The sequence below is a fragment of the Salvelinus namaycush genome, chromosome 5 (assembly GCF_016432855.1).
Source record: "Salvelinus namaycush isolate Seneca chromosome 5, SaNama_1.0, whole genome shotgun sequence".
Lineage (NCBI taxonomy): Eukaryota > Metazoa > Chordata > Actinopteri > Salmoniformes > Salmonidae > Salvelinus > Salvelinus namaycush.
Window position 1 is genome coordinate 60000630 of NC_052311.1, and position 72089 is coordinate 60072718.

Here is a 72089-nt window from a genome sequence, read left to right on the forward strand (position 1 = left end):
CCATTCAGAGGGTGAATGGGCAAGACAAAATATTTAAGTGCTTTTGAATGGGGTTTGGTAGTAGGTGTCTTGCGTACCGGTGGGAACTGTGGGAAGCATTAGAGTCAACATGGGCCAGCATCCCTGTGGAACAACTTGTAGAGTCCATCCCAGAAGAATTGATGCAACTCCATATTAGGAAGGTGTCCTGGTATACTCAGTGTATATTGTTGATAGGACTAATTGCAACCTAAAACATCTCAACAAACTATGCTGAAAATCACCAACAAATCTATAGATACTCCAATAGGCTATTCAACTTTGAATGTACCCATAGGAACACCCATTTGGCTTTCAACCATAAGTGGATAGATAGATTGTAGTTAATTGCAGCATAGTCACTTAGCTATATAAAGACCATTAATACCCTCAAAGGAAATGGCAGAATTTTATTTGGTTACAGATTCCAAACCACATTTCGCTATTTCTCCTCCACCGCAGGGAAAAGCAGGCGTTCCTTGGTTTTGTGCTGCGTTCAAGTGCTAGTCGGAACTAGGACACTTTGAAACGTACGACTTGCTATATAGTTGTAGTTATACACGTGTAGTGTTCAACGAATCAGTTTCCTGGTTCCGAATAGCATGTGAACGCTATTGCGTTGACATGTGAACGCATGTCAACGTCGACGAGTCATCATGAATGTCATATAAGTGGTGGCGGTGATGACTGTCGTATAGCACTAGCCTTCTCCATAATGAGAACATTGTACCCACGGTTTTTAAGCGTGGACACCACTGTTGCTGCTCAGTTGCAATTCCATTGATTCATAATTATTCTAATTTGGAGAATTGTGTAGTTAGGCTATATAGCTTGATGCCTGTGTCAACATTTCAATGAATTTTGTCATTGTGGGTAAGCCATGCGTTGCTCTACACACAAACACTTAGCCAACAAACATTGTGTAAAAATGTATATTTGTTACGTGTTGAATTATGTGTTTCTTGCACAGAATGTCGATATTTTCCTTCGAAAAGCATTTAATGTGAAGTGGATCTTACAACTTTGTCTTCCAGCTGAACATATGAAGAACTGACGTCACACACTTCAAGATACTACACAGTCTGCGCTCCTGACTACAGCAGTGTAGTCGTAGCCGTTTCGTGCCAGACAACGTCCTTCAAGTCTTTCAAGCCGTTCGCCTGTTCTGATTTGAATATACACGTTATTCAAGGTATGTCTATAATATTTTTCACCATTCATTGGAGTAATCAGATTACATTGGTATTTGTAGGCTTCTACGTCAATAGTTGATGAACGAATAGAAAAATAGAAATTCTGTACCATCCCTTTTAAAAACTGCGAATAAACAGCCTACCCGAGCAAAAGTTACATTCATATAATTTGTATGTGTAGCTTGTCTTATGACCATGATATACCAGTTGAGGGTAACATTAACTTATTAATAACAAATAATTTGGAAGAAATGCTATAATAACGGTATGAACTGTAATAAAACAAAATACTGACTGAATCCATAATTCCTTCTAACAAATTTGAATAAACAATACTAAATCAATAAATTACTCTTACAGTATAAATAGGTAACTTAAACAGTGCATTTAATAGGCATATTACGCATTATCCAACTAGATGAGAAATATCAACTGAATTACATTTAATTTTTCATTCCATATGAAAAACATTCCTTCCTCATTCCATAGTTCTATTCCATAGTATAGAAGATAGGCTACTGTACTGTGAAACTCTGAACAAATAGTTCTCCTTAATTACTCCTGTCACGTTCTTTCAAAATCGAACCCAGAAGCAGACCAGGACAAGGAGAGTAGGAAGAAGGTGAGTATTTATTTACAAGTGAATGTGAATGGGTAGATATATCCAGGTGGCGTAGCGGGCAGCGGTGGTGAGTTGATGGGAGTAAATAGGTGGATCCAATGGGGTAGCAGAATCCTCCGACGACCAAGCGGGAATGGGGTAAATGATCCGGGTGAGTAACTGAAGACAAAACAAACGGAGGTAAGTTTAAGGCAAACAATACGTAAAAAACAACAAAACAAATTCTATCCAACTTGAGGCTGATACTATGGCACAACATACTGTTCATGGCTAACGATCCGGCAGGGAATGGATGTCAGGTCCGGGCTTATGAAGAGGAGAGATGATGATCAGGACCAGGTGTGCAGATAGCTGATGGGATACAGGTGCGGGTAATCAGAACTCCCAACTGGCTACATTGCCCGGCAACCAGACAGGGTGCGTTCCAGGACGCCGGAAAAAACACTCCAGGACAGAACACAGGCAAAAAACCGACTCAGGAAACGGGATTCGTGACAGTACCCCCCCTCCGACGAACGCCACCGGGCGGACTACCCGGAGCGCCAGGGTGGAGGCGGTAAAAGTCACGAAGCAGGTCATCGTCAAGGATCTGACGCCGAGGAATCCAACTCCTCTCCTCAGGACCATATCCTTCCCAATCCACTAAATACTGGTACCCTCGACCCCGCCGTCTGGAGTCCATGATGCGGCGCACCGTGTAGACAGGACCACCTCCGATCATCCGAGGAGGACGAGGACGAGGAGGAGGGGGAAACAGAGGACTGAGGAGAACCGGCTTGAGGCAGGAGACATGAAAGGTGGGATGTACTCTTAGTGTAGCAGGCAACTTGAGTCGGACCACAACAGGATTAATGATCCTCTCCACTACAAACGGACCAATGAACTTCGGTGACAGTTTCCTCGACTCAGTCCGTAGAGGAAGATCCCGTGTAGCCAACCAAACCCTATCTCCGACGGTATAAGCGGGGGCAGGAATACGGCGACGATTCGCCTGGATCTGATACCGGTCAGAAACCTTAAGGAGGGCCTTCCTGGCCCGATGCCAGGTGCGGTGGCAACGACGAATGTGGGTCTGGACAGAAGGAACCGAGAGATCCCGCTCCTGAGAAGGAAACAAGGGAGGTTGGTAACCGTACAGGCACTGGAAGGGAGACATCCCAGTGGCAGATGAAGGGAGAGTATTATGAGCATACTCGACCCAGGGTAATTGAGAGGACCAAGAGGTGGGATCAGAGGAAACAAGACAGCGCAGCGTGGACTCCATCTTCTGGTTGGCTCTCTCCGCCTGACCATTAGATTGGGGGTGAAATCCAGATGTGAGACTGACTGTAGCTCCAATGGCCAAACAGAAGGATTTCCAGACAGCAGAGGTAAACTGAGGACCACGGTCAGAAACAATGTCACAGGGCAACCCGTGGACCCTGAACACCTCCCTAACCAGGATCTCAGACGTCTCAGTGGCAGAAGGCAGCTTGGAGAGGGGAACAAAGTGGGCAAACTTGCTGAATCTATCCACAATGGTCAGAATAACCGTGTTACCAACAGAAGAGGGCAACCCCGTGACAAAATCCAGGGCCAGATGCGACCAAGGTCGCCGGGGAATAGGTAGGGGGTGAAGAAGCCCAGAGCTGGCCCGATTGGTACTCTTATTCTGCGCACAAACAGGACAAGCGGCAACAAACCTCCGGGTATCTTCTCCCATGGCAGGCCACCAAAATCGTCTGCGCAGTAGCGCCATAGCTTGTCACCCTGGCGTTGCTCGGACTATCTTGCTGGCGTGGGACCACTGAAGGACAGCAGAACGAACCGACTCAGGCACGAACAACCGACCGGGTGGACCGTTACCGGGCCCGGGCTGTGTCCGAAGGGCTGCCATCACATCCTCCTCAATCCTCCATGTAACGGCTCCCACGACAACGTTCTGGGGAAGAATCGTCTCAGTCTTGGCCCCACTCTCCTCCGTCTTGGAGAACATCCGGGACAGGGCGTCCGCCTTCCCGTTCTTCGACCCAGGTCGGAACGTCAGGGAAAAATTGAAGCGTCCAAAAAACAAAGCCCACCGGGCCTGACGGGAGTTGAGACGTTTAGCCGATTGCACGTAAGCCAGATTCTTGTGGTCAGTCCAGACCACAAACGGTTGCTCCGCTCCCTCCCACCAGTGACGCCACTCCTCCAAGGCAAGCTTCACAGCGAGAAGCTCCCGGTTACCCACATCGTAGTTTCTTTCAGCTGGAGAAAGACGACAAGAGTAGAAGGCGCAGGGATGGATTTTACCGTCAGTGGAGCTACGCTGGGACAGGATGGCGCCCACCCCCACATCAGACGCATCCACCTCCACAATGAACTGACGGGAAGTGTCAGGTTGAGAGAGAGAATCGGGGCGTTGGTGAATCGGCTCTTCAAATCTAGAAATGCCCGGTCTGCCTCAGGAGACCAACAGAACTTTCTGGTGCAAGACGTCAGTACAGTTAAAGGGGCGGCCACCCGGCTGTAATCACGGATAAACCTCCGATAAAAATTCGCAAACCCCAGGAATCTCTGGAGCTGCAATCTTGTACCGGGCTGGACCCAATCCCGAACCTTCTCTTGGTCCATCTTGATCTCTCCCCTGGATATGATGTACCCGAGGAAGGACGTCGTGTGGGCGTGAAAATCACACTTCTCAGCCTTCACGAACAGACGGTTCTCCAATAACCGCTGCAGGACCTGCTTGACATGCAGAACGTGGCTAGAAAGCTCCTTCGAGAAGATGAGGATATCATCCAGGTAAACGAACACAAAAATACCAATCATATCTCTCAGAACGTCATTCACCATACTTTGGAACACAGCCGGAGCGTTGGTCAGTCCAAACGGCATCACCTGGTACTCAAAATGTCCCATCGGAGTATTGAACCCAGTCAACCACTCGTCCCCCTCTTTGATCCGAACCAAATGATAAGCATTACGTAAATCAAGCTTCGTAAAAACCGTAGCACCCTGTAAGGAATCGAAAGCCGAGCTCATCAAGGGCAGGGGATACTTGTTCTTGACCGTAATATCATTCAAACCCCGATAATCAATACACGGTCGAAGAGAGCCATCCTTCTTGCTCACAAAAAAAAATCCTGCTCCCAGAGGTGATGACGAGGGCCGAATGAGACCTGCAGCTAGAGACTCCTTGATGTAGGTCTCCAAGGCCTCACGTTCAGGTCGAGAGATACTGTATAACCGTCCCTTGGGAAAGGCAGCTCCAGGAAACAGATTAATCGCACAGTCATAAGGTCGGTGGGGAGGAAGGGACAGAGCCTTCTGTTTACTGAATACTTCACCCAACTCGTGATATGTTTCTGGAACCAGGGACAAATCAGGAGGAGCAGAGTCACTGACCTGACTGGAAACAGCAGGAGAACAGGCAGTCCTAAGGCAGTTAGCATGACACTCAATGCTCCAACTAGTTACCTTACCCGTCACCCAATCAAACGAGGGATTGTGTTCCTTCAGCCAGGGGTAACCAAGAACCAGAGGAACATGGGGCGAGGACAGAATGAAGAAGGAGATAAACTCTGAATGATTCCCCGACACCAACATCTTAACCGGTTCAGTCCTCATAGTGATCCGTGCCAGACTACTGCCGTTCAGAGTGGTTGCTTCAATGGCTTCCGGCAATTGCTCCTTGGAAAGCCCCAGCTGTTCCACCAAGTCGGCATCAATAAAGCTGCCATCGGCACCTGAATCGATAAGAGCGTTCATCTCTAAGCTCTGATCCTTATTCATAAGGGTCGCAGGAAAACGGGGTCTGACAGGATCCTTGAGAGATTGAAACTGGCTCGCTAAAATTCCTCCCAAAACTAGCGAGCCGGGCAGTTTAACGGGCGCTGTGGACAAGCGGAGATGTAATGTCCCGAGCTACCACAGTAGAAACCGCTGTTGGTCTCACGTCTACGTTGGCGCTCCTCCTTAGTTAGCCCGTGTCGCCCCACTTGCATTGGTTCAGAATCTGGTGGCAAGACCCCTCCACTAATCCCGTGTGGGGAATAACGATCAATACGTTCTGGTTCACTTCCTGAACCGAATGGTAACCGAGTTGCTGATTGATTGGATGGCCCCCACTGCTTCTCCCTCCTTCTCTCTCGGACTCTATTATCTACCCGAATAGATAAAGTGACCAAGCTGTCTAGGTCACTAGGCTCTGGATAGGATATCAGCTCGTCCTTGAGTTGCTCCGACAACCCCTGGTAAAAAGCCGCTTGTAGTGACTCCTCATTCCAACCACTCTCCACAGCCAATGTCCTGAACTCGATCATAAAGTCTGCCACACTGCGAGCTCCTTGGCGAAGAGTGAACAAACGTTTAGCTGCGTCCTTACCTCGGACTGGATGGTCAAAAAGCTTTCTCATCTCTCCCGTGAACTCCAGGTATGAAGCCATGCAGGTCCCCTGTCGTTCCCAAACGGCTGAAGCCCATTCCAGAGCTCTTCCACGCAGCAGTTCAATAACAAAGGCTATCCTAGCCTTGTCAGTGGCGTAAGAATGGGGCTGCAGATCAAACACTAACCCACACTGCATAAGAAACGAACGGCATCTTCCCAAATCCCCTTCATATTTATCAGGCGTCGGTACCTTGGGTTCACGGAAGGAAACCGCTCCAGACACGGCAGGTGAGATGGGTGAAACAGGTGGTGAATGAATCGCCGGCAAACTGAGCTGATCCTGGATTTGTGTCAAGCTAGCAGATAAATTCTGGATTGAACCCGCTATCTCCTGTAGCGTCATCTTGTGTTGTCCCAATGTCTTCCCCTGCTGGGTAATGGCATGGCAAACGGAGTCCAGGTCCGCTGGGTTCATCCTTGGCCGGATCGTTCTGTCACGTTCTTTCAAAATCAAACCCAGAAGCAGACCAGGACAAGGAGAGTAGGAAGAAGGTGAGTATTTATTTACAAGTGAATGTGAATGGGTAGATATATCCAGGTGGCGTAGCGGGCAGCGGTGGTGAATTGATGGGAGTAAATAGGTGGATCCAATGGGGTAGCAGAATCCTCCGACGACCAGGCGGGAATGGGGTAAATGATCCGGGTGAGTAACTGAAGACAAAACAAACGGAGGTAAGTTTAAGGCAAGCAATACGTAAAAAACAACAAAACAAATTCTATCCAACTTGAGGCTGATACTATGGCACAACATACTGTTCATGGCTAACGATCCGGCAGGGAATGGATGTCAGGTCCGGGCTTATGAAGAGGAGAGATGATGATCAGGACCAGGTGTGCAGATAGCTGATGGGATACAGGTGCGGGTAATCAGAACTCCCAACTGGCTACATTGCCCGGCAACCAGACAGGGTGCGTTCCAGGACGCCGGAAAAAACACTCCAGGACAGAACATAGGCAAAAAAACGACTCAGGAAACGGGATTCGTGACAACTCCCCACAGTGCACATTCTTGCACATTCTTGACTTTTATAATGATCTTGGGGTTTCCAAAAAATTCTACCTTTGTGGCATGTGAGGGTAAGTTAAGGAGAAATACCTTAATTATGACTGTCTGTCTGCTTTGTCACATTGGGCTACTTGTCAGAATCCCCAGTGTTGCACAACTTGCATTCATTCTACAAGTACTTCGTTCTGTGATGGATTGCACTACAAAGGCGGACAGGTTACACTGAAATAAATATCTCACTTACCGGTATATATGGGGATTGGGCAACCAGCTTTGCACATAATAGCTATTTTTGTTCAGATCAACTCCTCCAACATTCTCTCAATATTTGAATGTACAGTAAAATTTCACATTATTGCGCAATACATTTTTTTGCTAAATTCATGCATTCTCGGCACATTTAAAGTGTGTCAGTGAACTCTAGGGGTTGTAAATAAGAACAGCAAGTAGTGGGGGGAATCAATTGTAAGGCAGCATGCCTGAAGAGTGGTGAAGGTCATTTATCCAAACCTCATTTTTTCTTTACCCTCTCAGGTTCTCAAACAAAATGATGGCCTTAACCACAACTCCTTTGTATCCTGAGATCTGGACAGAGCTGTCTCACAACGACTCATCGCCAGGCAACTCGACAGATGACTATGAGGACTACCCTGACGAGCACGCAGAGCTCCGGAAGTCCCTCAACATCATGTCCCTCATCGTTTACTGCCTGGCCTTTGTGCTGGGGGTTCTGGGAAATGGACTTGTCATCTGGGTGACGGGATTTAAGATGAAGAAGACGGTCAACACGGTGTGGTTCCTCAACCTGGCTGTGGCCGACTTCCTTTTCACAGCGTTCCTGCCTCTAAGCGTAACCTACACAGCCATGGACTTTCACTGGCCCTTCGGCAAGTTCATGTGCAAGCTCAACTCCACGATCAGCTTCTTCAACATGTTCGCCAGCGTTTACATCCTGGTGGTCATCAGCATGGACAGGTGTGTGTCCGTGGTGCGCCCTGTCTGGGCCCAGAACCATCGGAACATACGCAAGGCATCCTGTATCAGTCTGGGTGTCTGGCTGTGGGCCCTGGTCCTCAGCTCCCCCTACTTTGTCTTCCGGGACATCGGGGGGTCCTACAAGAACGAAGAAATCATCAACTGCTTCAACAACTTTGCTTTCTCCGATGACTATGACACAAAGGAGGTGGCAGAGCTGCGAGTGTTCCGCCATCAGGCCATGATCGTCACCCGCTTCCTGCTGGGCTTTGTGGTGCCCTTCGCCATCATCGTCACTTGCTACGCCGTCATCATCCACCGGCTCAAGAGGAACCACAACCTGGCCAGCCACTCCGGGCGGCCATTCAAGATCATCGCCGCCGTCATCACAGCTTTCTTCCTGTGCTGGGCCCCCTACCACATCATGGCCCTGATCGAGATGGTGAACAACGCGGCCGCTGAGTTCAGCTACACGTTAGACCACGTCACCACCATCGGGGTCCCCATAGCCACCAGCCTGGCCTTCCTCAACAGCTGTCTGAACCCCCTGCTGTACGTGTTCATGGGCCAGGACTTCAAGGATAAGCTGCACAAGTCCATTCTGACGGTTCTGGAAAGTGCCTTCACCGAGGAAGTGTCAAGGTCCAACCACACCTACACAAACTCTGGACTCACAAGCCGTAGCAAGGAGAAGTCCTATTCTGATCCTGAGGTATAGGGTCTTATATTATAATGAGAAAAACGTTATTGACCACACAATGTGGAAATTTGACTTTGGCTTTACGATAACATGAATGACATCCTTCAAAGCAAAGAAAATACAAACATTAGAAGGACCTTGTCATCAAGGTAATTCAATAATGTTTTCAAACAGCTCGATACTTAGTTTAAGGGAAAGTTTAAGGCAGGATTTCAGAATTTGAACGCTGAGCATGTACTCAGTTTTAACAAGGTACATCTCCAGGACTGAATTCAAATCAACAAGTTTGATTTCAATAACCTTTTGTGACTCAGAAAATGATGGGGTCTGTGAACACATTTCAGCACTGTTTTTGTATGGGCAATACAGTTACTAATGAGAATGTTGAAAGTGGGGTAGACTGTTAATAGAGAATACTGGATAAGATCTGAATAATTTGTATGAAACACACATGTCATTGTTCAAGCTGAAGATATAAATTGTCTGTCTTTTCATTCAAAGCCACTTTTTTTACATACTTGTTTTTGTTAAAATGAGGCTAATATTTAACAAAGTGACTATTATCTGTGATTTAAACGTGTATTGTTTTATTGAAGGAATGTTGTTTTTCCTTAATACTTTGATGTTTGTATTTGTATACTTTTTTATGTTTGTATGATGTTATTAAATGCTTGAATAGATGACTACTTATTCATTTCTTTTTTCCAGAAATCTCCAGAAGGCATAACCATCTCTGCCACATGGTGGCAGCAAAGCTCTGTCACAGTTAGACAGAATAAATGGAAATGTAATATTGAAAATAAATCACCTTTGGCTTGTGTCAAAAATACATCCCTATCTATTTAAGATTATCCCTGTCATGTTTTTTAAACTACAGATTGGATATCAATTCATACTGTATTGCTTTGACCTGTCCAATGTTATTAGATCAATGAGGGAGGAAGCAATTAACAATTTGATTCCCCCTCTCATTTCAACTGGGTTTAAACTTTTGTTTTTCAACCATTTCTCTGCCAATTGAACTTCATGCATTTGCAGCTTTAGAACAATAAATGTTTTCATGATGATGATGATCATCATCACCACCACCATCATCATCAACAACGTAATCTAACTGAATATAACTTGACTTTATCAACACTTTAATCCTTTCACATTTTGTAGAAGTTCAACTTGCTACAGGCAAAATATGATGGTGTCCTTCAAGGTAGCCTGTTTTTATAACTTCAGTCAACCTAGCTATATTTCTGCTTCAGTAGGGTGAAGGCTATAACTGATATTTTGGCCACAATGTATCACAAGAATAATGGTCAGCGCAGCCACAGTGTACGAGTCTACCAGACTGAGACTGGTAAAATAATAGCTTATGGAGTGGTCATGAGGTGGGAGTAAGATGGGGATAGGAAAACATTTAGAAAAGTGGAACATACTTTTGTCGTGTATGTGGACACCTGCTCGTCAAACATCTCATTCCAAAATCATGGGCATTATTATGGAGTTGGTTCCCCCTTTGCTGTTTTAACAGCCTCCACTCTTCTGGGAAGGCTTTCCACTAGATGTTGAAACATTGCTGCAGGGACTTTCTTCCATTCAGCCACAAGAGCATTAGTAAAATCAGGCACTGATGTTGGGGATTAGGCCTGGCTTGCAGTCTGCGTTCCAAATCATCCCAAAAGTGTTCGAAGGGGCTGAGGTCAGGGCTCTGTGCAGGCCAGTCTTTGTTCTTCCACACCGATCTAGACAAACCATTTCTGTATGGATCTCACTTTGTACACTGGGATATTGTTATGCTGAAACAGAAAAGGGCCTTCCCCAAACTGTTGCCACAAAGTTGTAAGCACAGAATCGTCTAAAATGTCTTTGTATGCTGTAGCGTTAAGATTTCCCTTCATTGGAACTAAGGGGCCTAGCCCGAACCATGAAAAACAGTCCCAGACCATTATTTCTCCACCACCAAACTTTACAGTTGGCACTATGTATTTGGGCAGGTAGCATTCTCCTGGCATCCGCCAAGCACTCAGCAGCCCCGTTCTGTGAGCTTGTGTGGCCTACTACTTCGCGGCTAAGCCGTTGTTGCTCCTAGACGTTTCCACTTCACAATAACAGCACTTACAGTTGACCGGGGCAGTTCTAGCAGGGCAGAAATTTGACAAACTGACTTGTTGGAAAGGTGGTATCCTATAACGGTGCCATGTTGAAAGTCACTGAGCTCTTCAGTAAGGCCATTCTACTGCCGATGTTTGTCTATTGAGATTGCATGACTGTGTGCTCGATTTAATACACCTTTCAGCAACGGGTGTGGCTGAAATAGCCGAATCTACTAATTTCAAGGGGTGTCCACAGACTTTTGTATATATAGTGTATTGTAAGTAAATATGGAATGAGGGCATGCACAAGCCATCTGGAAGATCGATGGAGAATATGGCGGACAGGAAAAAAAGGAGAAAAGTGGAACATGTTTTGAATGAACATGGAAAGGTGGATCACACAGAACTTTTGGAAGAGCTACAGAAGGAAATTGAATGTGATCAGTGTGAGGATGAATTAACCGCGGTGGCAGGTGCGGTGAAGAACGCAGAGTTTGATCCTCATCGTGATTATGACAAAGAAGATTCTGGCCCAGTGGAGTGAGATTTTTGGAGAGAATGGATCCTTGCCTTCTGTCAGATCCATATGTGGTGTCAGGTTGGGTGGTAAAGAGGTTGGGGAATGTTCGGTTGGTTAAAGTGACTCGAAGTGGAATCGTGGACATTTTTCGCGTTCCTGCTGTCCAGAGGGAGCGTGTGCTCCGCACCACACGACTGGGGACAAGAACTGTGACTTGTTTTCCTCTCTGGAACAGGGCGCCGTTAAAAGGAGTGATAACTGGAGTGGCGTTAAGTATTAAGTGGATCAACTGAAGTTGAAGATCCGTTTGGTGCTACGCAGAACCGGTGGAGAACGCGGTGAAACAAAGAAGACACTGTCTGTACTACTGAGTTTTGATGCAGAGTTAGGATGTGTCAGTTATCTCATGTTAGCTTTTGTGCCAAATCCATTACGGTGTTTTATGTGTCAACTTATGATCATGTGGTAGCGTTGTGTAGGAGGGAGATTCCTCGATGTGCGAAGTGTGCAGGAGGTCATGAGACAAAGGAATCTGTAGTATCGGTGGAAAAAGTTGTGTGTGTAAACTGTAGAGGTACCAATGGTGCTGGAGATCAGAGGTGCCCGGTGAGAGAAAGGCAGTTTGAGATTGCCAGCATCAGAGTAGTGAAGGTGTTGTATGCTGAGGCTGCGAAGAGAGTAGTAGAGGAAGATGGATCACTGTGAGAAGGCTGAGACGAATACATAGTGATAGGAATAACATGTGCTTCAGTAAGGTTGATTTTTGCAAGAATGGAATGTAAATTACAGAGTATAGATGTTCTGGTGGCAGCCGCTGAGAAGCACTTGGATGTACGAGATTTTACTGCAGAAGAGTTAGAGATGTTTTGAGCGATCATGTCCTCTACTCCCAGGCTGCTGGGCCCCATGTAGGATCAGATAGGGCCAATGTAGTGGAGTAGTGGTGAGGTTTTAATGGGTGCAGGGTTAGTTGGTATGGCAAATTTTCCCAAAGTGTAATAAATTCATACTACAGAATAGTAGGGTGATACACAGCCAATGGAGTAGGTGGCGGCATTCACCTATAATATTTGTTTGCGGACAGCCATAATACCGAAGAAGAAGAAGAATGGCCGATGGTCTCCGCCCCTTTGTCCTCCCCTGATTCTTGTAATTACTATGTAGAAAAAATGGGACTAACTACCGGGGAACCGGGTGGATACAACACAATGTAACATAAGTGGAGCGATATAACGAATGGGCAGAGAAAGTCTATACTAATCAGACTTTAGAAATGTGGTAAGTACATTGCAGAGTTCGATCCGATACAAGTGGTACCTAACCTTGCTAGCTAGCTTTATGAACGGTCAGATAGGCCTCGCGCAATCTACGCTAGCTAACGTAGTAGTCGCGGTGTCATCATTGTTGCGCAAACAAAAGCGAAGAATTGAGCTAGCTATCTTGCTGCTGTCCGCCGGTTGTCTCCTTACAAGGCATTTCACGCACACATGTCCGCATTTCGTTTAAATACATACTTTTTTTTCTCTCTAACTAGCTAGCTAAATAGCTTTTGCAGAGTTGGAGGCTAGCAGCAGCCCGACATTTTGTTGGTATCAAGACAGCTGTCACGATGCTTTAACTCTGGCTCTACACATGCAGAGAATAGCTAACTGACAATGGTATGGCCATTGGCCAGACTGTCATAATGGTAATCTAGTGAAATTATTTTATATATCCAAAAATATAGTTGGGCATACAGGGTTGTGAAAGGTAGCTAGCTAGCTAACCCCGTTTAGATAATAATACAGTTAATGTAGCTACGCTAGCTAGCTAGCCAACTTATTCAAAATGGACACTTCTAGTGTATTTTTGTGTATGGATAGCTAGCTAGCTGATTTAGGTAGCTACATATTTTAAAAATCTAACATCTGCAGCGGTTTCAAATGTTAATTACTTATTTTTCTTAACTGTATAAAAGTCCTCATGAACTGTAAAATTAGCTATTTGATAGAACCCAACCGATATGGCATTTTTGGATCTGATTTTAGAATGGAAATGTTCACAATAACCAATACATCTGCCAACATTTATATTATTATAACGTTAGCTGGAATAAAACATGTAATGAAATTATGTAGGGATTGTGTTAAAAACAGCTCTACAAAGGTACTCATAAAGCTGATTTCATAAATTGTGAGGAAATAACATTAATGTAAGCACCACATAACATTTAGGAGCACCAGAAAGACACTTTTTTTGGGGGGGCTGGCTGTTATTCTAGGGAAAGGAGGATAAACTACAGAGATTCCAGGTAAAAAAATGTGCCTCTTAAGACTGAGCTGCATCATGCTAGCCAGTTGGAAGACAACTGGACACATTTTCTATGTTTTGGTGTTTAGCTATGTTTTCATCGATTGTAGGGCTGTAGACACTGAATTCTGGTAGTTGTCACTTGAAAGGAAAAACTTAAATGAGCACGGTTACATGCACACAATATGATTATTGTGGCTAGTCAGATTAATATAATAGTTTGTTTTAAAACAATACATTTCTCATCCTGTTTACATGGACACTGAAATCAGGCTACCTGATGAGACTCAAATAAATGCAGAAAATTGCTAATAAAAATAAACGTTCTAACACCGTGACAGTGATATTTTTGCAAAGCCTATTTGATTCGGATCAAATACACAGCTGGAACGCTGATTTTAAGCTGTTTACATGTCCTAATAAATTGAAAGATTGCTCAGAAAACCAGGTGTTTTAATTGGTGAATGCTTACTTCGATTTTGACCATAAGCCAATTAAGATAAGCAGATACGTTTCGAGTTAGATCAGGGTTATGGGTAGGGTTTAGCTTAGGGATGTCCCAAGGATACCAGGTAGCACTAATCCTCAGTGAATGGTGTCAAGTACTCTGACACAGCTAGTTAGCTGACTAGCACTCGTCATGGAAATGGGGGTGGCGAAATATGAATATGGACCAGTCCCTGACAAGTGACAACCCATACATTAAAACATAGCTACGAAGCGCTACTTTGTAACATGCTATATCGTTTGTGCCTATGAAAACATTTGGATGACAGAGCATGAGGAATACCCTTTGCAAAGATGAAATACAGTGCATTCGGAAAGTATTCAGACCCCTTCCCTTTTTCCATATTTTGTTACGTTACGACCTTGTTCTTAAATGGATTAAAATCAAATCTACACACAATACCCCATAATGACAGTGAAAACAGGTTTTTAGAAATGTTAGCAAATTTGATAAATTCCAAAGAGATATACAAAGCCTTATTTACACAAGTATTCAGACCCTTTGCTATGAGACTCGAAATTGAGCTCAGGTGCATCCTGTTTCCATTGATCATCCTTGATGTTTCTACAACCTGATTGGAGTCCACCTGTGGTAAATTGAATTGATTGGACATGATTTAGAAAGGCACACACGTCTATATAAGGTCCCACAGTTGACAGTGCATGTCAGAGCAAAAACAAAGCCATGAGGTCGAAGGAATTGTATGTAGAGCTCCGAGACAGGATTGTGTTGAGGCACAGATCTGGAGAAGGGTACCCAGCAGCATTGACCGTCCCCAAGAACACAGTGGCCTCCATCATTCTTAAATGGAAGAATTTTGGAACCACCAAGACTCTTCCTAGAGCTGGCCGCCCGGCCAAACTGAGCAATCGGGGGAGAAGGGCCTTGGTCAGGGAGGTGACCAAGAACCCGATGGTCACTCTGACAGAGCTCCACTGTGGAGATGGTAAAACCTTCCAGAAGGACAACCATCTCTGCAGCACTCCACCAATCAGGCCTTTATGGTAGAGTGGCCAGACGAAAGCCACTCCTCAGTAAAAGGCACATGACAGCCCGCTTGGAGTTTGCCAAAAGGCACCTAAAAGGACTCAGACCATGAGAAACAAGATTCTCTGGTCTGATGAAACCAAGATCGAACTCTTTGCCCTGAATGCCAAGTGTCACGTCTGGAGGAAACCTGGCACCATCCCTATGGTGAAGCATGATGGTGGCAGCATCAGTCTGTGGGGATGTTTTTCAGCGGCAGGAGACTAGTCAGGATTTGAGGCAAAAATCCCCAAATACCGGTGTGCCAAGCTTGAGGCATCATACCCAAGAAGACTTGAGGCTGTAAACGCAGCCAAAGGTGATTCAACAAAGTACTGAGTAAGGGGTCTGAATACTTATGTAAATGTGATATTTCAGTTTTTTAATACATTTGCAAACATTTCTAAATTTGTTTTTGCTTTGTATTTAGGCGGTATTGAGTGGGAAAAAATTATGTAAGAAATTTTAGAATAAGGCTGTAACTTAACAAAATGTGGAAAAAGTCAAGGGGGCTTAATACTTTCCGAATGCAAGGTGTAACAGACATATTTTCATGGGCTTAACTAAAGGGCTGTAAGGTTACCACTGAGTTTAACGTTCTCAGAACGGCACTTGCTTTACATCCATTGTTTGTCACGACACCCAACACCCTTCCATGGCACTTCACGTAACAGTATATTGCCGGTGTGCATTTTGGCACTTTACTGAGCTAGCAAGCTTCTATCTATTCAGCACTCAACCGTAGACGCAGTAACAGTTTGTTCACAGTAGTTCACTGTCCTCTCTGACTGGTTTAGTTGTGTTGTGTGATATTGTCTAGTCTTGCTGTAATTCGCCAAAGCAAGTTATCGCTATAAGCCTATGTAAAGAGCTCCCTCTTCAGGACAAATAATAAAATGCAAAAAAGTAATTCTATGAAGAACTGTGTGTTTTAACGTTTTATGCTTACTTTGCTTAGGATCTTACACTGATTTAGATAATCAGAGTAAAGTGTTTACATCACTAATGCAAAATTCTGAGTATTGCATAATCAGTTTAATATTGTTATTAGTAGGTTCGGGACGATACCATTTTCGCAATACTCATTAGTATCATGACAAGGAAACAAACACGAAGCAGATTTAATTTCTTTAGGAAGACAGCCCTAATGTTGCAAACAAGCATGATTATGTTGTCGTTGAGTCAGATGTATTTATTTTCCAAGCTATATCGCATTATATTTCACTTACATCATGTTTTTAAACGACCAAAGATTTTGGTCTGCTTCGTGTTTTCATTTTTGCCGTGGGAGAAATATTGCGATAGTGTTATCGTGTCAGCCCTAATTATTAGTGTGCATGTAAATGTACTCCATGGTTCTCCTCACTTTTGTCAAGTGATTTTTACAAAATTTAGTTGGCTAGCTAATTTGGATATGTCTCTAAGATGCACATAGGCCTATGGGAAGCTGCATTTTCCTCAGAGTAGCTACTGTATATGCATTGGTAATCTGTCATTGCTAACATCTTCCATCTGTAAAAATATGATCTTCATTATTCGTAGAGCGGGTACTAAGCTAAGGTTGATGTTAAATGATTGTACTCATATGCAATGAAGCCCAACAATTTTAACGTAGCCTAATGTCTGGAAACTGCATGTTGCTGCACTCCACTCTAAAAGTCTAGCTAGGTCATTTGTGGAACTTTAACAATGTAACAATTTTTTTTTGTAAAAAACAGCCAGCCACCAAGTTGCTAGCTATGTAGTGTGAGAGAAAGTCTATGGAAATATCCCGACGTGAACGATAGAAGTAACGTGACATGCAGCCAACATGGATGCGTGCATTTGCCACACTCAAGGGACACAAATGTTGTCATGGACCTGCTGAATTTCTTTACTCTGTGTATGCCATAAGTGTCCCGTTTACCTCACTGTGTAAAGCCACCTTGAAGGCGCTGTAAAGCACAAGTCTAAATTAGAGGTCGACCGATTATGATTTTTCAACGCCGATACCGATTATTGGAGGACCAAAAAAAGTATTGCCAGTGTAACAGTATAGCTTCTGTCCCTCTCCTCGCCCTTACCTGGGCTCGAACCAGAAACACAACGACAACAGCCACCCTGTTGCAGCGTTACCCATTGCTCCACGAAAGCCGCGGCCCTTGCAGAGCAAGGGGAACAACCACTCCAAGTCTCAGAGCGAGTGACGTTTGAAACGCTATTAGCGCGCACCCCGCTAACTAGCTAGCCATTTCACATCGGTTACACCAGCCTAATCTCGGGAGTTGATAGGCTTGAAGTCATAAACAGCTTAATGCTTGAAGCACAGCGACGAGCTGCTGGCAAAACGCACAAAGTGCTGTTTGAATGAATGCTTATGAGCCTGCTGGTGCCTACCATCGCTCAGACTGCTCTATCAAATCATAGACTTAATTATAACATAACACACAGAAATACGAGCCTTAGGTCATTAATATGGTCAAATCCAGAAACTATCATCTCGAAAACAAGACGTTTATTCTTTCAGTGAAATACGGAACCGTTACGTATTTTATCTAACGGGTGGCATCCATAAGTCTAAATATTCCTGTTACATTGCACAACCATCAATGTTATGTCATAATTACGTACAATTCTGGCAAATTAGGCGGCCCAAACTGTTGCATATACACTGACTCTGCGTGCAATGAATGCAAGAGAAGTGACATTTCACCTGGTTAATATTGCCTGCTAACCTGGATTTCTTTTAGCAAAATATGCAGGTTTAAAAATATATACTTATGTGTATTGATTTTAAGAAAGGCATTGATGTTTATGGTTAGGTACACATTGGAGCAAGACAGTCCTTTTTCGCGAATACGCACCGCATCGATTATATGCAAGGCAGGACACGCTAGATAAACTAGTAATGTCATCAACCATGTGTAGTTAACTAGTGATTATGATTGATTGTTTTTTTATAAGATACGTTTAATGCTAGCTAGCAACTTAACTTGGCTTCTTAATGCATTCGCTAATAGGCAGTCTCCTTGTGGAGTGCAATGTAATCAGGTGGTTAGAGCGTTGGACTAGTTAACTGTAAGGTTGCAAGATTGAATCCCCGAGCTGACAATGTAAAAATCTGTCATTCTGCCCCTGAACAAGGCAGTTAACCCACCGTTCCTAGGCCGTCATTGAAAATAAGAATGTGTTCTTAACTGACTTGCCTAGTTAAATAAAGGATAAATAAAGGTGTAAAAAAAACAAAAATCGGCCAAATCGGTGTCCAAAAATACAGATATCTAATTGTTATGAAAACCTGAAATCGGCCCTAATTAATCGGCCATTCCGATTAATCCGTCGACCTCTAGTCTAAATGCCTTGAAGATTATGAGGGTGCGCATACCATTCACTTTTGCTGTGGGGAAACCCTTTGAACCACAAATTTTTTTAATACAAAAAGTGGACTTGCATGTTTTGCTTCTTTTTAACCCAGTTTGACGCATCATTTTAATCATTAGCACTTCCATTTCCTACCAATCTCTGAAATGTGTTAGATAGTTACTGTCACATCAAACTTGATCACTCATCAATCCTTACTAGGTGTGGTGAAACCTTCTCAAAATGGTTGACCTGAGGGTATTGGAAGCAAACTAAGGTTTCGATCAAGGTAACTGTTTGGCTGCTCTTTTTTTTAGGCCATTTTGATAATAGGAGGAGCTAGTATCTGGACAATACAGGTGTGTCAATTGTCTCCATCTAATTTGAATGAGACTGAATTCCTTTGTTTCAAAAAGTGTCAGGCCTTCTAACAGAATTGAAAGCTAATGTAGGAGAGGCTTGGCAATTTGTAGCATCCAATAATTTTTGTTCCAACTCATGGTGTTGTAATTAAACTGTTATAGTTAGTCAGGACCAGCACCTGCGCCATATGTTTGGTAAAGTAGTAACTTATTTTTTCTCTCTTTCACAGTTGTTGACCAGACAAAGGAAGAGTTCTACAAAACAAGGTGCTCATGAAGAATGGAACTAACCATGTTTAACTTTGATCATTGAACACACCCTAATGGATTACGTAAACTCCGCTGAACCAGATGTTGATGCCTTCATCTGCACAGAATGTGGGGATGGCTTCAGGCGCTACCTTGACTTGGTTAAACACATTACTGTTCATGAACGACTCAGAACTCATGAACGAACAGATTTATTTTCCCTTGACAGTTTACCCAATGGGTTTCAAGTTCCCCGTGAATATGCTCTCCATGAAAATGGAACTTTCATAGTGGTTGACAGATCTGGACCATCAAACAACCCTTCTTCTGTCAAACAGCCATCTTCAACTCCTTCACCTTATCAGAATTCAAAGACCATTGTACTCAAAACTAAGCCAGCAAAAACTGATCTACGTGTCAACACAGTGTCTCACTCCGAGTGCCGCAGTGTCTCTCCTCTAAAACAGTACCGATGCGAAACGTGTGGAAAATTGTTTAACAACCAGCTGAGTTTACAACAACATCAACAGTATCGTAATTTAGAGCAAGGTTATAAGTGCACCTTGTGTTGCAAGATCTTCACAGATAAAGAGAGGCTAAGGGAACATCTCCAAGAACATGCCCATGAAATATTTTACTGCTGTGGTCAGTGTGGAAAACGCTTTCTGAAACAAGAGACCCTGTATGCTCATCAAAAAGAGCAGCATGGGTCGCTGGGGCTCAAACAAATGGGGAAGTCTGACAATGGTCAAGAAAACATAATACAGAAAACATATCCCTGTAAGAAGTGTAATCTGTGTTTTTTCTGGCTCTCCGACTTGCAGAGCCACTTACTCAGTCATTCCAAAGACAAACCATTATCTGTGAACTCTTCATCCAAAATCGAGCAACAGTCTCAGAAAGATGAGCTATCACATACCATCGAGTACAGCGACAGCACCCCTACCGATGTTACTAAACAGTACAGCAGCAGCACCCCTACTACCGATGTGACCAAACAGTACAGCAGTGACGCAACTGTTGATGTGAAGACCCACAATGGCAAATCTGATTCCAAAACACCATCCTCTTTCAGACCATACCGCTGTGGTTTGTGTGGAGATCGCTTCCAGCAGTTAACAGACTTGAAGGAGCATCATCTTACCCATCAAACACAAGAAGAAATTGACAAGTTAAATAAGGATTCAGAGTCACAAAGAGTTGTAAAAAGGCGGCGAAGGTATACTGGCATTGAGTGCATCGTAACAAAAGCACCTGCAAGGAAGGGAGGAAGGCCCCCACTTTATAAAAAAGGCTCTGGGACAAAATTACATCCATGCAAGCACTGCCACCGTGTATTCAGTCACTCTAGTAGTCTTTCTCGGCACAATAGATCCCACAAGGGGACTCTTCACACTTGTGTTCTCTGTGGGAAACATTTTCCACAACGCTGTGATGTCCGGAGGCATATAGCCATGTATCACAAACCTGAATTAGAGAAGAAGCCAAGTCTTAAGTACTTGGCATTGCATTCTAAACCAGATGGTGGTTCCCAATTGAATTCTGATGTGTTGGAACAGAATGCGTCATCTGAAGGAAAACCCAAGAAGTCTTTAGACAGTGTTGTAGCAGAATTGGAAAGTGACGATCAACAAACCACATCTACTGGAGAAGTGTCCGCTGCTCCTAAGGCACGGAGGAACTACAAGTGTGACCAATGTGGGAAAAAGTTTGGGCTGCTGTGTGTGTACCAACGGCATTTGCGGTACCACAAAAGGGAACCGGGTAGTGAAATGGTTAAGTGCCCTCGCTGCCCAAGTCGCTTCCGGAGTTCGTCTGCTCTAGGGCGCCATCTTGAGATTCACCCAAGTCAGTCAAGCGGGGAAACGGACATGGAAGGACGGGCATCTCCCACTGCTGACTCCAATCCAGACCTGGACTCTGACCAAGACAATGCAAAGGATTTAGTGGGTCATGGGGACATTGATGATGTCAAGGGTGGGAATGGTGAAAAAATTGGTCCAGCAGAGGTGCTGTATGAATGCACTGAGTGTACAGAGACTTTTTCCTCCTTGCAGAAGTTTCTGAAGCACCAGAGTTCTCATGGGTCCGATAACCTTGGATAATGGAAACTATATGCATGGTATTTATATCCTGAGGTTCGAACCCTAACTTGAGATCGATGCACATACCACAAATTGTTGCACTGTTATGCAGACCTCAATTCATGATTTACGGAAGTCCGAGTTACGTGCACATGTCTCAAGTTAGGATTCTTTCTTTGATGATGGAGCAGTTAACAAGTGTTTTTTTTTTACTATGAATTGAGGAACTACAACCAGTATGGTTCTTGTCGTGGGTGGGTCATTCATTCTTAACCGGAGTAGGATGACTTTGATGTAGCACTGCATAGATCGAGATGGTGACTGGGAATTACTGAGATTTTTTAATGTATTTTCTACGATCATGTGAATTTGAGGTCCGTTTTGTATCAATGTTTTAGATTGTTTTGGTTACTTCTAGTTAAACCTTTGACATTACCCCTGGAAAGGCCATGGTGTGGGAATAATGCCTTTAATATCCTCTGAGAGCATTATTGAAGCTAGTAGTCGAGCACAATTTGCTAAAGACCAAGTGGCAATAACGTTTTTGCAGATAGATTTGGACCCATGCAAAGCGTTAAGATGGTCTGAGGTAACAATGACTGTCCATTTTGTAAAGTAATTAGAAAAGTTTTTTTGCAAGTGCAGTTCCATTGGGATTTTGCTTTAAAACAATTTAAGATATTATTTATTTGCAATTGCCAAGTCTTTACAACCATGGTGTCTTTCTCAAGATCAAAAAAACCTGTCAAGGTGAGATGTTCCCAAACTACCAGACCAGGAATGTTTGTATAATTTTGAAAGGCTTTCTCATGTATCATCTTTTCACTATATTGTGGTCTTGTCTCTCAATTCACTTAATGGTTCTGTTATCTAGATCAGTGGTTCCCAACGAGGGGTACTTAGCCTATCCACAGGGGCAACTTGAGAAGACTCATGAGACCATAGGTCTACTGGTAAAATGCACATGAGGGGGTACTTCAGGGGTTGTCTGGGCAGAGAAAAATTCAGTTGGTGGTACAGTAACCGAAAAAGATTGGGAACCACTGCTCTAGATGATTTCTGCTGCCAGTCCTCCGGGTGGCCACTGATCTGTTAACATGATCAGCATGTTTTTCCATAAGGCACGACAAAGTCCAGTGATTCCAATGCAAACCACACGTAGCATTGTGATGTAAATTAGCCTTTTCAAATGGTACTGTTGCTTCCTTTATTGCCTACCAAACGAGAACACATGCATTGGCCCTGATTTTTATGTTAATTTTGTGCCATTAAAGTTGAAAGAAATTTATATTTTCCTAAAAATCAAATGCTTGACCTATTTTAAATGACCCATCCAGTCATGGTTTTCAACTAATGATGAATGTGATAAGGTGGAAATGTCAGTTTTGTGACTTTCCAACTCGTGGTAGGCTAGATCTTTTTCTGCCAGTACTTTGTGTTGCCTACACTGAAATATTCCTCCTACACAAGTTATAGAAGCACCATGTCTGGGATCCATAGGATGATGGTTTATATCAATTATATGTAAGATAGGATGTAGTTTCTCGACTCTAAAGAAACGTGGCGGGTTCAGACTTTTAAATGAATCTGTGTCCCAAGTGTTGAACACAAGAAATTCAGTAGATCAGACTTGTTCAGAATCATGTAGCCAGGACAGAGGTGTCTTTGGGGGGAAATTAAAATTGCCTCTATGACAAACGTGATCTTGTTCCCAGAAACTTCTGCCCAAATGCTCAGAGAGTCTGGTGGATCGACAAGTCAAACTTGGCCTTTGTTAGCCAATAGAGAAAGACCAGGAGAAACTCCCAGTGCATAGGCATTGGTTCAATCTGCTTAATCTACCAAACAATCATCTCCCACAAACACTTCCCCATAACCCCGCAGTCGTGTGATTCGCTCAAATTAAATGATGACAAATACTTTACTCAAGTCACTATTCTAGAATGTTATGGTCACTCCCACTAAGGCCAACTTTGAATCGTTCATATCCCAGGCTTAGATGCACTGTGCGCATTAGCCTGGGGATAAGGTTATGACAAGCGTCACTGTCCTTTGACCTGGTCACTCCGATTGTGCCTGTCCTTCACCTGGCCGGTCTCCCTAGGGCTGCTTCCCGATTCCTGACCCTTCTCCCGGAAGTGGGCACTGCCGTCTATACAATGGAAACTAATGCTAACACTAATCCAATGCCTTGAGGGAGCATGAGCAAGTGCACACTTCAGTGAGAAAGGTAGAGGATCGGATTGTATCCAATGGTCCAATTCAAAATCGACCCCAGACCCTACCTCCTATGCACTTTTGGGGATTTGACTGATGTTGGCAACATTGTGAAACTTCCACCTAGCTAATCGGTGAGCAAGTGGAGCTATTGCCATATTGCTTACACCTGTCAAATTCCCACAAGTGCGTAGGGTCTAGGGGTCGATTTGGGATTGGGACAATTTTGCGCATGATTTAGCTCGCTGGATGGGTGGAGTTAACACTTTACACCAAATGGAGTGGTTCCAAAAGTGCATACTCAGTCAACAGGGGGTGCTCAGCTTAAGTGAGTGCATTCAAGCTATTCAATTTATTGGTTGTGTTCCCTGTTGACTGAGTATGCACTTTTGGAACCATTCCATTCTGAGCAGAGGAACACGGCCATTGTTTCCACAGCCGCGAAGGTCCGCGCACATGACTCATTGACATACCGGATGAAATACAGTCCTGGAGCATTACCTATTGCTCCACAAAAGCAATGTCCTGTGCAAAGCAAGGGTAACAACAACCGCAACACTTTCATGATAAGACTACTAGTGCACCACCAACTAGCTAGTGATTCCACATCGGCTACATAAGTGTCCATGTAAAGGACGTCATTCTGCTTGCTAAGTGAGTACCAATTCCTCCTGATTAGGCTTGCACTGAGGCTCAGACCTTTGCCTTACTAGCACACGTACTAGCCCTCCTGAAGTGTCTTACCAGTTGGCGCCATGCAAAAAACGAGCTATTTGCAGGCAGAAGTGGGGACACTTCAGGCTGAGGAGTAATTTTCACACATGCCCAAGTGCTACGCTCACCCATCAAACTTACTCAATAGTGACCCCAGTGCAACTATAGATCTGGGTCACGGAACCATTGTAAAGGATATCACGCTGCTTGCTTAGCGAGTACCACTTTCGCCTGATTTGGCTCACACGAGGCTCAAACCCAGGATATCTACCTTGCTAGCACACGTGACTGCCCTCCTGAAGTGTCTTACCAGTTGGTGCCATGCAAAAAGCTAGCTATTCGCTGGCGCAAGTGGGGACAGTTCAGGCTGAGGAGTAAGTTTCACACACACCCTAAATCTACAAATTAGACTTTCATGTAAATCATTCATTAACGCCAATGGGAGACTTACAGAGAAATTTGTTTTAAGGGTACGGATCTCAAGGCTGAGTAACCTTATTTACTTCTCTACAATCATTGGTTAGCTTGTACGAACTTTGAGACATGTCTTTACACCGATAACCAATCGGTAATGAGTCAAGAATGCCTTGGGTTTTCTCCACATGATCAGTCAAAAGCACACTTAATTACAAGAAGCTACGCTGATCATCATGGACGCACCCACTTTAACTTACTGTATCCAAATTCAATCAAGCTGTTTCATCCATATGATGGTGACAGTTTGCTTGCAGGCCTGTCTCTTTTTAAAATTGTTTTTTACTGATGTTACATTTATTTGGGTCATTGTTCCTCATGATGTCCACAGCCAAGGGACATGCTGACCTCAGGGTTAGAGCAAAAAACAAATGTGGATAGCAGTTCTGCAGCACGATGGCCACCTACTGGTGACGTGATGCACTGTGCATTTGTGAAAAGTTCATTTGTTACTTGTATTGACCACGACATCAGCTCCTCCCATCTTACCTGCCTCGTGTTATTTGTCCAAAAGACACATTCGTCATTGAACCTCTTACAGATCCCGCCTTGTTCATGAATATGTCCAATTTGTGGCCTTGTCAAACCAGCTTCTAAGGATAGATTGACTCGATTTGTTTCTTCTTAAATCACCCGTAAATGGCATATTGGTTTGCAGAACCATTCAGTCCAAACTATCTCAGGTCATACCACTGGCTATCAAGTTTCATTGGAGTTACATATAGTATTACACAATTCCTATTGTTTATGCCATATTGGCCCTCAATTTGTATCTTAAGGAGTCTAGTTTTATTTACCAAACCCAAGACATAGTTCTTAACTGGATTGATTTGACAGAAGAATGCTTTACATTAGGTGGTAGCTTAGTTGTTGGTTAAAGAGTGGTGTGTACAGGTCCTTGACAACCCATGATGTTCTCAACCTTTAATGTAGACTTTTTTTTCTTATCAATAGCACCATTCCAACCTATTGCTTGGTTAAATATCGTGGCTTTGCAGTTGGTTTTGGAATAAACATATCCCAAAAGACAGTGAATAGCAGTAACTGGTCTATAGTAAGGCACTTACATGGGGCCCAGACTTGCTCATAGAAGACACGAGTGGTTTCCCATTATTGTTTGTAAAAATTCAAATATAGGCTTGAAATACTGTCCTTACCAGGACATGGCACGTCATTGTGGTATTTTACTTCACTGGTATGATGTAAAGTGGTGCAGTTGCTGGAGCCCATGAAAAAATAGCCACCATTTTGTCCTCCAGTCCTTCTTGATTATTGCAACCAAGATGGTGGCCACTAGGCAGAAACAATCCAGGGCAGACCTAAAGCAGGCAGACTGCTGATGTTGTTCTGCTATGTAGACCAACCTAAAGGGCTGCTCTGAAATTGAGGTGGGTTTCCACATTACACATTGGTTCATAACAACACAAGTGAGCAGAGCAACACAGGACATCAGAGTGGTCGCCTGCACTGCCTGCTTTTGAGTAAACGGAATCATGGCACTCCGCAGTAGCAGCGGTCGTCCCGCACGCATAGCGATCACACAGAAGCCTTGATGCACGCGGCAGGATGTGCGCAGAAGCCGTACTGCGCAGCCATAGAACGTGTAGGGCGGGTACTTACAAGGTTCTCTTTCCTTTTCATTGGTTCTAATAGCATAGAGTCATAAATGTTCCCGGGGTTCGGGCACATTGTGTGATTCGATAAAGAGAAAAACAAGAAAAAAATACATTTCTGAAAAACGACAAAATTATCAATATGGTTGTTGTGTTCACGGAAATATCTAGCTAGGTAATTACCTAAAGCATCGTGGGACCGTGGACAACAACAGGAGTCCGGACGGCGGCAAGCAAAACTGCATTGCCTGGTGAGTGCGGTTCTGAATTGAGTTCTAAATTAGAACCATTGTAGTTTGTATGGTGGTAGCTAGTTAGCTAGCCTGCCCGGAGGCAGTAGATGACAATTGCCAAGCGAACACAAGCACATTTTAAGCATTGCAAGGGATGCCAACATTTCGAGTTATTTTGTTTATTGAGTGGTTAGTTAAATGCATGCTTCTTCAGACATTCTCTGCTTTCTGACGACCTGGCTGGGGCTTCACCCCTACCCACTGGGCACAGACCATACGTCAATTCAGCGTACATTCCACGTTGGCTGAACGTAATTTCCATGAAATTACGTGGGAAAAAACGTTGATTTAACTGGTGTGTTCCCAGTGGCAGTGGGTACGGTCTAACGTTATGTAGTTGCTAGTAAAAGTATATTAGCAATTCAATACAAACCTACCAGGGGTATATTAATTACGAAGTTTGTTGCAAAATGTTTGAAACCGTTCACTCCAACTCAACATTTTTCAACTTCAGTTGGGCCGTTTCGTTCCGTTTGGTTTTTAAACGGTAAACTGTTTCCGTTGCAAGACGTAATGAATACACCCCTGGATGGCACATTGACGTGATCTGTAACTAGCCAGGCAATTAAATGCATGATATCATGCATAGTTAACGTTAACTGGCACTCAATTCCTAATTCTGTGTATTGTTAACCAGAGAATAGCTCAATCAATTTACTTAGATCTAGTTTCACTTTTCCTCAATGTTTGGGAGGTAAAGATAGGCATGGGTACATGTTGAACTGTGCAACCCATGTAGGTAGTTGTGATGGAAATACTGCTACACGTGGATTATTGTAGTAAATTCCATTTATTTTTGGCAGTAAACAATCTCAACTGATTCTAGCCAAATTCTATTGTATTTCTGCATGTGGAAAGCTGAAACATCGTTTTGTTGTCACCACACAGGATAGGCCTAGTTACTAATATAAGTATGGCATTATTGATGTAATGATGCTAATGTAAGGAAATCAAACACCCCTGCCATTATAAAATTGTGTTTCTGAGTATGCAGCTTAACTCACTTGATAATTATTGCAGATACTTTCAGGCTGCTTTTCTGCTGTTACCAGTGTTAAACTAGTTGTCTACACCTTGATGTTATACTAGGTGTATACACCCTGATGTTATACTAGGTAAATTGTTTCCATAACTAGGACTGACCGTGAGGAATTAACAACCTCTGCATGATCAAGACCGATGCTTTGTAAGATGTTAACCATCGAAGGTGTTCACAGCCATTTATGTAAATGACAGCTGAAAAGTACCAGTGGCCTAACCTTGGCTCCATGTCAGAGCAGATCCGTCGGAGCCGTGGCCTAGTGAGGCACGGGTGCCAACCTGCGTAGATGGAAACAAGTCTGAGCCTTTTGGGTAAAACACTGGGGTAAATCCTCATTGGAAATGCACCATCAGTGCTTGGGTGACACTGACAATATACACCGAGTGTACAAAAGATTAGGAACACCTTCCTTATATTGAGTTGCAGCCCCTTTGCCCTAAGAACAGCCTCAATTCGTCGGGGCAAGGACTCAACAAGGTGTCAAGTGTTCCAGTGGCATGCAGGCCCATGTTGACTCCTAGTTGGCTGGATGTCCTTTGGGTGGTAGACCATAATTGATACACATGGGAGCGTGTTGAGTGTGAAAACCCTAGCTGCGTTGCAGTTCTTGACCCACTCTAACCGGTGCGCCTGGCACCTACTACCATACCCTGTTCAAAGGCACTTAAATCTTTTGTCTTGCCCGTTCAACCGGCGGATTTCCATCTTATACGCAGTGGTGAATTTAGCATGTAAATCTTGTTGGGGTACACCTATTTTTTTTTTTTCAATGCATGCTAGCAAAGCCACTACAACACTAAACAATACATTAATTGCACAGAAAGCTGTCCCAACACCTTACCACTGCTACAAATCAAATGTATTTATATAGCCCTTCTTACATCAGCTGATATATCAAAGTGCTGTACAGAAACCCAGCCTAAAACCCCAAACAGCAAGCAATGCAGGTGTAGAAGCACGGTGGCTAGGAAAAACTCCCTAGAAAGGCCAAAACCTAGAGAGGAACCAGGCTATGAGGGGTAGGAACACACCTGGCTATCAGCGGAGCCTTGTCTATCAGCGATACAGTTCATTGAGCCTTTAAAAGACATAGGTAATATGGCTGCCTTGCTTAACCAAATGTGGTTTCTACTGACAACTGATATGTACAAACCATGGAATAAGGGGACAAGGAGCGGATAAGAGGCAATCCGTAATTGCGATTTAAGACATTAATGAGCGAGCTAGGACAGATCTAGTCAACTATTTGTTCAGCACTTTTGAAATGTACAGCGAGAGAATTCAGAACATGGGCCGTTCTTAGTGTTCTCCCTGTACACCAAGTCAGAATCGCAGGATAAATAAAGGGGGTATATAAGCAGACAATGAAAGTTCTTAGAATATTCAATGATTACTTTTCTCTAAAACAGGCTATAGGCTACATGTGCATTACCAAGTCTGAACAGTAGGTGAAATTAAGAGTGGTGAATATACCAAATTGTTAGGGAGGCACATGGGGTACTAACAGCTTACTACACAACATACACTTAGTATTACTTTCTTAGCTACAGTATACATATCTCCCTGGCATATTACATAATTTATGCAGCAGCATACAATACATTTTGTCATCAAAGTCTGGCGTTCTCTGGATTTATGGTGCGTCAAGTCAACTGGGAACTCGGGGGGGGGACAAGGTTGAATCATGACATTGGAGCTCTAGAAAGAGACCCGACTTGCATTTCGAGTTGGATGACCGTTCAAAACGTATTTTCCCAGTCGTAGCTCATTCTTTTTTTTTGAGTTCCCAGTTGTCTTGAACTCGCTGAAGTCTGAGATTTCCCAGTTCTGCATTTCCTGTTGTTTTGAACGCAGCAGAAGTCATGCTGGATTGACAGCATGGCCAATGTTGAATGTTTATCCCTTTAAGCTTGGAAAAGAGACCCTTATAACGGGACTTGGACCACACACCCACTCCCCTGAATACCAGGCTAGTGATTGCTTTGCAATGATTGCAGTTAGCCACTGATTCCTTCCAAACCACTCATTGTTGAATTAGGGATTTCCAACTTGTGTAAGATTTATGTCCAAAGGCTGATGAGCACCGATACGGCCATCTTTGCCATCGGTCCAAACAACTAGCCAAGCAAGGGAAGTTGGCAACGTAAGCCCCTCAGCCCTCGTTTGTGATGGAGTTTGCCAATGTACAATTCTGTTCACTCTGGGGTCTAAAACGCCCCATAATTCAATTTGCGATGATTGTACATCCACTAGAAATGTCAGCCAAAACTTAAAATCAATATAAAGAAGCCAACATGCATTCGTTTTTACTTACACTTGTAAGTAGATTAGAAATTGTGCTACTAATGCACATGACGGTACAAACACATCGTAAAAGTAATGATGTTTTTGTTTGGTTAGTTTTTGGAAACGTTAACTAGTGCGTACAACTTTCCCTGACATCACACTAATACATTTGTAATTTTTCTTTTACCTGATATCGTCAGATGGCTAGCATTAGATGTCAGCGGATGTTGTCTTCTAGCAAAGATATGAAATGCTATCATAATTGACTGTTGTGCATATAAAGCACACACAACAGCTACCGGTGGTACCATCATGACTGAAACAACCGTGGGACGGAATAGTGACATTTCCGGGCATGGGTGGTCCATTTAAAATTCATTCATTCATTCTTCCCTCGCCCCTTGCCCTGCAAGTGTCAACTCATCATACGTCATGATATGTCATCAGAAGTGTTCACTTAATTTGAGGGCTGAGGGGAGAGGGTGTATCTTTTACGTGTTTGAAATGCAGCCTATGCATGCCTCAAGGTAGGGTACAGTTGCAGGTTGCAGTTCCGTCTGGCAGACGCCCCTACGAGTGCATGAGAGCGAGTGCACAAATTTGAGAGCAAATAGTTTGTTGCAGAAAGTTACATTTTAACAGGCTAGAGTATAGGTCTGGGGAAATACATCAGTTATCGTCTCTTTGTTTGTTTTTTACTCTGCCTGTAAATCCTTATCTCTGCTACAGATTGAGTTGCTATGTTTTCTCATGGAGGCTTCACCGTTCAGAGGAACATTTTTGCATTTTGTTTACGGCATGAGCTGTATTTACTAATGTCTTTTCCGGGACGATGTTGACCAACCAGAGTTCCGATGCAACAATTGTTTGCTTGCAGAGGACTAAGGAGAAGAAGTGGGTACTCATAGCAAACAGATTAAGAACTTGCACAATATACTGTGGAAAGCACCCCGCCTGCCTTCTCCTTCTCTACACCACAGGCTGGATGTCGTTCTGATGTGTTGTGAATATCAACTCATTGACTGAATGGCTAATGCCTTCAAGGGACCCCTCCCCAAAGAAGTCTCCCACTCTATTGGAAAATGCAGCAGTACTGTCACTTTTGGTTGCTTTAGCGGATGATACTGTCAGCATTCCTCCTGCGTAGGCCAATTGGAGGGAAGCAGGCTGTGGGGTTTCTTGGGCGTTGGGAAGACCGACCCAAATCCAGTTGTCGAACATCTTCTCCCTCCTGGCTTCGGAGGTTCCAGTGCCATCGTCCCCTATCTGGATTCCTTCCCAGGGGGATTCTGCCTCGGACTCAGATCACCGGACCTCGATGGTGTCTGATGCACCGGCTCCTCGGTCAGCCACAATGGATTTTATAATCGGCAGCTCTATGGTGAGAAACATCTCGGTTCCTGGGGCTCGGGTACAGGACATTTACTGGGGTGCTTTGTACCGTTTTACACCAGAACAAGGGGTCTGTCACTGTCGCAGTTTGTGGGATTTAATGACATGAGGATGGCTAGCTCGGAACGTCTGAAACATAATTTTCCTAACTAATAGGAACTCTGAAAGACACGTACAAGTGTCCAATTATTTCAGGCCCAGTGCCATCACTAAATCGGCGCATGGAAAGATTCAGTAGGTTGCTGGTACCACATGACTGGCTTACGACTCTGGAGTTACTTTTCTGCACAACTTTAAAGCCTTTCGGAAATGATATATGCTCTACAGAGAGGATGGGGTCTATCCAAATGATCTTTGTGCCTGGACCCTGTCCTCATATTTCAAGGATATGCAAAGACATTGACTAATCACTCCAAGTCCCACTCAGGTAATCCCTACCATAACAATACCGATTTATCATACTGCAGTCCCTCAACAAGGAACCCTCATTGACTCTTGTTTTAACCCAAGTCCTCGCTCGAGGCATAAATACAATCCTTCAGTTCAAGACAATCTTGTGCCTATACCAATTCAAAGAATCCTATGGTATTTTAAAATAAGGGGTAACCTACTGATCATAGCATGCTTGTATTAGAGACTCCATCTGACCTTTAAATCCTGCAGCTGCGGTTTTGAATTAGTTCATGTAAATACCAGTTTGATTTAAAATATAGATTTAAAAAAAAAAAAATCTGTCTACTCAATCCAATGTGGACATTCTGGTAATTTCTGAAACTTGGTTGAATAATTTTGTGCTGGTCTTTCTGGTTTTAATGTTTACAGATCGGACAGAATTGGCAGCGATGGGGGTTAGGGTTGCAAATTTTGGGGAATATTCAGAGGTGGAAACTTTCCGTAGGAATAAACAGGAATATATTATTAATACCATTTAAATGTAGATTTTTTTTGCGTTTGATTGTTTCATATTTACCATAGCATATGGAAACAAACTGTTTACCTTAAGTAGACATCATTGCAAATTGTAAAATCCTTCCAATATAAATTAATTAATTAAATGAGTTGACTCTTCACATGGGATGATTTCACTGAACAACAAAAGAAAGGGAATATTGAATGATCCCCAATGATCCATTGCATCTCCCAAAATCATTTTCAACATACATCTGTAAAATGATAGTCTAGAAACTAAAGCTTTAGTTGTCTTCCTCTCAGGCTTCCATGTCTTCTCCCTGGACCTCCTCAATGTCCACCTCTTGAACATCAGACTCTGAGGCCTCATCCACACGGTCACTTTCCAACCTTGTTGAGGATGGCTCGTTGTCAGGCTCAAAAAGCCTCAAATTTGCCCGGATGGCCACCAATGTTTTCAACCCTTGTATTGGTCAGCCGGTTGCCTGCTTTTGTCTGTTCCCAAACAAGACCAGTTGCGCTCTGAGGCGGCTGATGTTGGTGGGATTTGGGGGGGAGATGGAGGCAACAGGGGAAAGAGCCTCAGATCCACAGAGTCCCTTCCACCAGGTGGCTGATGAGATATGTTGGCACGACTGCCATATTGCATCTCCATCCCAAAGCCCTTGCTTGGAAGTGTGCTTTGCCAGACTGCCAAGAACCTTGCCCTCATCCAGGCCAAGGTGGCGAGACACGGTAGTGATGACACCATAGGTTTTGTTGTTCTCTGCACCAGACAGGATGCTCTTGCCAGCATACTTGGGGCTTCAGGCAGAAATCTTCACGCTTTTTGATGCATTTCAGAACTGCAGTTTCCTCTGCTTGGAGCAACAGTGAAAAGGGCAGGGCAGTACAGATTTCTTCTCTTACATCTGCAAGCAGAGTCTGAACATCAGACAGAATGGCGTTGTCTCCCTCGATCCGTGCAATGGCTACTGCTATAGGTTTGAGGCTGCTTACCACTCTCCCAAAATACATCCTCCAAGAGGATCCTCTTGATCGGGCTATCCATATCGTCAGACTGTGATATGGCCATTTCTTGGAGAGACTCCTTCCCTTCCAGGAGACTGTCAAACATGATGACAACACCACCCCAACAGGTGTTGCTGGGCAGCTTCAATGTGGTGCTCTTATTCTTCTCACTTTGCTTGGTGCGGTTTATTGCTGCTATAACTTGATGACCCTTCACATACCTAACCATTTCCTTGGCTCCCTTGTACAGTGTATCCATTGTTTTCAGTGCCATGATTTCCTTGAGGAGCAGATTCAATCCATGAGCATCAGCCAATTGGTGTGATGTGAGGGTAGGACTCCTCCACTTTCGACCAGGCAGCCTTCATGTTTGCAGCATTGTCTGTCACCAGTGCAAATACCTTCTGTCGTCCAGGGTGAGTGACTGCCTTCAGCTCATCTGCATCATAGAGACCAGTGTGTTTGTTGTGCCTGTGCTCTTGTAGAATACTGGTTGAGGGTGGAGATGATGTAATTAATTATTCCTTGCCCACGAACATTCGACCACCCATCAGAGATGATTGCAATAGTCTGCATTCTCTATGATTTGTTTGACCTTCACTTGAACTCTGCATCCAGCAAATGAGTAGATAAAGCATGTCTGGTTGGAGGGGTGTATGCTGGGCGAAGAACATTAGAAATCTCTTCCAATACACATTGCCTGTGAGTGTCAGAGGGGAATCAGTTGCAAACACAGCTCGAGCAAGACATTCATCAGCATTTCTCTGACTAGGTTCCTCCATTGAGTCAAAGAAACTTCTGATTCCAGGAGGACCATGAGCTGTTGCTATCGATAAGGTGTCTCATCATTTTCACCTCGAATAGAAGTAGAGGGACTTTTGTCAGAGGTTGCTTGTTGTGAGCGCTGAGGGAAATTTATGCACTTGGCCAGATGATTCTGCATCTTTGTTGCATTCCTCACATATGATTTGTTACAGTATTTGCACATTTACAGAGCATTAGCTGCAGTGAAATGTCTCTACACATCAGATAGTGCCCGTGGCATTTTCCTGTAAAGATTAGGGGGGGGAAAAGATTTTAAAAACTAATAAAATTCCATGTACAGATAAATAGTTGAGCAGTTAGATTAAACAACTCCTTTGTAACGATAAATGTTTTAAAATGAAACTTATGGAAACAGGTGAATTAACACTCCTCAGTTAGCAGGCTCGAGCAAGCTAAAACCCACATGGTAGCAAAAACTAACTAGCAGGAATTGTTAACAAGTTATAAATGATTTAAACACACTTTTCTGTAGGCTACTATTTACTAGTTAACAAAAAAATAATGTTTGTCATATAAAATATATTCACCCCACCCAGTATTGTAATCAAAACCAGAAAGCATGTAGTCATTGGATCAGACAGTGTAGTAGTGCGGGCTCAATAGCGTCTCATTAGTGTGCAAGATCTTGAGAATCAGCTGTGCGTGTGACTAGTGATGCACCGATATATGACATTTTTGGCTGATACCGATATCCGATATTTTCCTTGCAAAAAAAAGAAAACAATACCGTTTTTTTTAAAGAGTGTTTTTTGCGGCTTTTTAAGCATTCTAGGACAGTTAAATAGTTAACACACACACATGGACGCAGGGGTCTAAGGCACTGCATCTCAGTGCAAGAGGCGTCACTACAGTCCCTGGTTCGAATCCAGGCTGTATCACATCCGGCTGTGATTGGGAATCCCATAGGGGGAGCACAATTGGCCCAGCGTCGTCCGGGCCGTCATAGTAAATAAGAATTTGTTCTTAACTGACCTGCTTAGTAAAATAAAGGTCACACACACACACTGACCAAAAAGTTATTTTGTTGGCATTTACGTATGTGCCCATTACCAGTAAAACATAATCAAAACCCATTTCTTTCACTTACTTGCTGTGCTGTTTCGTTGTTCAGTCGTTTCATTCTGTCAGGATTTCTATGGAACGCCGTTTGGGTCTTTGCGTGTCAAAAAAACACACACGTCAAATAACACTGTTTGACCAATCGTGAAGTCATATTCAGGTCCCATCAAATACATTTTATAACGTAGTTATTACACATTGATTACACTATCACTCGTATTTCATATGGCACAACGATTTGTCGATACCCATGCTATGATGCTGGTAAAGTTGTCTCGCGCACCTACAGTGCTGGTCATAAAATTTAAAAGCTAGCTAGCTCATGGATGCAAACAATGTTCTTCCCCAAAAACATAGCTACTGAAACAGATTGTTGTTTTGCTATAGTTAGCTAGCTAACTATATAGCTAGGTGTAATTACTTCGCCACCATGCCCTATTTATTGCCTAACTCCCTTATCTTACCTCATTTGCACTCACTGTACATAGACTTTGTTTTCTTTTGTTCTACTGTATTATTGACTATGTTTTGTTTATTCCATGTGTAACTCTGTTGTTGTATGTGTCGAATTGCTATGCTTTATCTTGGCCAGGTCGCAGTTGTAAATGAGAACTTGTTCTCAACTAGCCTACCTGGTTAAATAAAGGTTAAATAAAATAAAAAATCTCAGTGCTAGATGCGTCACTACAGACCCTGGTTCGATTCCAGGCTGTATCACAACCGGCCGTGATTGGGAGTCCCACACAATTGGCCCAGCCTAGTTAAATAAAATAAACTAAGATTTAAAGTGGTCTTTTTTTACAGAAAAATATCTTGTCTCTGGTCAGCCGAAAGTAGATTGTGCAGTCAACCTTTCTACCTGTTCTTGATTATGGTGATACTATTTCTCAAAGTGCAGCTGCCTCTACTCTTAAACTGCTGGATGCCGTCTTTCACAGCGCCCGTTGTTTTATCACAGGAGACATTTGTATTGTTCATCACTGTATTCTTTACCGAAGGGTTGTCTGGACTTCTTTTGAAGTCACGTAGATCACATCATTAAGCTCTTTTTCTTTACAGAGCCTTGCTCCACAAGCTTTCAACTCAACTTCACAATAAAAAATAAAACATGACAAGTTATCAAACCCGTTCACACGGTTAACTCTTGAGACTCCTCTGGTGTTGACAGAGTTCGGTAAGTCAGCCTTTGGTTTTCTTGCTCCACATGTTTGGCAGCGGACAGAATGTTTTTTAGTTGACTGTGTTTTGTGCATGTTTATGTTTGTCTGTGCAATATGCTGTATTTTATTTGGATTACATTTTTTGTATTTTATGAAATTGTATATGCAGGGCTCCCTTGTAAAAGTGACACTGGTCTTAATGGTGACTCCCTGATTTAAATAAAGTCATAGAAATTGTGAAGAGAAATTATTGGCAGGTTTCAACTCTAAGCAGGAAGTCACACTGTGTATGATAATGGCAAAATTTCAGATTGGCTTTGCTTAAAGGGCCATTAGTTAGTGTAATTAGCCATATGAAAAGATGCTGTGTATACAATCCACCTCTTCAGTGATAAAACATCTGAAGATCTGCAGTAAAACACACGCTTTACTGTATGAGAGTGACCGTAGTTCTGTTTCACAACTGTCCTAATTCAACTAACTGCTCTACTTAACCCTCCTCCAGTGGTAATCAACCATAGCCTTAGTGTGGGTTTTGTCTTTGAGTTGTGTAAATAGATTATCTACTTGTAATTCTCACCTGATGGGAGTTTAGTTACAAATGTAAAATGTCATTGTGCGTCAGGGCAGTGTTTCTTAAACCAAACTTCGAGTAGGCCTACTTTCAAACATTTCACGTAGGCTATTTTATCTACCTAACACTTTGATCAATCCAGTAGCACAACTGGTCAACTAATCATCAAGCCCTTGATTAGTTGAATCTGGTCAGCTAGTACTGGAATAGACCAGATAAGGGGAATAGCTGGGAGAGGTTTGGGAAACACTACCTCAGTCTTCTTCCTGGGTAGACCCCGTAATATGACAATGACCCTGTCCAGAAACAACCCTCTACCTACCCCCTAGGTCTGAGAGCAGCCTAGCTTATCAAAGGGAAACATAAATTACACCCATCCGTAACCTTCAGAAGTGCCTAAGCTCTAGGGGGTAGAGGGTTGTGCCCCCATTGAATTGGAGGCATGGGCTAGTACACCAGTAATTTCCTTTTCAAATCAGTGAAGGGAAGTGAACAATTGCACACATTGGGAGAAAGGAGAGCTACATGGTGCATTCAGAAAGTATTCAGACCCCTTGATACATTTACATAAGTATTCAGAACCTTTACTCAGTAATTTGTGGAAGCACCTTTGGCAGTGATTACAGCCTCGAGCCTTCTTGGGTATGACGCTACAGGCTTGGCACACCTGTATTTGTGGAGTTTCTCCCATTTTTCTCTGCAGATCCTCTCAAGCTCTGGCAGGTTGGATGGGGAGCGTTGCTGCACAGCAATTTTCAGGTCTTTCCAGAGATGTTTGATCAGGTTCAAGTCCGGGCTCTGGCTGGGCCACTGAAGGACATTCAGAGACTTGTCCCGAAGCCACTCCTGCGTTGTCTTGGCTGTGTGCTTAGGGTTGTTGTCCTGTTGGAAGGTGAACCTTCACCCCAGTCTGAGGTCCGGAGCGCTATGGAGCAGGTTTTCATCAAGGATCTCTCTGTACTTTGCTCTGTTCATTTTATCCTTAATCCTGACTAATCTCCCAGTCCCTGCTTCTGAAAAACATCATCACATTCAGGCCAACGAGTTCAATCTTGTTTCTCATGGTCTGAGAGTCATTCAGGTGCCTTTTGGCAAACTAAGTGGGCTGTCATGTGCCTTTTACTGAGGAGTGGCTTCCCTCTGGCCACTCTACCATTAAGTCCTGATTGGTGGAGTGCTGCAGAGATGGTTGTCCTTCAGGAAGGTTATCCCATCTCCGCAGAGGAACTCTGAAGCTCTGTCAGAGTGACCATCGGGTTCTTGGTCACCTCCCTGACCAAGGCCCTTCTCCCCCGATTGCTCAGTTTGGCCGGGCAACCAGTTCTCGGAAGACTCTTGGTGGTTCCAAACTTCTTCCATTTTAAGAATGATGGAGGCCACTGTATTATTCAAATCAAATGTTATTTGTCACATGCGCCGAATACAACAGCTGGAGACCTTACAGTGAAATGGTTACTTACAAGCCCTTAACACTTATTTTTATTAAAACTGCATTGTTGGTTAAGTAAAGAATGGATCAATAAAAGTATCAAATAATTAAAGAGCAGCAGTAAAATAACAATGACGAGGCTATATACAGGGGGTACCAGTGCGGGGGCACCGGTTAGTCAAGGTAATTGAGGTAATATGTACATGTAGGTTGAGTTAAAGTGACTATGCATATTTAATAAACAGAGTAGCAGGAGCTTAAAAGGGGGGGGGGCAATGCAAATAGTCTGGGTAGCCATTTGATTAGCTGTTTAGGAGTCTTATGGCTTGGGGTAGAAGCTGTTAAGAAGCCTTTTGGACCTAGACTTGGCGCTCTGGTACTGCTTGCCGTGCGGTAGCAGAGAGAACAGTCTATGACTAGGATGGCTGGTATCTTTGACAATTTTTAGGGCCTTCCTCTCACACCGCCTGGTATAGAGGTCCTGAATGGCAGGACGCTTGGCCCCAGTGATGTACTGGGCTGTCCTCACTACCCTCTGTAGTGCCTTGCGGTCGGAGGCCAAGCAGTTGCCATACCAGGCAGTGATGCAACCAGTCAGGATTCTCTCGATGGTGCAGCTGTAGAACTAAACTTTTGAGGATCTGAGGACCCATGCCAAGTCTTTTCAGTCTCCTGAGGGGGGAAGAGGTTTTGTCATGCCCTCTTCACGACTGTCTTGGTGTGATTGGACCGTGATAGTTTGTTGTTGATGTGGACACCAAGGAACTTGAAACTCTCAACCTGCTCCACTACAGCCCCGTCAATGAGAATGGGGGCGTGCTCGGTCTTCCTTTTCCTGTAGTCCACAATCATCTCTTTTGTCTTGATCACGTTGGGGGAGAGGTTGTTGTCCTGGAATCCCACGGCCAGGTCTCTGACCTTCCTATAGGCTGTCTCATCATTGTCGGTGATCAGGCCTACCACTGTTGTGTCATCGGCAAACATGATGATGGTGTTGGAGTCGTGCATGGCCATGCAGACATGAGTGAACAGGGAGTAGAGGAGGGGACTGAGCACACCCCCCTGAGGGGCCCCCGTGTTGAGAATCTGCATGGAGGATGTGTTGTTACCTACCCTTACCACCTGGGGGCGGCCTGTCAGGATCCAGTTGCAGAGGGAGGTGTTTAGTCTCAGTGTCCTTAGCTTAGTGATGGGCTTTGAGGGCACTATGGTGTTGAACGCTGCTGTTCATTGACTACAGCTCAGGTGGGAAAGGGCAGTGTGGAGTGCAATAGAGATTGCATCTTCTGTTCGGGCGGTATGCAAATTGGAGTGGGTCTAGGGTTTCTGGGATAATGGTGTTCAAATCAAATGTATTTATAAAGCCCTTCTTACATCAGCTGATATCTCAGTGCTGTACAGAAACCCAGCCTAAAACCCCAAACAGCAAGCAATGCAGGTGTAGAAGCACGGTGGCTAGGAAAAACTCCCTAGATAGGCCAGAGCCTAGGAAGAAACCTAGAGAGGAACCAGGCTATAACAGAACATGGCCAAGATGTTCATAGATGACCGGCAGGGTCAAATAATAATAATAATCAGTGGTTGTCGAGGGTGCAACAGGTCAGCACCTCAGGAGTAAATGTCAGTTGGCTTTTCATAGCCGATCATTAAGAGTATCTCTACCGCTCCTGCTGTCTCTAGAGAGTTGAAAACAGCAGGTCTGGGACAGGTAGCATGTCCGGTGAACAGGTCAGGGTTCCATAGCCGCAGGCAGAACAGTTGAAACGAACAGCAGCACGGCCAGGTGGACTGGGGACAGCAAGGAGTCATCAGGCCAGGTAGTCCTGAGGCATGGTCCTAGGGCTCAGGTCCTCCGAGAGAAAGAAAGAATTAGAGAGAGCATACTTAAATTCACACAGAACACCGGATAAGACAGGAGAAATACTCCAAATATAACAGACTGACCCTAGCCCCCCGACACAAACTACTGCAGCATAAATACTGGAGGCTGAGACAGGAGGGGTCGGGAGACACTGGCCGCGTCCGACGATAACCCCAGACAGGGCCAAACAAGCAGGATATAACCCCACCCACTTTGCCAAAGCACAGCCCCCACACCACTAGGGGGATATCTTCAACCACCTACTTACCATCCTGAGACAAGGCTGAGTATAGCCCACAAAGATCTCCGCCACGGCACAACCCAAGGGGGGCGCCAACCCGGACAGGAAGATCACGTCAGTGACTCAACCCACTCAAGTGACGCACCCCTCCTAGGGACGGCATGGAAGAGCACCAGTAAGCCAGTGACTCAGCCCCTGTAATAGGGTTTGAGGCAGAGAATCCCAGTGGGGAGAGGGGAATCGGCCAGGCAGAGACAGCAAGGGCGGTTCGTTGCTCCAGTGCTTTTCCGTTCACCTTCACACTCCTTGTCCAGAGTACACTCAATCATATGACCCACTGAAGAGATGAGTCTTCAGTAAAGACTTAAAAGTTGAGACCGAGTCTGCGTCTCTCACATGGGTAGGCAGACCATTCCATAAAAATGGAGCTCTATAGGAGAAAGCCCTGCCTCCAGCTGTTTGCTTAGAAATTCTAGGGACAGTTAGGAGGCCTGTGTCATGTGACCGTAGTGTACGTGTAGGTATGTATGGCAGGACCAAATAGGAAAGATAGGTAGGCGCAAGCCCATGTAATGTTTTGTAGGTTATCAGTAAAATCTTGAAATCAGCCCTTGCCTTAACAGGAAGCCAGTGTAGAGAGGCTTGCACTGGAATAATATGATCACATTTTTTGGTTCTAGTCAGGATTCTAGCAGCCGTGTTTAGCACTAACTGAAGTTTATTTAGTGCTTTATCCGGGTAGGAAAGTAGAGCATTGCAGTAGTCTAACCTAGAAGTGACAAAAGCATGGATACATTTTTATTTATTTTGGGACAGAAATATTCAGATTTTTGCAATGTTACGTAGATGGAAAAAGGCTGTCCTTGAAACAGTCTTGATATGTTCGTCAAAAGAGAGTTTAGGGTCCAGAGTAATGCCGAGGTCCTTCACAGTTTTATTTGAGACGACTGTACAACCATCAAGATTAATTGGTGTAGATATGAGCCATGACCAGCCTTTCAAGGCATTTCATGGCTACAGATGTGAGTGCTACGCGTCGGTAGTTATTTAAGCAGGTTAACTTCGTGTTCGTGGGCACAGGGATTATGGGGGTCTGCTTCAAACATGTTGGTATTAGACTGTCAGCGACAGGTTGAAAATGTCAATGAAGACATTTGCCAGTTGGTCCGCGAATGCTCCAAGTACACGTCCTGGTAATCCATCTGACCCTGCAGCTTGGTGAATGTTGACCTGTTTTTAAAGGTATTACTCACATTGGCTACGGAGAGCGTGATCACACAGTCGTCTGGAACAGCTCATGCTCTCATGCATGTTTCAGTGTTACTTGCCTCGAAGCGAGCATATAAGTAATTTAGCTCGTCTGGTAGGCTTGTGTCACTGGGCAGCTCGCGGATGTGTTTCCATTTGTAGTCTGTAATAGTTTGCAAGCCCTGCCACATCCGACGAGCGTCGGAGCCGGTGTAGTACGATTCTATCTTAGTCATGTATTGATGCTTTGCCTGTTTGATGGTTCGTAGGAGGTCATAGCGGGATTTCTTATAAGCTTCCCAGATTAGAGTCCCGCTCATTGAAAGCGGCAGCTCTACCGTTTAGCTCAGTGCGGATGTTGCCTGTAATCCATGGCTTCTTGTTGGGGTATGTACGTACGGTCACTGTAGGGACGACGTCATCGATGCACTTATTGATGAAGCCAGTGACTTATGTGGTGTACTCCTCAATGCCATCGGAAGAATCCCGGAACAGATTTTTGTCTGTGCTAACAAAACAGTCCTGTAGCTTAGAATTTGCTTCTTCTGACCACTTATTGACTGAGTCACGGTGCTTCCTGCTTTAGTTTTTGCTTGTAAGCAGGAATCAGGAGGGTAGAATTATGGTCAGATTTGCCAAATGGAGGGTGAGGGAGAGCTTTGTATGCGCATTGTGTGTGGAGTAAAGGTGGTCTAGAGTTTTATTTTTTATAATGTTTATTTTTCCTCTGGTTGCACATTTAACATGCTGGGAGAAATTGGGTAACAGAGATTTGAATTTGCCTGCATTAAAGTCCCCGGCCACTAGAAGTTACGCCTCTGGATTAGTGTTTCCCTGTTTGCTTATGGCGCTATACAGCTCATTTAGTGCGGTCCTAGTCCCAGCATCGGTTTGTTGTGGTAAATAGACAGCTACGACGAATATAGATTTAAAAACTCTTGGTAAATAGTGTGTGGTCTACAGCTCATCATAAGATACTCTACCTTGGGCGAGCAAAACCTTGAGACTTCCTTAGAATTTGTCCACCAGCTGTTGTTTACAAATCTACACAGACCGCCACCCCTTGTCTTTCCAGAGGCAGCTGTTCTATCCTGCCGAAAAAGCGTAAAACCCGGCAGCTGTATGTTATTCATGTCGTTGTTCAGCTACGACTCTGCATTTTTTTTTAATGTCCAGTTGGTAGGATATACGTGATCGTAGTTCGTCTATTTTATTATCCAATGATTGTACGTTGGCTAGTGGAGGTAAAGGCAGATTACCCAGTCGCCGTCGGATCATTACAAGGCACCCAGACCTACTTCCCCGATATCTCCATCTCTTTCTCCTGCGAATGACGGGGATAAGGGCCTTGTCGGGCGTCTGAAGTAAATCCTTCACGTCAAACTCATTAACTTCTTATGGGCAGGTGACGGTAGCGTCCCACCTGGCCAACATCCGGTGAAATTGCAGAGTGCGAAATTCAAACTACAGTATTATAAATATTTAACTTTCATAAAATCACAATTATAATACATCAAAATAAAGTTTAATTCTTATGGCTGCGATCCCGTTAACGGGATCGATATGACAACAGCCAGTGAAAGTGCAGGGCGCCAAATTCAAACAACAGAAATCTCATAATTAAAATTCCTCAAACATACAAGTATCTTATACCATTTTAAAAGGTAATCTTGTTGTTAATCACTCCAGTGTCATATTTCAAAAAGGCTTTACAGCGAAAGCACCACAAACGATTATGTTAGGTCACCGCCAAATCACAGAAAAACACAGCCATTTTTCCAGCCAAAGACAGGAGTCACAAAAAGCAGAAATAGAGATATAAAATTAATCACTAACCTTTGATCTTCATCAGATGACACTCATAGGACCTCATGTTACACAATACATGTATGTTTTGTTCGGTAAAGTTCATATTTATATCAAAAAATCTCAGTATACATTGGCGCGTTATGTTCAGTAGTTCCAAAAACATACGGTGATTTTGCAGAGAGCCACATCAATTTCCAGAAATACTCATAATAAACGTTGATCAAAGATACAAGTGTTATACATGGAATTTTAATTCCACTTCTCCTTAATGCAACCGCTGTGTCAGATTTCAAAAAAGCAAACCATGCAATAATCTGAGGTCGGCGCTCAGAGCCCAATCAAGACAAAGATATATTTTGTGCAGTCAACAGAAGTCAGAAATAACATTATAAATATTCACTTACCTTTGATGATCTTCATCAGAATGCACTCCCAGGAATCCCAGTTACACAATAAATGTTTGATTTGTTCGATAATGTCCATTTATGTCCAAATAGCTACTTTTGTTAGCGCGTTTGGTAAACAAATCAAAACTCACTTAGCGCGTTCACTAGTTGCAGACAAAGTCAAAACAGTTCCGTTACAGTCCGTAGAAACATGTCAAACGATGTATAGAATCAATCTTTAGGATGTTTTTAACATAAATCTTCAAAAATGTCCAACCGGAGAATTCCTTTGTCTTCAGAAAAAGCAAATGGAACGGGAGCTACCTCATGTGAATGCGCATGACCAGGTCCTGGCACTCTGCCAGACCTCTGACTCAATCCCCTCTCATTCAGCCCCCTTTACAGTAGAAGCCTCAAACAAGTTTCTAAAGACTGTTGACATCTAGTGGAAGACTTAGGAAGTGCAACATGACCAATATCCCACTGTATCCTCAATAGGGGCTGAGTTGAAAATCGACCAACCTCAGATTTCCCACTTCCTGGTTGGATTTTTTCTCAGGTTTTTGCCTGCCATATGAGTTCTGTTATACTCACAGACATCATTCAAACGTCAGAGTGTTTTCTATCCAAATATAACTAATAATATGCATATATTAGCAACTGGGACTGAGGAGCAGGCAGTTTACTCTGGGCACCTTATTCATCCAAGCTACTCAATACTGCCCCCAGCCATAAGAAGTTAACTTCTTGTTAATCCAGCCGCTGTGTCAGATTTCAAAAAGGCTTTACGGCAAAATCACACCCTGCGATTTTCTGAGGACAGCGTCCTGCATACAAAAGCATGAAAAACATATTTCAACCAGGCGGGTGCGCCACGAAGGTCAGAAATAGCGATATAATAAATGCCTTACCTTTTGTCTTCTTCTGTTGGCACTCAAAGGTCACAGATACATCGCAAATGGTCCTTTTGTTCGATAGTGTCCTTTATATCCATTAAAAACTCAGTTTAGCTGGTGCGCTTCAGTCAATAATCCACCCAGTTTCCCTCCATCAAAATGCATACAAAATTAATCCCAAACGTTACTAATAAACTTTCCCAAACAAGTCATTTTTCCAAAAACCAGCATGAAACTCTTTCTAAAGACTGTTGACATCTAGTGGAAGCCCTAGGAACTGCAATCTGGGAGGATTTAGCCTTATAATAAAAGTGACTGCCATTAAAAACAGTGATAGGCTGAAACTTTTTTGGGGGGGGGTGGTTTGTCCTCGGGGTTTCACCTGCCATATCAGTTCTGTTATACTCACATACATAATTTTAACAGTTTTAGATACTTTAGAGTGTTTTCTATCCAATTATATGCATAACCTAGCTTCTGGGCCTGAGTAACAGGCAGTTTACTTTGGGCACGCTTTTCATCTGGATGTAAAAATACTGCCCCCTACCTAACAGAGGTTAAATAAAAAATCTTCTTCCAGTACGGGTGAGTAATCCCTGTCCTGATATCTGGGAACTCTTTTTGTTCATAAGAGACGGTAGCAGAAACATTTTGTACAAAATAAGTTACAAATAATGCAAAAAAAAAACACAGTAGTACAAATGGTTAGGGGACCGTAAAATGGCAGCCACCTTTTCCGGCACCATTCTTCTCAATTCTTTTCTTGGAGACCTTCAATGCTGTGCCTCGATACAATCCTGTCTTGGAGCCCTATGGACAATTCCTTCGACCTCATGGCTTGGTTTTGCTCTGACATGCACTGTCAACTGTAGGACCTTATATAGACAGGTGTGTGCCTTTCCAAATCATGTCCAATTAATTGAATTTACCACAGGTGCACTCCAAGTTGTAGAAACATCTAAATGGAAACAGGATGCACCTGAGCTCAATTGAGTCTCATAGCAAAGGTTCTGAATACTTATGTAAATAGGGTATTTCTGTGTTTTTTTTATACATTTAAAAAATGACAACCTGTTTTTGTTTTGTCGTTATGGGGTATTGTGTGTAGATTGGAGGGGGGGGGGGGGTGATTTAATCCATTTTAGAATAAGGCTGTAACGTAACAAAATGTGGATAAGGAGAAGAAGTCTGAATACTTTCAGAATGCACTGTAGCTTTTGGGTTGTTTCTGGTCATTGCCATCTTACAACTGCTCTTAGCTGGTAGATCTCTCTAGTAAAGACTATGACGGTGTAGCCTAATACCCCTTTCTCTACCATGCCAACCAAGACTGTACTGTGCTGGCTAAGATATTTTCTTTTCACATTGTCCTTTCCAGCACAGTTCTAACAACTATGGTGGATGCATAATCAGGCCGGCAAAGTACAGCTTGGGTACAGGGCTCCACAAATGCTTCTAAATTGACTACCCTACCTCCACCAAGGAAAATGTCTGCAAACTGTGGGAAAATAAACATCTGGACAATCATTTTGCAGCCACCACAATGCCTATACTGAGCCAGAGGAGTTTGTGAATTTGAAATCCTTTTGTATTTCGACTCATGAACCTCTGCAAGCTCTGTTCCAATGACATTGGCCCATTCAGAAATGGTTAAATGTAATGACGCCCTGACTTGGTGTTACTTTCTATCAACATAAAAAAAAAATAGAAGACCAAATTTGATTACCTTTTCTGTTTTATTTTCTAGCTTCATGGGTAAATGTAGCCTTACCCACATCAACCTGGACCCCATACACACATGCTAAAGCAGGTGGTGAGTATTTGGTCCAATTGTTTTGCATGCAGAGACAAACGTGACAAATGCCTAACGAATGTAGACATTTGCCTTAATCTTGATATGGTGTACTCTCCTTGTACAGCTAACATTTGATCACCAATACCCACTTCGACCAAGGTATTTTAATGAACTGTATGTGGTATCAGTGTGTGCAATATTCAATATCTGTCATGTATATGTATTCTCTTTCAGGATTGGGTATTGGAAAACAGTGTTCCCAGGTCACCTGTGGAGGTCGAGCATGGCTCAAGGATTTAACACTTGTTTTCGGAACCTTCCGCCATTGTCGTCAGATTCAAGGACTTTGAATGTGCCTTTGGATTCTGAAGATAGTTTGGCGCACCACCTTGAAAGCCTCATTGAGCATAATGACCTTTCCAACACCGTGGTTTCACCGGAAAACATTTCCTCGGACTTGAACTTGAGTTCAAACTCTTTCTCAAATTCCAATACTAGTTCTGATTTTGTACAACAGAAATACTATGATGACGTCGTTTGGCAAGATGAGGGTCAACCAGTACATCATGAAGGTCAGTTTAATCACACAAGCAACAGCCTCTTTGCACCAGCTAGAGCAGCCAGTTCAAGTAATTGCCTCTCAACTTCAGGTGCAGACCTAAACCCCCATGATCTTAAACAAGAATGTGACTTATTGAACCCTTCCATTCCAGAGGACTACTCAGATGTTAGTAGCTGCTCAGAGTCCAATGTTGACAGGGCAGGGCCTTCTTGTGAAATGTTAAAAAATGGTTCAAATGATTCTCCACTGGTTGCAGATGACAAGAAGGAAAATGAATGTGCATGGAAGAGCCCAAAGATCAACACAGGTTCCCCAGAAAGCATGTCTACTTCAGAGAGTGAGGTAGAGGAGGATCAAGATGACCCCCCAGAGAAGGAAAAGGAGACATTCATGATGCAAGAGAATAAATACTCAAAGACCTCCGGTGCTCCAGAAAGCCTGTCTGTTTCAGAGGACGAGGGAGAAAGGGATCATCTGGATGGAGAAGCACATGAGAAAGATGAGACTTGCATGGAGCAAGATGGTCAACACACAGATTCTTCCTTGGGTACCGAAGAAAGCCAGACTGCCTCAGTGAATGAGAGAAAAGAGGAACTGGATGATGAAACACAGAATTCAGAAGAGGGATGCATGGAGGAAGAGGATCGGTACTCAAATGTCAGCAGCCTAGAGGGCCAAAATGAAGGAACCATTGTAAGAGAGAGCTTTAAAGAGAAAGAAGAGCATTCATTATCCCAAGGAAATATGGACTTGCAGGGTATCGATGCATCCAACGCTCAAGATTCTGCTCACAAGCTGAATGATAATACATGTGCCTTTGAATATCTGGATTCAGTTAAGGATAATGACTCTTTAAAGGTTGCTGGTCAAGAAAATGGCAAAAGTTCCTCTGTCATTTGTGGATTAGGCCTAGGGGGTAGCAATCAAACGTTTGAGTCTTGTTTGGAATTCCCTGAAAATCAATCGCTGAAAACTAGATTTCAGGAGATCGTTGGTAGTGGCACTCAAAGTACAAACTCAACCTATGAGGAAACTGCAAGTGATTCCATTCGTGGAAGTGGAGGGAAAGAGGATCACAGTAGCTTTGATTTTTTGGAGCGTTGTTTAGGTCTGAACAACTCCGGAACTGAACAAAAGTCCTGTATTGAAAATGAGTGGCTAAGACCTATCGATGAGTCAAATGTATCGTCTTGTCTGGAAGAGGACCAGGCATCCCAACAGAACCTAATGCGCCATATCGAGCCACCAGACCTTGTGAGAGCTGGTCTTGAAAACACAAGAGAGACATTTCATAAAGTATTCACGGCAGATGATGAGCAAGAACCCCCAGTGCTAAGTGAATGCTACGGTGAACCATTGTCAAGAGAAGATTGTATGAGTGACACCGAGGGCAATCTGGAAAGGGGGGAGACCGGGTCTATTGATTCAACTGAGTTGAACCAGGAGGGAGGAGATTCAACTATTGATAACATTGAAGACGAGAGGGATTTTGAGGACCAAGCAGCTCAGTTGAAATCCTCACTGCATATGAGGAAATGCATGCACCCTATTGTACTGCTCAGGAACTCTGAACTAAAAAATGACACAGATGGGGCTTACCAGTGTGCAGCGTGCCAACAGGCCACACAAAGTATAGACCATCTAATTGAGCACCACCATTGTAACCACTCTGAGAACAAATTCAATTTCTGTCAGACCTGTGGTACATACTTGACATGTGATTCACTAGCCAAGAAACATCAGTGTGGTATTATTGATGAAAATGCACAACTCTCTTCTAATATGAAACCCCAGAAGAGAAAATCAACCGAGCATGCTTTTCACAAATGTAGATACTGCACACAGACATTTTACAGATTCTGTGATTACAACAAGCATGTGCAGAGCCACTCGGGTAGAACTGAACACAAGTGTCATAGGTGTGGTTGTAACTTTTCACAATGTCGTAGTCTGAACAGACATTTACGTGAAAAGAAATGCCAGCGTCGAAGTTCGCAAGTTCCTGTTAAACAGATTCAAACAACCCCACGTATCAGCATTTACAAAAAGGGAACTGTACATCCATATGTCCTCCCACCAAACAGCCGCTATGCCAATCTTCCAGATTGTGTTGTGAAGCTAGTGGACATTTGCAAGGAGCATGTTTGTCGTCTTTGTGGGAAAAGCTTTGCAAGCAGTGCAAAACTCTACAAGCACGGATACAATGTACACCATACAAAAACTAGGTCATATAACGTTCGGCCTAAGTGTCAGAACACATACAGGTCATATAAGTGTCAGAAATGCCTGATGACATTCAATTATTCAAGCAATTTTAGCAGGCACAAGAAAAGATGCAAAGGAGCTGAGACGAATGAGAAATTCAAGTGCCCTCTCTGCCCACGCCTTTTCAAATATTCCTACAACCGGTCTCGCCATTTGCGCGAGCAGTGCATTAAAGACTTTACACAGGGAAGCTCGGGGAAAGTTGACATGAAATTTCGATGCCCCTTCTGCACCACCACCTTTACTAATGCTTCTAACCGACATAGACACATAAGACTGGTGTGCCTCAAGGAATATATACACAATGAGACTTCAAGGACCAAAGCTGAACGCCAGGAAAACGTGGCCCAGAAAGAAACACAAAAGCCGCCACTGAAAACAGCACTGAATCAAAATGAGCCAGGTCTCAAATGCAACTACTGTCCGGCCGTTTTTGCTCATTCTTCTGGAAAGTACAGACACATGAGGAAACACAGGTTGTTTGAAAACACTGGGAAAAAGATCAAGTTCAGGTATTCAAGCATAATTCCCATTTCTAACCAGTCCAAGGCTAGTATTGAGGAGCCCAAAGACGGTCCACTCTCCAGTGAAGCCAGCAGCCAGCCCTTTTCCTGTCTCTTCTGTGGAAAATGGTTTAACACTTCATATTCCCTGAAGAAACACATCTGTAGTATGCACATGGGTGACAAACCATATCGCTGCCTGGAATGTGGAAAACGTTTTGGGAAAGAAATCCATCTTGTTGCTCACAAAAAAGTGCACCAGCGAAGGATACAGTGTACTGTTTGCAAGAAGATACTTCCTACCATTGGGGACTTGATTCAACATAGGCAATCTCACATCAAAAAGGGCATGCTTCAGTGCCCAGACTGCCCATCGCAGTTCCAGTACCCCGTGTATCTTCTTCGACATATGGCATCACATCACAAACTTCAGCAAGAGCAGCCACTCAAAGAGAAAAAACAGAGGCACCCCTCAAAACTTGAGCCGCTTGGGTCCTTGCCACCAGTCAAAGAGCAGGAAGAGGAAGAAAAGTTGGGGTGCCCCCTATGCCCAGAGGTCTTTCACAGTGGCACAGAACTGAGTAGTCACTGCCTAAACCATGTATCGGAGTCCTCTTCAAGTCAGTGTCCGTTTTGTAAACGCCTCTTCTCTTCCCGCACATCTTTGGTGCGTCATATACGCATTCATACAGGGGAGAAACCATTTTCTTGTCAGAGTTGTGGAGCACCTTTTCGTCGAAAAGAATATCTCCAATTGCACCAAGAAAAGTGTCCAGGTCCACAAAGCAAGCAAGAACTGCCCACTATCAAAGAAAGTGAAGATGTCTCATCAAAATCTTTGGTGACAAGAATAAGGAAAGTATACAAATGTTCATACTGTCCTCGGGAATTTGAAAAATTGCCCCGTTTATTACTGCACCACAATGGCCACATGCAAAATACAGTAACCCCCTGTCCAAAATGTGGTAAATGTTACAGACAAAGGCGCAAGTTACATGAAAGACTTTGCAATGGCTCAAACATAAAATCTATAGAGCCAATCAGCACTGTCTGGCATCCTTGTAGGAATTGTGGGAGGAAGTTTTCAAGAGATTATAATCGAGATGTCCATGAGAGGATTTGCAACTCTGTAAAGCCCTTGCAAAAAACCACCAGCAATTCTGGCAACTCAAACATGCATCCTTGCAGGAATTGTGGAAAGTCCTTTACAAGGAGTGATAATCGGAATTTCCATGAGAAGACTTGCAACTCTGCCAAGCCCTTGCAAAAAAACACCATAGAAATTAGGACCAGTAGCAGGGACAAGTTGCAGCACAAATGCCCCCACTGTCCAAGCAAGTTCAAGTACAGAAGTTTTCTCCTGAGACATATTGGGTCACACACTGGAGAAAAATATCCATGCATGCACTGTGGTCACAGCTATGGAATCCAGTCACGATGCTTACAGCATGAAGCTTTCTGTGATGGTGTTAATAGACAAAAGCCACCAAGCGCCAGCCTTGGTGAATATAAGTGCAATATCTGCACAAAAATCTTCATGAAATCCCGAAACTTAAGGCGGCACATCCTAACGCACACAGAGGTAAAGCCATATCGCTGTAAGGCCTGTGACAGCTGTTTCTCCAGACATGATCATCTAAAACTGCACCAGAGTCGCTGCAAAGGGAAAAGACAACGTTTAGAGGTTCGCATTGCCAAAATTAGTCTTGCAGATGTTGGAAGGGGCTGGCAAAATAACCTGAACATTACCGATTCAGGAAAGCAACAAGGGTTTGACTGCAGCATATGTTCAAAGATCTTCCCCTCTCACAGCATTATGTCCCGACATATTGCCATGTCACATGCTATAAGAACCGTCAGTTCATTTACTCATGAAAAATCACTTAAGAGACATATAAGCATCAGTGCATGTCAAAGATTTTACGCAAAAACAAAGCTTTCAGAAAAGTTAAATGTTACAAGCCCACCATCTAGAGAGACAAACCGACTTCTACAGAGGATCCAGCTGCAATATAAAGACAAACGCAAATTCAAATGTACTTTTTGCCCTCGCCTTTTCAAAAGTGGTGAGCAATTGAGGGTGCACACCCGCCTGCATACAGGGGAGAAACCTTTTGGATGTTCTAATTGTGGTGAAAGATTTATCCGTAGGGACTACCTGCAGCGCCATTTGAACAGGTGCAAAGGGGAACCTCTTGACAGAGTGCTTTGTGACAGATGTGGCGACGTATTTTCGCAAGACGAACTCGAGAACCATCAACTGACATGTGTTGTCAAGTGTAAATCACCTGCCCGTAGTCGAACTGAGTCCACTGCTCGCAGTCCACCAAAAGGGTTCTCCTGTGCTAATTGCAGTGCCCGCTTCTTGCTGTTCTCACAGCTCCAGCAACACTTTCTCAACACGCATAGAGACACTCCAACAAATCAGGCTTCACATCTACAGGAGCAGTTGTCTAGCATGGTGAACATAAAAGAGGAGCCTATGGATGAAGGATATGGTGACACTTGGCAGAATAGTGATAACAATCTCATGCTTGATCAAGACAGTGATCCAAATGATACGAACAAACCCATTAAATGTCCACAGTGCAACTTGCACTTTGGAAATAAGGGTGGATTTGCCAGACACATGCGTTCACATTTAGGACAGTACCCATTCAACTGCAAGAAATGCAATAAAGGCTTTTGGAACAAAAACTTATGTCGGACACATGTAAGGAAATGTAGACTTGTAAAGGTCACGAAGGAAGAAGTTAACACTGACTCTGTAATTACTTCAGAGATGGATCCTACTCTTAAAGAGACTGTCCTAGTCTTCAACCAAGGTTCCAAAACAACAGGCACTGGGGTTTTGCAGACTAATTTCTCCTGCAAAGATGACTTGAAGGATTTAACACTGCAGAATTCCTCTGGAAATCAAGGCAAAGGAAGATCTTCCAATGATAGAAGACATAGTGGTCAACAAGTCCCAGGCAACAAGTACCAGTGCTCAGAGTGTGAAAGAAGTTTCACAGATGGGCTTCTGCTCATCAGCCATTTAGAGGACCATGGGCGTGAGGAGCTAGAAAGAAAAAAGAAATTCTGCCAGCCTTGTGGTAAGACGTTTGCTAATCCTTCAGACCTAGCAAGGCATATGAGAGGCCACTGGAATGAGAAGACCTTTTCTTGCCCAGAATGTCCACAGACTTTTCCCTGTCCTTCTGACCTTGACATCCATAGAACTTGTCATGACTCAAATAGACCATTTGTCTGCAAAGAGTGTCAACAAAGGTTTTGGACCAGTCAATCTTTAGAAAACCATCAAAGCCAAGCTCATTCAAAAGAACTAATTCATACATGCCATGTCTGTAACAAGAACTATTCAATCAGAAGTTCACTTGTTAAACATATTAGGATGAAGCATCAAACCCAGAAGAACATGGATGTTGTTATCCACGTGAAGGAAAAGGAGACAGCAGTGCAAGAGGAATTTGACATGGAAGTTGATGTGGATGGAGGAAGTAATGCAAGTAATGATGAAGATGAAAATGATGCTAATGAGGACAATGACTCTGACTCTGCTTCCCCTGCCATGTCTGTGGGAAAACGTTCACCACATCAGAAAGCCTTGAGGATCACCAACGCTGTCACCTCGGTGAAAAACCTCATGAGTGTGCAGAATGTGGCAAATGTTTTTTCCAGGCAGGACAACTGCAACAGCACCTTCGGAGCCACAAGTCTGAGTATCAGTGTCAAATATGTGGCAGAGGTTTTGTCTCACTCTTTGCTTTACGCAAACACAAGCATACTCATGGAAAGAGCCGTCAACACCGTTGCTCCAAGTGCCCGCTCAGCTTCACAGGGCCCTCGCAGCTGGCAGAGCACATGGGCACCCACCGCGATGACAATTTCCCTTGTGATATATGTGATTGCACATTCTCCTGCAAGATGAGTCGGGCAGAGCACCGGAAAATCCACACTGAGACAGAGGATGTTCCACCAGAGAGGACTGCATCCCCCTCTCCTATTGCCTCTTCCTCTACAATGAAGCACCTTCAATATCGTTGTGGGGTTTGTAATGAACTTTTCAAAGAACCAGAACAACTGTCTGAGCATGGGTGCATGGCTGCCAGAGAGCGACCTTTTTCATGCCATGAATGTAATAAGCATTTCTTGCAAGCGTCTCACTTAAATAAGCACGAGCTCAGTCACTACCAAATACCACAATCATACGTGTATCGGTGCAATCAATGCCAGATGAGTTTCAACGACCGTCACAATTTTGTCAGTCATTTAAATAAACACGGTGACGATGAGGCTGCAGCAGAAGCTCTGAAAGGAGGCTCAGTGACAAATGCTTGGGAAACTGTTTCAGAGAAGAGAACAATTTACAAATGCCCAATTTGCCCTCACAGGTTTGCTCATGCCATAGAATTGGCAAGTCACCTTTCAATACACTCTGAGAACACGTTTGCTTGCAGTGTTTGCAAGTTGACATTTCCCACCAAAAGCAAGCTTGCTGAACATGAGCGGAGCCATCTGACTGCTGCAACACAATACGAGTGCACTGAGTGTGGTCAGAGCTTCTTGGGCAGTGATTTCCCCCAGCATCACTGTGCACGTCAGCAACATGCTGTTATAGACCATGAACGCCCACCTATGTCTAATAGACGGTCAATGGAGGAAGAGGTGGATGTTGAGGAGGACTTCTTTAATTGTACTGTCTGCTTAATGCGATTCTCTTCTCGCGGTAGTCTCCAGCAGCATCTAAACAAAGAGCATCACAATGAACGGCCATTCAAGTGCCAGTCTTGTGGAAAGACCTTTGCTCTGAAGAGATATCTCAGAGACCATGAGCGAAGACAACATAAGTTTGGCACTGAACGAGCCCACCCGACATACAAAGCCACGGACAGTGAGAGCCAGTACAAGTGCTCAGTTTGCCCCAAAACATTAACCTCGGCACACGACCTGTCATTGCATATGAAAGTGCACACCGAACAGGAATCTGGAGGAGACCACCGTTGTGACATGTGCTACAAATCATTCAGTCGACTGTCTCTTCTCAGGCAGCATCAAGAAAGTCATGTTGGGCAAGTTGTATATGAATGCACAGAGTGTGACAAAGCGTTTGCTTTCCCACATCTTCTAGAGGAACATCAAAAGTCTCATGCTGCTGGACCATAAGTATTTTTCCCACCCTCAAAATCCTCACACTAACTAACTAAATGTAAAAAGACAAGTTTGACAATGGACATAGAAAATACCTCCTGCCTCACTGATTGTGTTCAATTATCCAATGAACTCAGTAATGTCAAAGAATTTTTTTTTTTCTGGTGCTGTTTGCAGTCATCAAGCAATTTTGTGTTCACACTTCCATCTTAATCGTTTAAAGTTTTTGATTGGCTCACAAGATGCTTAACTGTGTTTTTACCCCATGTCTTCTCAGAAATGTTTGGCCTACAACCTGGTTCGTGAAAAGGTTTATATTTCCAGATTTCCTCCTATTTTAACATTTTATATCTGGTCAGAACTGCAGTTCATTGATACTATTACTGATGAGCTCCTTTCCATAGAGCACTAATTTGTAATAGCCTCCATATTCAATTGTATATAGTTGTTTAAATGTCTTATATGCCCTGAATGCAATTACAAAAGTTTCAGTTCACGTTACACAAAGTGAAATGTAAGCTTTTGACAATGGAATAAATTCCTGACTCTGAAGAAGTGGAATGGGCTGTCATTGACAGTTTTAGGAATCCATATTGACCCCTTTTTTTCTTCTTTTTTTTTCTGCTTGCTAATCCATTACTCTGCCTAACCTTCTAAACATATTATCACTTAGACTTTAATAACGTGGGATACTTTTAGCCATGTATAATCCATGTAGCCCTTCTAAACATTTGAAAACTTTCCAAATCTAAAACCACAGCATTGTATATTATGTAAATATTACATGATCGTAAACCATTTAAGTATTTGACATGAAACTGACCATTGTTGTAAGCTATTAATTTTCCCTGTGTTAAACATTCTATCATTCATTCAAATGCCTTTAAATATGTGTTTTGATGTAGTAGTTCAAGGGCAACATTTGTTGACATTTTTTCCTTATTGGGTGTTACTTTTGTATGAATGGTATTTCAATCAAAAGAAATTAATAAACAAAATAAACCAGTCAACTGGTCATCTGATTCTTATTGATAACTTTATTTTAACTGAGTGTATGATTAGTCTTTTTGATTATAAAGTAAGAGGATCTTGAAACTGTAGTTGTCACAAGCAAAGTAATGTTTGCTCATGCATTGGTTATATATATATTTTTTTATGTTGACTTAATTAGATTTTACACTACATCTTTTGGAAATTTGAACGGGTAAAATCAATTGTGTCATGCCCATGTATGGCACAACATGTACACTCATACACTGAGTGTACAAAACCATAAGGAACACCTTCCTAATATTACGTTGCACCCCCTTGCCCTCAGAACAGCCTCAATTTGTCAGGGCATGGACTACAAGGTGTCAAAAGCGTTCCACAGGGATGCTGGCCAATGTTTATGTCAATGCTTCCCATAGTTGTCAAGTTGGCTGGATGTCCTTTGGGTGGTGGACCGTTTAAATATTTTTTATTTAATTTAACCTAATTTAACTAGGCAAGTCAGTTAAGAACAAATTCTTATTTACAATGACGGCTTACTCTGGCCAAACCCGGACTACGCTGGCCAATTGTGCGCACCCCTATGGGAATCCCAATAACAGCTGGATGTGATACAGCCTGGATTCTAACAAGGTACTATAGTGACGCCTCTTGCACTGAGATGCAGTGCCTTAGACCGCTGCGCCACTCTGGAGACCGAGCGATACACACGGGAAACTGTTGAGTGGAAAAACTCAGCAGCATTGCAGTTCTTGACACACTCAACCCTACCATACCCCGTTCAATGGCACTTAAATATTTTATCTTGCCCATTCACACTCTGAATGGCACACATGCACAATCCATGTCTCAATTGTATCTGGGCTTAAAATCCTTAAACCTGTCTCCTCTCCTTCATCTACACTGATTGGAAGTGTATTTAACAAGTGACCTCAATAAGGGATCATAGCTTTCACCTGGTCAGTCTGTTATGGAAAGAGCAGGTGTTCCTAATGTTTTGCACACTGTAGATTGTGTCCATCCATGTCTAATCAGTGATTGTGACAAAGGTTGTGTTTGTAACATATTCAAACAGTTAATGGGGCAATTGGCAGTTGCTACATCCATTTTTGGATTAATGATAGTGCCCTCAAAGTATTTATACTCCTTGACTTATTCCACATTTTGTTGTTACAGCAAAGCACCACCACAACATGATGCTGCCACCCCCGTGCTTCACGGTTGGGATGGTGTTCTTCGGCTTGCAATCTTCCCCCTTTTTCTTCCAAACGTAACAATGGTCATTATGGCCAAACAATTCTATTTTTGTTTCATCAGACCAGAGGACATTTCTCCAAAAAGTACGATCTTCGTCCCCATGTGCAGTTGCAAACCGTAGTCTGGCTTTTTTATGGCGGTTTTGGAGCAGTGGCTTCCTTGCTGGTTATGTCAATATAGGACTATTTTTACTGTGGCTATAGATACTTTTGTACCTGTTTCCTCCAGCATCTTCACAAGGTCCTTTGCTGTTCTGGGATTGATTTGCACTTTTCGCACCAAAGTACGTTCATCTCTAGGAGACAGAACGTGTCTCCTTCCTGAGCGGTATGACAGCTGAGTGGTCCCATGGTGTTTATACTTGCGTACTATTGTTTGTACAGATTAACATGGTACCTTCAGGGGTTTGGAAATTTCTCCCAAGGATGAACCAGACTTGTGGAGGTCTACAAAAAAAATGTTGAGGTCTTGGCTGATTTATTTTGATTTTCCCATGATGTCAAGCAAAGAGACACTGAGTTTGAAGGTTGGCCTTGAAATACATCCACAGGTACACCTCCAATTGACTCAAATTATGTCACGACTTCCGCCGAAGTCAGGTCCTCTCCTTGTTCGGGCGGCGCCAGTCTTCTAGCCATCGTCGGTCCACTTTTCATTTTCCATCTGTTTTGTCTTGTTTTTCCACACCTGGTTTCAATTCCCTCATTTACTTGTGTATTTAACCCTCTGTTCCCCCCATGTCTTTGTGTGGGATTGTTTATTGTAGTGCTTGTGCACATTCCCCGTGAGCGCACGACGGGTTATTCTTGTGCCCATTTATCTTGTTGTTCTGGATGCTGTTGGTTTTGCTTAATAAATCTACGGTTATTACCCAGTTCTGCTCTCCTGCGCCTGACTTCTCTGCCGCCAATTACGCACCCTGCTACAAATTATGTCAATTAGCCTATCAGGAACTTCTGAAGCCATGTCATCATTTTCTGGAATTTTCCAAGTTGTTTAAAGGGACAGTCAACTTAGTGTATGTAAACTTCTGACCCACTGGAATTGTGATATAGTGAATTATAAGTGAAATAATCTGTAAACAATTGTTGGAAAAAATACTTGTCATGCACAAAGTAGATGTCCTAATCGACTTAACAAAACTAGTTTGTTAACAAGAAATTTGTGGAGTGGTCAAAAAACTAGTTTTAATGACTCCAACCTAAATGTATGTAAACTTCCGACTTCAACTGTATGTATTCACAACCCTGAGTCAATACTTTGTAGAAGCACCTTTTGGCAGCGATTACTGCTGAGTTTTTCTGGGTACGTCTAAGAGATTTCCACAACGGAATTGTGCAACGTTTTCCCACTATTCTTTTCAAAATTCTTTAAGCTCTGTGAAATTGGTTGTTTATCATTGCCCGACAACCACTTTCAGGTCTTGCCAAAGATTTAAGTAGATTTAAGTCAACACTAAGTAGGCCACTCAGGGACATTAACTGTCTTCTTGGTAAACAACTCCAGTGTAGATTTGGCCATGTGTTTTATGATATTGTCCTACTGAAAGGGGAATTCATCTTCCAGTGTCTGGTAGAAAGCAGATTGAACCAGGTTTTTCTCCAGGATTTTGCATGTGCTTAGCTCTATTTAATAAAAAAATTTATCCTGGAAAAACTCCCCAGTCTAACAATTACAAGCATACGCATAACATGATGCAGCCACCACAATGTTTGAAAATATGGAGATTGGTACTCGTGTTGTATTGGATTTATCCCAAACAACACTTTGTATTAAGAACAAAAAGTGAATTTGCTTTGCCACATTTTTTGCAGTATTACTTTAGTGCCTTGTTGCAACCAGCATGCATGTTCTGGACTATTTTTTATTCTGTACAGGCTTCCTTCTTTTCACTCTAAGGTTAGTATAGTGGAGTAACTACAATGTTGTTGATCCATCCTTAGGAGAAAATTATCACAGGCATTAAACTCTGTTTTAACGTCACCAATGGCCTCATGGTGAAATCCCTAAGCAGTTTTCTTCCTCTCCGGCAACTGAGTTAGGAAGGATGCCTGTATCGTTGTAGTGACTGGGCGAATTGATACACCTCAAAGTGTAATAACTTCACTATGCTCGAAGGGATATTCAATGTGCGGTTTTTTTTCTTCCCCCCTCATCTACCAATAGGTGGCTTTTGCGAGACAATGGAAAGTCTCCATAGTCTTGGTGGTTGAATCTATGTTTGAAATTCACTTCTCGACAGATACCTTAAAGATAATTCTGTGTGGTACAGAGATGAGGTAGTAATTGAAAAATCATGTTAAACACTATTGCACACAGTGAGTCCATTCAACTTACAATGAACAAAAAATATAAAAGCAACATGTGAAATGTTGGTCCTGTGTTTCATGAGCTGAAATAAATTATCCCAGAAATGTTATTTCTCTCATTTTGTGTACAAATTAGTTTACATCCCTGTTAGTGACCATTTCTCCTTTGCCAAGATAATCCATCCATCTGACAGGTGTGGCATATCAAGAAGCTGATTAAATAGCATAATCATTACACAGGTACCCCTTGTGCTGGGGACAATAAAAGGCCATTCTCTAAAATGTGCAGTTGTGTCACACAACACTATGCCAAAGATGTCTCAAGTTTAGAGGGAGTGTGCAATTGGCCTGCTGACTGCAGGAATGTTCACCAGAGAGAATTGAATGTTAATTTCTCTACCATAAGCTGCCTTCAACATCATTATAGAAAATTTGGACCTCCGCATCCACCCAGGACCTTCACATCCGGCTTCTTAAGCTGCGGGATTGTCGGAGACCAGCCACCCGGACAACTGATGAAACTGAGGAGTACAGTATTTCTGTCTGTAATAAAGCCCTTTAGTTGGGAAAAACTCATTCCGATTGGCTTGGCCTGACTCCCCAGTGAGTGAGCCTATCCCCACCCATGGCTGTGCCCCAGCCCAGTCATGTGAAATCTATAGGTTAGGGCCTAATTTATTTATTTCAATTGACTGATTTCCTTATATGAACTGTAACTCTGTAAAATTGTTGCATGTTTGTATTTTTGTTCAGTATTTATCTATATACAGTACCAGTCAAAAGTTTGGACACCTACTCATTCCAGCATTTTTCTTTATTTTTACTATTTTCTACATTGTAAAATAGTGAAGACATCAAAACTATGAAATAATATATGGAATCATGTAGTAACTCAAGTGTTCAACAAATCCTTCACTCTCCTTCTTGGTCAAATAGCCTTTACACAGCCTGGAGGTGTGTTTTGAGTCATTGTCCTGTTGAAAAACAAATGATATTCCTAAGCACAAACCAGATGGGATGGCGTACCGCTGCAGAATGCTGTGGTAGCCAAGCTGGTTAAGTGTGCCTTGAATTCTAAATAAATCACTGACAGTGTCACTAGCAAGCACCATCACACCTCCTCCATGCTTCACGTTGGGAACCACAAGAGGAGATCATCCGTTCACCTACTCTGCGTCTCACAAAGACACGGTGGTTGGAACCAAAAATCTCAAAAAAGTACTCATCAGACCGAAGGGCAGATTTACACGGGTCTAATGTCCATTGCTTGTGTTTCTTGGCCCAAGCAAGTCTCTTCTTATTGGTGTCCTTTAGTAGTGGTTTCTTTGCAGCAATTTGAGCATGAAGGCCTGATTCACGTAGTCTCCTCTGAACAGTTGATGTTGAGATGTGTCTGTTACTTGAACTCTGTGAAGCATTTATTTGGGCTGCAATCTGAGGTGCCGTTAACTCTAATGAACTTATCCTCTGCAGCAGAGGTAACTCTGGATCTTCCTTTCCTGTGGCGGTCCTCATGAGAGCCAGTTTCATCATAGCGCTTGATGGTTTTTGCAACTGCACTTGAAGAAACTTTCAAAGTACTTTACATTTTCCAGATTGACTGACCTTGATGTGTTAAAGTAATGATGGACTGTCGTTTCTCTTTGCTTATTTGCGCTGTTCTTGCCATAATATGGACTTGGTCTTTTACCAAATAGGGCTATCTTATGTATACCAATCCTACCTTGTCACAACACAACTGATTGGCTCAAATGCATTAAGAATTAAAGAAATTCCACAAATTAACTTTTAACAAGGCACACCTGTTAATTGAAATGAATTCCAGGTGACAACCTCATGAAGCTGTTTGAGAGAATGCCAAGAGTGTGCAAAGCTGTCATCAAGGCAAAGGGTGGCTACTTTGAAGAATCTCACGTATAAAATATATTTTGATTTGTTAAACACTTTTTTGGTTACCACATGATTCCATATAGGTTATTTCATAGTTTTGATGTCTTCACTATTATTCTACAATGTAGAAAATAAAGAAAGAAAAACCCTTGAATGAGTAGGTGTGTCCGAACTTTTGACTGGTACTGTATTCCTGTATTGTATACATGTATTCTGACTGGAGAGTAAATCATAATCAAATAAAGACCAGAAAAGAAGACCCCATTTGCTTAACAGGTGGGATACAACTTCCATTGCTTTGGCAATCTTTAGCCATAATCATTCAGGCCTACACTGAGCAGAGAACAATATCATTAACATCTTTGTCTATTTTAAATGGCAGTAAAAACACATCTCAATAGTAAATATAAAGCGCCACAGTTTCAATGGTATAATGTGCAGGGATTACATTTGTCAGTGCAGTGAGTCGCCATCAAATTGAAGTACAAAAAGTAGGCTATAGAACAAAGTTATAATATAGAAACTTACATTAGACGACGTTTTTGTCCTGAATAATTATTTACAGTTATCGTCAGTATGCCATTATGAGTTTGGGTTTATCCCTCTGACTCCGAGTCTATAGTTGGCAGAATGTTCTAAGATTTCTGCAGTCTGCTGCCCAGTTCGTTGGGAGGATTTAGAAAAAACTCCCCCAGAGCGACTGGTTACGTTCCAGTCCGTTTATAACGTAGCCACGCTGCGCAGATGATCAGATTTGACAAGTCCATGAGCCACAAAGACGATACAAGTGCGCGCGACTGGTGATGAAGACCACCTGGAACGCACCCCTTTTTGCTACAGCTGTGCAGCAGCACACATCAACCGAATATACGACCTGAACAGCAGCGTGGCTGCAAATAATATTTCTAAAATATGCAAATGAATCGGTATTGAACGAAAGTAGCCGTGGATGACACAACATACTGTAATAAATTAAATTACTGATGGTAAGTTTACTAAATATATTGTCTTTGTCATTGAACGACGAGGACATTTCAGAATGACATACCTAAATTGTATATTCTAACGTTAGCATTTTCCCACAACTTGTCAATATGTTAATTTGACCTGTTATGCGTAATAAGCGAAACTTTCACAATCATCTGGAAGATTTGTATTGAAAGATGTCGGGTAACATTAACGTTACCTAATCACATTATGGTGTGTTGTTAGCAAGGCTAGCTAGTTGGCAAGCTAGCTGGCTTTTGTTCACTACACCAACGCTTTCTTGGACATCATCAATGCATGTTTTTTTTTTTGCTAGGTAATTTAGTTTTAAACTACACACGGTACATATATATGTTTTTGTTAGCTAGCTGTATTTTAAAAACAGTAGTTAGGTCACTAATTTCTGGAACTAGTTAGCTAATGCAATGGTTGATTGTGTGGCTAACATTAGCTGGCTAACATTAGCTGGCTAACGTTACGTCTGCCATCGTCGAATTGCGCTACCAAAAGCTCGTGGCATTTCTAAACTACTAACGATATAGCTGCTTAGTTTGATTGTTAGGTACTATATGTACTTTTCCAAACACTTAGCTAATTTGCGAACTTTCATTAGACATGTAATGGATTATTATAAAGCTATAGATACCCCACCAATATGGCGTGAAGTGCTGTTTTGCTACGAAAACAAATGTCATTGCAATCATGCATGTTTTTTTTTTGTTTTTTTTGCGCGCACTTGTCAGGTGCAAAGTTCATAATTTTAGGGAAATCGATGCATTTTACTAGATTGTTATGCAAGGAACACGTGTTGATGTGCAGTAAATCAGATGGATATATTTCTTTCAGGGCCCAGCGTTTTTCTTGACTTGTGCAGAAATATCCTAAAATAATGATTTTGCCCTACACCATTGCTCCATGTAGCCAATACCGTCTAACCCCGTAACACCTGAAATCCACATAGCATGTTGGGGGCGATAAAACAAGAGCCCCATTCATTTTAAATGAAAGCGAAGTGGCCAGGAACGTTAGCGAAATGTCCACGAAGGGCTGCGCAATTCGGGGAGTTCCTGCATGTGGGCATTTCTGTATCTGCAGGAATTCCTCTTTTTACTAATATTGGGAACATTTTAAGCTAGGCCGGGCGGGAAAGGGGGGCGCTCCTGTACAGTAGGTGGTCATAATGCACAATAGCTAGCCAACGGCAGACCGTGTCTTTCGACCCCACCTGTCGGGCAAATTTTTTTCCAGTTATGTTAACTACAACGAGGGCGTGTATTTGGCACGCGGGAGCAAAGGACACTGTGTTAGCTAGTAAGGAGGACTCCGGTACATAGCAGTCTGGAGTGAAAAGTATTATCAGAGTTTTTATTTCCCTATTTTAGCCACATTCAAAAGTGTCACACAAGCATGAATGTCTTTCTCAAATGCAGGAACCAATGGGATGAACGGGTGCGTTACTGTAGATGCGCGAGGCAATTACATGAATATTCATGAGTAATGACCGGTCGTGACAACACACTGAGCTCTTACCTAAACAGAAAACATGGCAGATCTGAAACCAGTAGTAACCACCAATTTCAATGAATGTTAAGATAAAAATGTAAATACGAATCTGACCTTCCCACACCCCAATAACGTGGAGGGCATGCTAGCTAGCTACAGTTTGATTCATATCATCTGTTTTCTTCTAAAAAGGCTCAGTTAGCTAGCGAAGTGCTAATTTGCGACGCTAGTTAGCTAACATTAGCTACTCGGGAGCTCATGGGGACAGGGGCTTCAGGAGCCAGCGGGTTAGATGCGTTTCGACCAGTGTTGGCTTCATGGGGACAGGGGCTTCAGGAGCCAGCGGGTTAGATGCGTTTCCACCAGTGTTGGCTGGTGGGAGGAGTTATAGGAGAACAGGCCCATTGTATTGGCTGGAATTAATTAATTAATGAAACGGAGTCAAACATGCGGTTTCCATATATTTGATGTTTGAAACTGTTCCACTTTTTCAGTAGCACTTGGAAACGAAACATCATTGCCAACTATTCATATTGGAGAGTTACAATGTTGCAATCACTAGGCAGCCAATAGTATATAGGAAACGGTTAACAATAAGCCACCTATATCACATGACACAAGTCACGAACCGTTGATAGTTAACAATATTTATTTACATCATCCAGTGGAACTGTAAAAAGAATGAGATGTACACTGAACAAAAATATAAGCGCAACATGCAACAATTTGACAGATTTGACTGGGTCGCAGTATATAAAAGGATCAGTCAATTGAAATAAATTCATTAGACCCTACCGCCCTAATCTACAGATTTCACATGACTGGGAATATAGATATGCATCGGTTAGTCACAGATAAATGATTTTTTATTTTTTTAAAGTAGGCCATGGATCAGAAAACCAGTCAGTGTCTGTTGTGACCACCATTTGCCGTATGCAGCGAGACACATCTCTTTGGCATAGAGTTGATCAGGCTGTTGATTGTGGAATGCTGTCCCTCTCCTCTTCAATGGCTGTGCGAAATGCTGGATATTGGTGGCAACTGGAACATGCTGTCGTGCACGTCGATCCAGGACATCCCAAACTTGCTCAATGCGTGACATGTCTGGTCAGTATGTGGGGTTGGACATTTTGGGGAATATTCAGAGGTGGAAACTTAACGTGGGAATATATGGGAATTAACAGAAGTATGCAAATTAATATTAATACTGTTTAAATGTAGATGTTTTTTGCATTGGATATATTTACCATATCATATGGAGACGGAAACATAAACCTTTTACCATAAGTAGACATAATTGCAAATTATTAAATCCTTCCAATAGAAAAAAAGCAACAATTGTTACAAAATGAACTTTAATTAAATTAATTAACTCTTCACATGGGATGATTTCACTGAACAACAAAAGGGAATTTTGAATGATCGCATCTTCCAAAAACGTTTTCAACATCTGTAAAATGATAGTCTAGAAACTAAAGCTTTAGTTGTCTTCCTCTCAGGCTTCCATGTCTTCTCCCTGGACCTCCTCAATGTCCACCTCTTGAACATCAGACTCTGAGGCCTCATCCACACGGTCACTTTTCAACCTTGTTGAGGATGGCTCGTTGTCAGGCTCAAAAAGCCTCAAATTTGCCCGGATGGCCACCAATGTTTTCAGCCCTTGTATTGGTCAGCCGGTTGCCTGCTTTTGTCTGTTCCCAAACAAGACCAGTTGCGCTCTGAGGCGGCTGATGTTGGTGGGATTTGGGGGGGGAGATGGAGGCAACAGAGGAAAGCCTCAGATCCACAGAGTCCCTTCCACCAGGTGGCTGATGAGATATGTTGGCACGACTGCCATATTGCATCTCCATCCCAAAGCCCTTGCTTGGAAGTGTACTTTGCCAGACTGCCAAGAACCTTGCCCTCATCCAGGCCAAGGTGGCGAGACACGGTAGTGATGACACCATAGGTTTTGTTGTTCTCTGCACCAGACAGGATGCTCTTGCCTGCATACTTGGGGTCCAGCATACTTGGGGCTTCAGGCAGAAGTCTTCACGCTTTTTGATGCATTTCAGAACTGCAGTTTCCTCTGCTTGGAGCAACAGTGAAAAGGGCAGGGCAGTACAGATTTCTTCTCTTACATCTGCAAGCAGAGTCTGAACATCAGACAGAATGGCGTTGTCTCCCTCGATCCGTGCAATGGCTACTGCTATAGGTTTGAGGCTGCTTACCACTCTTTCCCAAAATACATCCTCCAGGAGGATCCTCTTGATCGGGCTATCCATATCGGCAGACTGTGATATGGCCATTTCTTGGAGAGACACCTTCCCCTCCAGAAGACTGTCAAACATGATGACAACACCACCCCAACGGGTATTGCTGGGCAGCTTCAATGTGGTGCTCTTATTCTTCTCACTTTGCTTGGTGCGGTTTATTGCTGCTATAACTTGATGACCCTTCACATACCTAACCATTTCCTTGGCTCTCTTGTACAGTGTATCCATTGTTTTCAGTGCCATGATTTCCTTGAGGAGCAGATTCAATCCATGAGCATCAGCCAATTGGTGTGATGTGAGGGTAGAACTCCTCCACTTTCGACCAGGCAGCCTTCATGTTTGCAGCATTGTCTGTCACCAGTGCAAATACCTTCTGTAGTCCAAGGTGAGTGATGACTGCCTTCAGCTCATCTGCCTCATAGAGACCAGTGTGTTTGTTGTGCCTGTGTTCTTGTAGAATACTGGTTCAGGGGTGGAGATGATGTAATTAATTATTCCTTGCCCACGAACATTCGACCACCCATCAGAGATGATTGCAATAGTCTGCATTCTCTATGATTTGCTTGAACACTGTTGAACTCTGCATCCAGCAAATGAGTAGCTAAAGCATGTCTGGTTGGAGGGGTGTATACTGGACAAATAACATTCAGAAATCTCTTCCAATACACATTGCCTGTGAGCGTCAGAGGGGAATCAGTTGCAAACACAGCTCGAGCAAGACATTCATCAGCATTTCTCTGACTAGGTTCCTCCATTGAGTCAAAGAAACTTCTGATTCCAGGAGGACCATGAGCTGTTGCTATCGGTAAGGTGTCTGATTCGTCATTTTCACATCGAATAGAAGTAGAGGGACTTTTGTCAGAGGTTGCTTGTTGTGAGCGTTGAGGGAACTTTATGCACTTGGCCAGATGATTCTGCATCTTTGTTGCATTCCTCACATATGATTTGGCACAGTGTTTGCAAATATGCCACATGACCTAGAATTGCCTGTGTATCCCACAAAAAAGGTTCACTGTTATAAGCTAACTTTTTTTTATGCATTTAAGCAAAATTCCCGGGCATAACTTGCCATTTAAAAATTACGGAAAGTTTGCAACCCTATCATTATGTAAGCCGTGGAAGAACTGCGACATTTTCAGCTTCCAAGAATTGTGTACAGATCCCCTGCGCCATGGGGCCGTGCTTTATCATGCAGAAACCTGAGGCGAAAGCGGCGGATTAATGGCACAACAATGGGCCTCAGGATCTCATGACCAGTGGTGGGAAAAGTATCCAATTGTCATACTTGCGTAAAAGTAAAGATACTGTAATAGAAAAGGACTCAAGTAAGTCACCCAATAAAATCCTACTTGAGTAAAAGTTTGAAAGTATTTGGTTTTAAATATACGTAAGTATCAAAAGTAAATGTAATTGCTAAAATTTACTTAAGTATCAAAAGTAAAGGTGTAAATATTTGAGAAATTCCTCATATCAAATCAAAGTTTATTTGTCACGTGCGCCGAATACAACAGGTGTAGACCTTACAGTGATATGCTTACGTACGGGCTCTAACCAATAGTGCAAAAAAGGTATTAGGTGAACAATAGGTAGGTAAAGAAATAAAACAACAGTAAAAAGACAGGCTATAAAAGTAGCGAGGCTACATACAGACACCGGTTAGTCAGGCTGATTGCGGTAGTATGTACATATGGTTAAAGTGACCATGCATATATGACGAACAGAGAGTAGCAGTAGCGTAAAAGAGGGGTTGGTGGGTGGGACACAATGCAGATCGCCCGGTTAGCCAATGTGCGGGAGCACTGGTTGGTCGGCCCAATTGAGGTAATATGTACATGAGTGTATAGTTAAAGTGACTATGCATATATGATAAACAGAGTAGCGCAATGTAAAAAGAGGGGGGGGGGGGGCACACAATGCAAATAGTCCGGGTAGCCATTTGATTACCTGTTCAGGAGTCTTATGGCTTGGGGGTAAAAACTGTTGAGAAGCCTTTTTGTCCTAAACTTGGCACTCTGGTACCACTTGCCATGCGGTAGTAGAGAGAACAGTCTATGACTGGGGTGGCTGGGGTCTTTGACAATTTTTAGGGCCTTCCTCTGACACCGCCTGGTGTAGAGGTCCTGGATGGCAGGCAGCTTAGCCCCAGTGATGTACTGGGCCGTACGCACTACCCTCTGTAGTGCCTTGCGGTTAGAGGCCGAGCAATTGCTGTACCAGTCAGTGATGCAACCAGTCAGGATGCTCTCGGTGTTGCAGCTGTAAAACCTTTTGAGGATCCCAGGACCCATGTCAAATCTTTTTAGTTTCCTGAGGGGGGATAGGCTTTGTCGTGTCCTCGTCACGACTGTCTTGGTGTGTTTGGACTTAGCTTAGTGATGAGCTTTGAGGGTACTATGGTGTTGAACGCTGAGCTGTAGTCAATGAATAGCATTCTCACATAAGTATTCCTTTTGTACAGGTATTGCGTAAACCAGACGCAAAGTTGTCTTAGTTTTTTTTTTTTTTTTCGGATAGCCAGGGGCACACCAACACTCAGACATTTATAAACAAAGCATTTGTAGATGTTATCTTGATAATGTGTCAATTGGACCATTTTCTGTATTGCTCAGCATTAAAAATGTAATGTGTACTTTTGGGTGTCACGGGAAATATGTGGAGTAAAAAGTACATTATTCTCTTTAGGAATATAGTGACGTAAAGGTTATAAAAATATAAGAAGTACAGATACCCAAAAAAACGACTAATGGAGTACTTTAAAATGTTTTTACTTAAGTACTTTACACCACTGCTTGTAACGGTATCTCTGCATTCAAATTACCATTGATAAAATGCAATTGTGTTCGTTGTCCATAGCCTAATCCTACCCATATCATCACCCCACCGCTACCATGAGACACTCTGTTCACAACTTTGACATCAGCAAACCGCTCGCCCACACTACACCGGCCCACTGCCGTCTGCCCGGTACAGTTAATACCGGGTTTCATCCATGAAGAGCACACTTCTACACTTTTTCCATTGGGCAGAGAATTTGTTTTGCAGTTTTATAGCTTCTCATGCTATTCTACACATTTTGCCTTGAGGCTGAGAGAATTTAGTAAGTTTTATAGATATTTTCCTGTAATTTGAAACCTTTTTGCGGGCAAGCCTCGCATGGGTGCGTCATATGCCACTAATCCAGTCTTTATACATGAATCAAATCTATTAACTTAAAGTTGCACTCCAGTCTCCTTTTCACCTCATGTATTACCTGATTTACTGAACATAAGGCTCATCTCAATAAGTGGCCCTGGTATCCTCATGACATCAGTGTGGCTGAAGTGTTATGGTGTATATTATATAATCATTGCTGAGATTGTGAAGGAACCTGAGCATATTGAATTACAAATAAGAATGTAGGCTAGGTCATTTGGTAAATAGTTTCAGAAACTAAGTAATATACACTGCTCAAAAAAATAAAGGGAACACTTAAACAACACAATGTAACTCCAAGTCAATCACACTTCTGTGAAATCAAACTGTCCACTTAGGAAGCAACACTGATTGACAATAAATTTCACATTCTGTTGTGCAAATGGAATAGACAACAGGTGGAAATTATAGGCAATTAGCAAGACACCCCCAATAAAGGAGTGGTTCTGCAGGTGGTGACCACAGACCACTTCTCAGTTCCTATGCTTCCTGGCTGATGTTTTGGTCACTTTTGAATGCTGGCGGTGCTTTCACTCTAGTGGTAGCATGAGACGGCGTCTACAACCCACACAAGTGGCTCAGGTAGTGCAGCTCATCCAGGATGGCACATCAATGCGAGCTGTGGCAAGAAGGTTTGCTGTGTCTGTCAGCGTAGTGTCCAGAGCATGGAGGCGCTACCAGGAGACAGGCCAGTACATCAGGAGACGTGGAGGAGGCCGTAGGAGGGCAACAACCCAGCAGCAGGACCGCTACCTCCGCCTTTGTGCAAGGAGGAGCACTGCCAGAGCCCTGCAAAATGACCTCCAGCAGGCCACAAATGTGCATGTGTCTGCTCAAACGGTCAGAAACAGACTCCATGAGGGTGGTATGAGGGCCCGACGTCCACAGGTGGGGGTTGTGCTTACAGCCCAACACCGTGCAGGACGTTTGGCATTTGCCAGAGAACACCAAGATTGGCAAATTCGCCACTGGTGCCCTGTGCTCTTCACAGATGAAAGCAGGTTCACACTGAGCACATGTGACAGACGTGACAGAGTCTGGAGACGCCGTGGAGAACGTTCTGCTGCCTGCAACATCCTCCAGCATGACCGGTTTGGCGGTGGGTCAGTCATGGTGTGGGGTGGCATTTCTTTGGGGGGCCGCACAGCCCTCCATGTGCTCGCCAGAGGTAGCCTGACTGCCATTAGGTACCGAGATGAGATCCTCAGACCCCTTGTGAGACCATATGCTGGTGCGGTTTGCCCTGGGTTCCTCCTAATGCAAGACAATGCTAGACCTCATGTGGCTGGAGTGTGTCAGCAGTTCCTGCAAGAGGAAGGCATTGATGCTATGGACTGGCCCGCCCGTTCCCCAGACCTGAATCCAATTGAGCACATCTGGGACATCATGTCTCGCTCCATCCACCAACGCCACGTTGCACCACAGACTGTCCAGGAGTTGGCAGATGCTTAAGTCCAGGTCTGGGAGGAGATCCCTCAGGAGACCATCCGCCACCTCATCAGGAGCATGCCCAGGTGTTGTAGGGAGGTCATACAGGCACGTGGAGGCCACACACACTACTGAGCCTCATTTTGACTTGTTTTAAGGACATTACATCAAAGTTGGATCAGCCTGTAGTGTGGTTTTCCACTTTAATTTTGAGTGTGACTCCAAATCCAGACCTCCATGGGTTGATAAATTTGATTTCCATTGATACTTTTTGTGTGATTTTGTTGTCAGCACATTCAACTATGTAAAGAAAAAAGTATTTAATACGAATATTTCATTCATTCAGATCTAGGATGTGTTATTTTAGTGTTCCCTTTATTTTTATATATATATATATATATATATATATATATATATACACACACACACACACACATTGTTTGAGGAGATACTTATATCATATATTCCTGACAAATGTGTTTTCTTTATTTTTCAGGAAACTTGACAACCCAAGATCAGCCAGTTGAGGACACCTGAGCCCCCCTTTGTACTGTGACTGTCTTGTACCACAATGCTTGGCCTTCAGGGAAGTACCTCATCCCCTAAAATGTATCGCTGTGTGGCTTGTTCAGCCACCTTTACTGGATTGGCATCCTTGTTGGTGCACCAAGCTTCTCATGCAGTTCAATATGACAAGCAACCACCACAATCTGAGAAGCAGCCTCTCTGCACTCACTGTGGTGAAGTGTTTTCAAACAAGGAGCTCCAAGACCAGCACTGCTGCAAAGCACTACCTGAGACCCCAGCTCCCTCTCTTTTTATCTGTGATTGTGGGGATGAGTTTCAGAACTTTAATGAAATGCTGGAGCATAAAAGATCTCATGTCTCAACCCCCCAGCAGCAGACCCAGACGACTGATGCCAGATATTCGAGCCAAGAAGAATGCAGTCTGGTTGGGCAGGTTCAACCAATCTCCCCTCAGCCAACCCTTAGCCAAACCATTTTGGGCCTCAGTCCCCCCTCCCATCCCTCACCCCTATCTCCTGTCATTCCTAGTTCAATTCTCCCACAGCTTAATAGCACATCCACTGTTCCTGAAGTCTATACAAATAATGGGTTTATTGCCCTAACCAGACCTCCAGAGCTGAACAACCTCCCTCCAGGCGCAAGTGAG

At 43.2% G+C, this 72089-nt stretch overlaps 4 protein-coding genes across 6 annotated transcripts in view; all 4 read left to right on the forward strand.

Annotated features, from left to right (window-relative positions):
* The first annotated feature begins 683 nt into the window (after positions 1–683).
* Positions 684–9762, forward strand: LOC120048565 (chemokine-like receptor 1). Of its 2 annotated transcripts, XM_038994651.1 has the most exons (3): positions 684–891; positions 1053–1210; positions 7785–9762. In XM_038994651.1, the coding sequence occupies exon 3, from the start codon at positions 7798–7800 to the stop codon at positions 8941–8943; it is 1146 nt and encodes a 381-aa protein (XP_038850579.1). In that variant the 5' UTR covers positions 684–891; positions 1053–1210; positions 7785–7797; the 3' UTR covers positions 8944–9762. The 2 variants fall into 2 exon arrangements, with proteins under 2 accessions (XP_038850579.1, XP_038850580.1); XM_038994652.1 differs by lacking the exons at positions 684–891; positions 1053–1210 and adding an exon at positions 7144–7321.
* A 2887-nt stretch (positions 9763–12649) lies between these two features.
* On the forward strand, positions 12650–22677 carry LOC120048557 (zinc finger protein 616-like). Its single transcript, XM_038994641.1, has 2 exons — positions 12650–12810; positions 19287–22677. Exon 2 carries the CDS (start codon positions 19380–19382, stop codon positions 21408–21410), a length of 2031 nt encoding a protein of 676 aa, XP_038850569.1. The 5' UTR covers positions 12650–12810; positions 19287–19379; the 3' UTR covers positions 21411–22677.
* Positions 22678–49387: 26710 nt separating this feature from the next.
* Positions 49388–53999, forward strand: LOC120048550 (zinc finger protein 850-like). Its single transcript, XM_038994628.1, has one exon. It carries the CDS (start codon positions 49475–49477, stop codon positions 53882–53884), a length of 4410 nt encoding a protein of 1469 aa, XP_038850556.1. The 5' UTR covers positions 49388–49474; the 3' UTR covers positions 53885–53999.
* Positions 54000–62382: 8383 nt separating this feature from the next.
* The window catches only part of LOC120048554, a 12929-nt gene continuing 3222 nt past the window's right edge, over positions 62383–72089 (forward strand). The window contains exons 1-3 of one of the 2 annotated variants that reach the window (XM_038994634.1): positions 66504–66680; positions 67041–67100; positions 71412–72089. The exon at positions 71412–72089 is cut by the window's right edge and continues 3222 nt beyond it. In XM_038994634.1, the coding sequence (XP_038850562.1) occupies positions 71487–72089 (603 nt within the window). In that variant the 5' untranslated portion in view covers positions 66504–66680; positions 67041–67100; positions 71412–71486. Of the gene's footprint in view, positions 62537–66503; positions 66681–67040; positions 67101–71411 lie in introns of those variants that run through there. The other variant, XM_038994633.1, reaches the window with a different exon arrangement.

Excerpts from the sequence above, each read along its gene's own strand:
- LOC120048550 (XM_038994628.1), top strand. The coding sequence starts at position 49,475 with ATGACATTCAATTATTCAAGCAATTTTAGCAGGCACAAGAAAAGATGC.
- LOC120048565 (XM_038994651.1), top strand. The coding sequence starts at position 7,798 with ATGATGGCCTTAACCACAACTCCTTTGTATCCTGAGATCTGGACAGAG.
- LOC120048557 (XM_038994641.1), top strand. The coding sequence starts at position 19,380 with ATGGATTACGTAAACTCCGCTGAACCAGATGTTGATGCCTTCATCTGC.